Source organism: Mesoplodon bidens (genome assembly GCF_964165515.1).
Source record: "Mesoplodon bidens genome assembly, chromosome: 6".
NCBI classification, from domain to species: Eukaryota; Metazoa; Chordata; class Mammalia; order Artiodactyla; family Ziphiidae; genus Mesoplodon; species Mesoplodon bidens.
Window position 1 is genome coordinate 16754641 of NC_138162.1, and position 72089 is coordinate 16826729.

Here is a 72089-nt window from a genome sequence, read left to right on the forward strand (position 1 = left end):
CCTCAGCTGTCTGCTGCCCCCTTTCTGCAAATCGTTTTTTCGTATGTTCTGTCTAGTGGGCTGTGGTGAGAGAGTAATTCTGCACTCTTATTTCCTCATGGCTGGAAGTGGAAGTATCCTTAAAAATATTAACAATAAACTGTATTTTTTAAGATTTTTTTTTGATATGGACCATTTTTTAAGTCTTTATTGAACATGTTACAATGTTGCTTCTGTTTTATGTTTTGTTTTTTTGGCCACGAGGCATGTGGGATCTTAGCTCCCCGACCAGGGATTGAACCCGCACCCCCTGCGTTGGAAGGCGAAGTCTTAACCACTGGACTGCCAGGGAAGTCCCCAATAAACTGTATTGATTATATTATTTTATCCTCATGATGACGCATAAGATATATACTTTATTTTCCCCATTTTAAAGATGAGGACACTAAGACATAATGAGTTTCAGTACTTGCCTAGTGTTATACAGCTAGTAATAGCAGTTCTGAGATTTGAAACAGGTCTTCTGACAGTAAGTACCATACTCTTAACACTACAAAAGTAATCTCAACGCTGAGAAAGAGATCCTGTCTTTTTTTAAATTATTATTTCCTTTACAAAATTGTTAAAGAATAATATGTATTATTTGATAATATTTTATTTTCTCTTCGCATTAGAAGAGTACATGTTCTATAACAGAATTTAATAAATTTGCCTGATCATTAAACTCACCTGGGGCACTTGATAAAAATTCATATTTCCAATTCCCTCTCATGGATATTTTGATTCATTAAGCTTAGGGTGGAGCCTATGCTTTTATAAATCATCCCAGGAGAATCCTATGATCAGATAAGTTTGTCAAACATTCTATATAAGATGCTTTTTATTGGCTGTATATGATTTAATCATGTAGATATTTCACAGTTTAATTTACAGTTCTCTGCTGGTAGATTGTGTGTTTTAATGACATTTTAATATTGAAACAACACTGTGATGATAGAGAAGTGCACGGCTCTGATTATTTCCTTAGAGAACCATGGCATTTAAACCAATCTCTCCAGCTCTGTGATTGAGTTTCATATGCTTGGGAACCTAGCACAAGTGCTTCTCTACTGCAAATAATTCTAAAATATCGTCATTCAGTGGGTGGGATGCAGGCTACAGACTGGGGAAAAAGAGGCACAGAAAGCATAAATGTATAAATTTAATTGTTTGACTTTGTCTTAACATTTGTCAATTTACATACATTAAACACCCATTGACATTATACTAGGTGCTTTCCTATGTATCACATTTTATCATCTCTGCAATCCCACGGGAGAATATTATCCTTATTTTACAGATGAGTAAAATAGAGTTTAAAAACGTTAAACCTCCCTAGCTAGTAGTAATATATATATATATATACACGCACACACATATACACACATATGTATACATATGTTTGATATGTATATATATACATACATAAGGCATACTATGGGTCAGTTCTAAGTATGCAACTATTTTATATCATTTAATCTTTAAGACAACAATATCATTAGGTGTGTGTTATTATTATTATATCAAAGACAGAGTCACTACTGTTGTCCTTTTTTTTTCAGATAAGGAAATAAAAGCTCAGAGTGATTGAAGATTTTCTTTACAGTGACCAAACCTAACCTAACCTAACCTAACCTGAGAGGCAGTTGTAGTATTAGGACCCAGATATGGCTCATTCCTAGACCATTTCTGTTTTCCAAAACACTATAAATGCCTTCAATTCAGCTATCATCAAATTCTGTTGGTTTTTTTTTTTTTTTTTTTTTGGCCGTACCACCCTGCTTGAGGAATCCTAGTTCCCTGACCAGAGATCGAACCCAGCCCCCCTGCAGTGGAAGCCTGGAGTCCTAACCACTGGACCACCAGGGAATTCCCAAATTCTTATTTTTAGTTTTGAAAAATATTCCCCACACCTTCCCTAAAACTCTCATAAAATTTTTAACTTAAAGAAGTCAAGGAGCCTTCAGCAGGCTTGTATTTCGAGGAAATGAGAGATGCTGAGGCTGAAAAGCAGATGAGAGGCGAACAGGTGGCAAAGTAACTGTATGGATTTAATCTTAATTTTAGTAGGAAAATAAATCAGGTTATCTTCATTCCTACTCTACTGCTCTCAACGGAGTGGTCCGGAGGGAGCATAGAGCAAGCGTAGATTTGGCACCACAGAGGAAGAGATTCAAATCTCAACTTAATACCTGCATGAACTTGAACTGATAATGACCTCTCTCTGAGCTTCTGTTTCTTTATTTGTAAAGCAAGGCAGAATCTAATCAGTGGATGATTGTGATAATTAAATGTGATAATGTGACTAAAAGGCTAAGCACATTTGAGTTCATGGTGTACTTTTACAATTAGGTCGTTCCTTGCCTTCCCCAAAAGCTCCTTCTCAGAGTCCGTCTGCCTTGGCTCTCCCAGGAGACTGCTTTCAAGGAAGCCCACTGGGGTACATGGGACGGTTTCTGAGGAGGGTTCATTAGGCAGAGGAGTGGTTACCAGTCCCAGAACAGGAAGACCCCCTTAGTTTTCAGCTCTTATTTTATAGACAGTATTGAAAAAAAAAATCTGGGTTTGTAACAGGGAGACCAATTCCAGCATTGTGATTTCATCACTGATACTGACTAAAGGATTCTGGTTAAGTCACTTTGGATACAGATGGTATTGTTCTAAAATGGAGATAATAATAATAATACCTGTATAGTAGGAACGTCATGAATACCAAAGGAAATACTGGTTTGCAATTGCAGTGTTAACACATCTTGATTCTAATCCTGACTCTGCCACTCCATAGTTTTGGCCCAGAACTGTGTCCCTCTGGACCGATATCTACACCATCACAAATAAGAGACTTGCAACTTATGGTTAAAATCTCTTCTTCCTCTGATATTCTGTGATTCTGTGACTTGACTAAGGTCTTGCCAAAGTCTAGGTTGCCACACACCTAGTCTGAGTAGGCATAGTGAAGGTTGGTTAGAATTCATTTTGTATGGTTATCCCAGCTCACAAATGTGTGTCTTATGGCTTTGGGGAAAGTCTTGTTCCATAAAAGAGCTGCTTTGTATGGTATCCCCAAATTACAACCTTTTCTAGATCCCTAGAAATCCCTCATCTGATCTGTATTCTAGGGAATTTACCTACCTGCCCACCCAACTGTGGTATTCCCTTCCTGTGAAGTTTATTGAATTTTAATTTACACTATATTGATAAAGAAAACTGATCACTCATGTGTCAAGAGATCTAGTCCCAGCTATTTTGCTGTGTGGTCTATGGCTAGGCTTTCCCTCAGGAAAAACAAAATAAAACAAAACTCTAAAAGGACATAAGTTAAAAACTCCTAGGCCTACTAGTCCGTCAAATGTAAGAGAAGAATGATTTATCACTGGTGCAAAGCATAGTTCAAGACCCAGAACCCAGACATTAAATTTGGGTGACCAGGATCAATGAATAGCAAAATTATTTACTAAATTAAGTTCTTCTTGGGAATAGATATCGCTGGGACTATAAAATCACACATTTCTAGATTCTTTCATCCTGGAAAACATTAAACTTTGCACAGGATCTAAAAGTCAGTGAATCTTGAGTATTTTTATGTGATACAATAGAAATAATAAGGATCCACACTAGCACCTGAATCCTTATCTCAGGATTCAGGTGCTAGTGTGAATCCTGAGAAGCATTTTCTCTTCCATAAGAAGCATTAGAACTGAGGTTAAAGCAAACTTGAATAAAATTCACATTGTTATTTTCTTCCATCCTCAATCTCTGCCTAATCCTGGACTTTGGGCAAGTTCACTAAAATTCCTTTAAAATTTCTCAACACCTAAAAATTTCTGAATACCTAATCTGAACTAACATTTCTCCTGCCCAGGATCTGTTCACCTGGATCCACCTATGCCTGAAGTCTATATCTGGATTTTCTTTTTAATCTAAATACATGAGCCATAATATGTCTTATTTTTCCCAGGCCAGTTTGAGTTATCGTCCTGTCAGTTGCAATTGGAACTACATCTGCCCAATGGAAAAATTATCTGCCTAATTAAAAAATAATATTTGCTCTTTTTACAACATGGGACTGATATAAATATCAGATAAATTAACAGATTTTGATCACTAACCATAGTTCCGGTGCCAGTTACTATGCTAGGAGATGAGACTGCAGTGATGAATAAGACATGGTCTTTTCCCTAGAGAAGCTCAGTCTAGTTGAAGAGACAAGCATTTACAGAAATAACTACAGCAGAGCATGCCTGACCATAGTGAGAATAAAGTTATGGGAGGAAATCAGTCAGTTTTCCTAGAGAAGTTAGAAAGCCTCTACAGAAGAGGTGACATCTGAACTGCATAGTGAAGGCTGGTTAGAAGTTTTCCAAGTAGAACAATGGCTCTCAATCAGAGACATTTTAAAACTCCAGTGGACATTTTCATTTGTCATACTTGGGATATGCCAGGGATGCTGCAAAACATCCTGCAATGCACAAACAGCTCCCACACAAAGAATTATCTGTCACCAAATGTCATTAGGCGTAAGGTTGAAAAACTCTGAAGTAAAGCTATTAAGAAAGAACATCCCAGAACAAGGTGAACATAAAGCCAGGGGTCATGATTAGTTCAGAGTGATGGAAATATCTTGATGCAGAGAAAATAGGTTGAAGGCATATGACAATTTTTGATCTTTGAAAGTGAGGGCTTTGAACATTATCCTATAGGTGTGGGAAGCTATCAAAGTTCCTTTAAGGTTGGGATTAGAAAGGCCTCCTGAGTTGAAAATCTTGGAAGAGAAACAGGTCTGAAAGTTTCTTAACTTTGACTTTGAATATGTGGGGCTACCAAAGATTAGAGGAGATAAGGATTCCCACGGGAGACAAACTTAGAGAACTGTGAGGCTAGAAAGATGAATGGGTTATTAACATTACTGCTGAATTTGACCAAAATGCTACTGATATTGGTGATGAAGAAAACCACTGGGTTTGGCTTCCCTTCTAAAAAATGTTTATTGGATTCTGAGCCAAGCAGAAGCCCTCTCTGAAAACAGCCTTTTCTATCTCTCCTGTGCCTTTTATTCCCTCTCTTTGGACATTCTGCCAATTCATCTTGGAAGAATTAAATATTTTTATAATGAATCAGATGCTGGTGACAGGTGTCAGACTGATGACTCTGGAGGAGGAAGCTTGAAGTGCTCACGTTCCTCACACTGAGATGACAAGGAGAAGAGTTATGTGTGTTGAAAGATGTATCATCAAGCTGTCCACAGGCACCTCTTTGGCCTCCAGAGAGTGGTTTAAAATTAGACACAATCTGGAAGCTTTTTAGAGCCAAAAAGGAGTGTCATCATGTTGATGTTCTTTCCTCTTGTTACCTTAGGTAGAAGTAAATTGGAGCTTGTATTCAAACACAGTCTACAGTTATGCTGAAAGGGTTGCATGTGGCATTCTCCTACCTCTATTCTGTGCCATCTCCACTTTGGAGAGTCACTGAGTTTTAGAACTAAAAGATATCCCAAAGATCATGTAACTCACCTATTCCATTTTACAGATGGGGGATGTGAAAACCAGAATCAGATTCATGACTTACCCAGGATTACGCAAGATGTCACAGAATAAACTAGAGAGAACTTCTATTGCTTTCTTCTTTTATGAGCGCTGTCCTACTCCATTTCATTTTTGTCTAGCTTTATTGAGATATAATTGACATAACATTGTATAATTTTAAGGTATAAACATGATGATTTAATACATATATATTGTGAATTGATTACCACAGATCATCTCACATAATTATCATTTTTTTGTTGTGATGATGGTGAGAACTTTTCAGATCTACTCTCTCAGCAACTTTCAAATATACAATATTGTATTGTTAGCTATAGTCCCCAGAACTTATCCATCTTATAGCTGAGAGTTTGTACCCTTTGAACATCATCCCCTATTTCCCCATCCCCCAGACCCTGGCAACCACCATTCTACTCTCTGATTCTATGAATTTGGCATTTTTAGATTCCACGTATAAATGAGATCGTACAGTATTTGTCTTCCTCTGACTTATTTCTCTTAGCATAATGCCCTCCAGGTTTATCCATGTTGTCACAAATGGCAGGATTTCCTTATTTTTCTATGACTTAATAATATTCCATTTTGTATATACACCACATTTTTTTAATCCAGTCATCCCTTGATTGACACTTAGGTTGTTTCCATGTCTTAGCTATTGTGAACAATGCGGCAGTAAACATGGGGATGCAGATATCTCTTTCCGATAGTGATTTCACTTTTTTAGGGTATATACCCAAATCCACATCTTAAGTGGGTGTCCCCCTAGCCAAGCTAACTCCCCTCCCATCCTATCATCCTGCTCCCCATAGCTATGAATAATAGTAAAATTATTATTAGGAAGTGCCTAATCTGTGCCTGACTGTTGACCATGCTAAGCTCTTCACACATACTAACCCTGACTCTGTAACAACCTTAGCAAATAAGAATTATTATAATAATTCTACAGATGAGGAAACTAAGTATCACAAAACTTAAGATGCCCAAAGATCATACCGCTAATAAATAATCATTCAAAATTTAAACCAATACTTGTATAATTGTGTTATAGCATGCAGTCTACCCAGTTCTGCTTCAAAAATTTTCTCTCTATTCCTTCCAGCCATAACAACTTCTGTGTCCATCAAATGGCTCTTTTCAGGGTAGGGTCAGAAAATCAAGGTAATTGACAAAATCCACACTTTTGTTTAATTTTTAGGGAAGAAATTTTTTCCCTGTTTCTGATGATGTTTCCTTTCGTGTGAAGAAAGCTCCAATTGCATTTTGCATATGGTTTTTCTCCCCTAGTTTGTTGAGTGTTATTATGAAGAAAGGGTATTGAATTTTGTCAGATATTTTCTTCTGCATCTATTGAGATGATCATGTGGTTTTTCCCCCTTTATTCTAGTAATATGTGTACTAAATTGATTGCTTTTCATATGTTGAACCAACCTTGCATTCCTGGGATTAATCCCACTTGGTTATAGTTTATAATCCTTTTTATATACTGCTGGATTCAGTCACTAGTATTTTGTTGAGAATTTTTGCATCTATATGCATAAGGGATATAGGTCTCTCATTTTTTTTATGTGTGATGTCTTTGTCTGGCTTTGGTATCGTGGTAATAGTGGTGTCATAAAATGAATTTTTCCTTTTCTTTTTTTTGTTTGTTTGAGAAGGATTGGGGTTAATTCCCATATAAAAGGAAGTGGAGTAAACCATGTGCTGAGTTTGAAAAGAACACCTGGACATAAACAACCTCCCCTTCTCTCTCTTTCACTTGTGAGTGATCCACTTTCAGGGAAGGAGGGGCAAGCTCTTCTCAGTTTTCAGTGCCCTAAGTTTCAACAAAAACTTGGCCTAACATACCTGTCACTGGATGCTGGACTCAGCATTAGAAAGATTACTTAATGAAGCACAAACCATTTTCTTAATATTAACTTTATCTATAGCAAAGTTAATATTTTGAGCTCGTTTGCCTTAAGTCCAAAACCTGGTCTGGGAAGAAGGACTTTACAAAGCTTTCATGTTCTCTGGGAGTTTAACAATATGAAAGCAGAAACCTCTGAATGTGTGTTTCAGGAAAAGGATTGAAAATAATCAGAGGTGCCCAAAAGTTATCACAGAAATTAACAGAAAGAATATGGGATTTGGAACCTAAACACTTGAATCAAGATTAAAAACAAAATATGCAATGTAGTGTTTTGTATGTGTAACTACTGTTTTTAACTGCCTCTCTCCCCTGTGGGCTAGCTACATAAAATTAGGCAAGATTTTTCATCCTGCTAAGCTTCTGCTTCCATCTCTGAAATTGGGAATCAAAATATTCACTTTCTAAACCACAAGTTTCCTTCACAGCAAGTGCTAGAGCCTGCTCATGCTGGCTCACAAGGCTGATTGTTTACATCTCTTTCAACTCCACTCTCACTTGGTAGACTGAAGTCCGCCACAATGGAAATAATTTTTCCAAGGCATCAGGAAATGTTATATAAGGGTTTTTTCTACCTGGAGAGCTAGTTGTTAAACATTTTACCAACATACCTAATTCAACCTTGCTTCCCACTAGTATGTACATGACAGCTGATACAGCCCCTTCTGTCCTTGGCTGGAACTTTCCCGGCTTCGAATTAGCTCTTGTCAGAAGACAGGCAAAGGCAGGAAGAATACAACTCCACTTAGTTTCCCAAGAAACACAGCTTCTACAACTTAAGATCCCCTCACTATCTCTTTTGTCAACTGCAGCTTAGAGAACTGTCACCCACATGAGCTGATATCTTTCAGCTTCTTTGTGGTCCCTTACCAACCAATCCATCTCCTCTAGATATCATTTTAAGGATAACAAACCAGTAATTAGTATGGTAGTTAGTTTACACCGTGCTCCTGGAGCTTTATTTCATTTAATCTGCACAACTCTCCTACAAGGGACAGGTTTATTGTCCATATTTTTCAGTTGAGGAAACTAAGATTCAAGAGCAAGTGCAACCACCTGTGCATTTGAACCCCTCTCCTCTTCCACAACCTTGAGGTAATCAATCAAAATCTCTCTTTATAATTAACCCTTTCCTTTTAGAATCCTTCTCGTTATACTATAAACATGCTTAGGGCTCACATATCCTTTAAAAAAATCATCTGGCCTGTGGTTACTCTATATTAACCATTCAGTCTCTGTCTTTTTTTCCTTTATCAGCCAAACTCTGGGAAGACCAGTGAACACTTGCTATGTTCATGTCCTCTTCTCCCCTCCTGTCCTATTCACTAGCCAACCACGCTTCAAAAGAAAGACAGAATAGAGATTGCCTAAGATCATATATTCTCAAGTCACACAGACATGCATTTGGATCTGAGCTCTAACATGGGCTAGCTTTGTGATCTTGAATCACAAACCCTTCCATAAGCTTTAGTCCCTATCTAAAAGTAGAATCGTTGCACCTACACCACAGGACAGTTGTGAGGATTCCAGGATGTATGTAGAGTTTTGGCACAAGTCCAGATAGTCAGGAAATGACAGCTATAACTTTTGCTTGGCATCTATAGACTCAACTGGTCTTCCCATTTCATGTATGACCATTTTTCTCTTTAAGTGTCTACTTTGTCTGTTTATACTTCATTGAACGTTCCTGCCTCTCTCAAGGTGATGTTCCCTAGGGTTACATCATTGCTCTACTGCTTATGTTACTACACATTTGTTCTAAGTTATCTCATTGGCCTCCAGGCTAATTTATAGACACTGGCTCCCAAATAGGTGTCTTCTATCAGACCCCTTTCTTTAAGTTCAGGATCTTATGTCTTCACTTGGATGACCAAAAGTATCTCAAACTCATTAAGTCCAAAATAAGACTCATCATCTTAGTTTCTAAACTCACCCCTCATTTGCTCTTTTCTGTTTCAGTTGGTGGCACTACTATTTAACCAGTTTTACTGCTATTTACCCAGTTATCCATGCTAGAACTTTATACATGAAACTTGACTTTTCCCCCTGATCCTTCTTGATCACAATTTTTTCCATCCTGTGTGTTTCTACTATCTGTCATTGTAGTGAGCAGAATGGTGCCCCCAAAGATATGTAAACATCCTAATTCCTGGAGGCTGTAATGCTACCTTATTTGGAAAAAAGAGGCATTTGCACATGTGATTAAGTTAAGAGTCTTGAGATGAGGAGATCATTCTGGGTTATCCAGGTGGGTCCTAAACACCATAACAAACATCTGTGTAAGAGAGAGGCAGAGGGGGATTTAAGACATGCCAAGGAGAAAGTGATGTGAAGGCAGAGGCAGAGTTTGGAGCAATACAACAGCAAGCCAAGAACACCAAAGAATGCCACCATCCACCAGAAGCCAGAATAGGCAAGGAATGGATTTCCCCCAAGAAACTCTGGAAGGAACATGGCCCTACCAACACCACGATTTCAAACTTCTGTCCTCCAGAGCTCTCAGAGTTGCTTTGCGCCACCAAGTTTGCGGTACTTTGTTACAGTGGCCACAGGAACTAAGATAGCCATCTTTTCTTCATCCTCACTTTCATACCTTTGGTTCTTCCCTTTTCTCACTTGGATGACTGTAATAGCCTCTTTCTCTCCCTGTTTTCAGTCTAGTCTTCCTCCAAGTTTTTTTCCAGTAGATGCAAATTAAGATCATGTCACCCCTCTGCATAAAACACTATAAACACCAGTATCTTTAACATTGTTTTTAAGTCTTTCACAATCTGATGTTTCTACCTTCTCTTTGGTACCAGGACCCGGTTTCCTGGAAGACAGTTGGTTCAGGCAGTAATGCAAGGGATGGGGAGCGGCAGTTGAAGCTTCACTCACTCGCCCACTGCTCACCTCCTGCTGTGCAGCCCGGTTCCTAACAGGCTGCGGACCCGTACCAGTCTGCGGCCCGGGGGTTGGGGACTCCTGCTCTAGGCTCACCCAGTTGTCTCTGTTTCTTGCCATCAAGCTTTTCATGCTGTCTGTTCTTTCTGTGTTTATTTCCTTCTCCACCTCTTCTTTGTTACTCTCAACTTAGTACACATTTTAATAAATACATCTTTGTTTAATCTTTATTCCTCATCATGTTGTCAGCTTCTGGAAAGCAGACACCATGTCTTATTTTTCTATCACTTACTTTCCTAATATACCTTACTTATTTTCCTAATTTCCATGTATTTCTAGCACTTAGGTGAAAATAGTAGATTGCTGAAACATAGGTAATACTGAAGTGGTCTACTAATCCAACTGAAAAATCCCTGCCCACGGCCATTGTCATGATGACTTTAATGCCATCTTAAAAGGATTGTCCCACTCAGATCCAAGTCTGCTCTCAAGATTATTTGTGCAAATGGCATGACCACACATGACCCATCACCATCAGTACATCTAGAATTTAGCACTCCCTCATTAAATAATTAATAAAATTATACTTCTTCCACGAAGGCTTCTTCAGCTGATGAAAATGAAGCGATTCTTTTCCCACGTCTAACTTGTTTTGAAATCGTATCCCTCTGTGAGATATTCCTCATTCTGCTTTCTTATTTTTTATGTATATACACATGTTATATTTATGTGTATGTACAGAGACACATGAACACACATCTGATTGTGTATATTTACTTATAAGTGTATATTTATATGAATACAACCATCTACATACATATACAAACAGGTATGTAAACAATATATATACAAGTTTGTATATATATAAACATATGTGTTTATATGTATACTTGGCATATGGATATTCATCTCACATTACTGAGTGAATGTATAGGAAAAATAATTTGGAAAAGGATAATAATAGATGCAGCTATAAATTACAATTTTAAACCTGAAGGGAATTTAGCAGTCAATGTTTCAATCCCTTTACTTTAAAAATGAAAAAAAATTGAAACCCAGTGAAGGGAATCTACTTACTTGTTGTTTCCTAGTGAAATAGGAACACAATTGAGACAAGAACTCTGGTCAGCTGATACCATGGCTTATGTGCTATTTTCTTCCTTCCCCTCAACACTGAAACACAAGATTTAGCTCTGACATTCTCTGAAATGTCTCTAACTCCATTGCTTAAGATTCTAAATGATTCATTAGCTTTCTTGTACTTTTGGCCAATTCCTAATCTCCATTAATTACCCTTGCCAGTTTCCGCATGAAATTTTAGAATCCCATTCTGTAGGGAGTAAGAAAGACCTGCTAATCAAGTGCCCAAGTCAGGTTGTTCTCTTTCATGAGTATGACACTAATAAGATTTATAACATAACCAGGGTTTGCAATTGGTGGTAACAACTAGAGAATTGCCCCAATAAATATTTTACATGACTTTGAGAGCAATAAAATATTTTACTTTTTGCTCAGTTTTCTCTGGGAAGAGAGGAGAAAGAGCCACTGGAGGGCAGGGTAATGGTGCCATAATTCTTCCTAGGGGAGATTATGGTTGTTCATCTTGGATAAATTTCTCTTCAGGTATGAAGAGGTGTCAGACTGGGCTATGAGTCACCGTTCTCCACATCAGCAGTTTCAGGATCCTTTGGAAACTATCTTGTGAAATGAGTTATGAGTTTTTGGATAAGAAACAATTTCCTAAACTCAGTCGTCACAATTTGGATAAAGTTTCTTTTCTGTGATGTATCAACTCCTGACATTTGGTTTGTCTGCCTTTCCCAGTGCTTCAAGGTTTCTTTATTTAATCCCCAGATGCAAGAATGCAATAGTGTGAAGGAATCTTAATGCATATGCAGGTCTAACTTCAGTCAGTTGATTGCATACTCTTTAATATCCCTACCAAGAAGTCACTGGTCAAATTTCATGTGGATATAACCATAGACTAGGAGCTCACTGACTCATGAGGTAGACCAAGTTAATTCATGATAACTATGACTATGAAAACTGTCTTTCTTATCTGAGCTATACTTCCCATAATGCTTATTTGATTATCCTATTTCTGTCCTCTAGAGCCACGTGGGTTTAAATCAAATCCTTCCTCTATGATAAATCTCGGATATTTGAAGGCAACATTCACGTGTAACCATTCACAGACAGATCCCACTGAAGACCTCCAAAGCTCTCATTATGTGTCTTAAAAGGGGACCAGCATTGGACACTGGTTGACACAGAGGGTCTGGATGCCCATTATCTTGTTGTGTATTGCCCTAGAACCAGATCTTCAGGCAAGGATTCAAGTTCAAGTACTTTATTAGGGAGGTGATCCTCAAAAACATCTGTAAGAGAGTAAGGAAGTGAAACGGGAGGCAACGAATAAAGAAAGAGTTATCAAGCAAGTTGCCACTGAGGACAACTGTATCTAAATCCTGCTAAGGCCAATGTGGATTATCCTTAGGATAATTCTGGAGGAGAGGGAGCTGGGGGTTTTATCTGCCTTCTCCTGTCAATCATTGTTTGAGGAATACTTGAGGGCTGCTCTTGAGGAATATTCCCTACCACTTCCAACCTACTACTGCATAAGAAGAGGGTGCTCTGGAAGCCAAGGAAAACTATCAAGCAAAGAGATATAGGTTCTGGCAGTTGGAAGTTAGTCAATGAAAAAGATATAGGCTGAGGGGATACGGACCGGTATTGACAGTTTCTGCTACTCCCATTCAATGTTAGCCTAAAGAAGGGTGACAGCCAGCAGTGAAAATACAGCAAAAAGACCATGGGTCGGCACATAGAAGACTTCTATCATCCCTGGCTCTGCTCACCAGATGGAAGACATAAAAATAGAGGAGGGATAAATTTTGTATAAAAAGTGGACCATGGGGGCTTCCTTGGTGGCACAGTGGTTGAGAGTCCGTCTGCCGATGCAGGGGACACGGGTTCGTGCCCCAGTCCGGGAGGATTCCACATGCCGCAGAGCGGCTGGGGCCGTGAGCCATGGCCGCTGAGCCTGAGCGTCCGGAGCCTGTGCTCCGCAACGGGAGAGGCCGCGGCAGTGAGAGGCCCGCGTACCGCAAAAAAAAAAAAAAAAAAAAAAAAAAAAAAAAGTGGACCATATACTTCATATACCTCCTCTAACTCCAAATCACCAGAGAAGGCAAAACTATCCTGTCTGTTTCTATTTGACCTATGAGCCAAGATAGAAAAGAAATGAAAATGAAAAGAAGAATAAAATTTCAAGACATCTGAAAATTACATGAAATTCAAATTTCACTGTGTATAAATATTGTTGGAATACAGCCACGCCTGCACATTTCTGTATTGTCTATGGCTGCTTTCACACTATAACTGCAGAGTTGAGTAGTTGCGACAGAGAACATATGGCCTTGCAAAGCCTAAAATGTTTACCATTTGCCCCTTTACAGAAAAACATTTCTGGCCCCTACGCTAGAGCTTTGGATAGAGCTAGTCTGCACTGGGGAGGTGAGAAGACAAAATCTTAAAGAGAGTTTTAGATTAGCATTAAAGTAACCAGGGCTAAGAATTCAGTAGTATAGCTAGAGTGCTCTAATATATGAAAATGGCTCAGAAGCAAAGGAGCAAGACCAAAAGATGTTGTTAATGAAACTTACATAGAGTATAGTTGAGGTAAGTGTTGAAAGATTTAAAACTATTTCATGTTTAAACTCTAGAGAGTGTGTAGTCACATACATACATCTTGGTTATACAAATTTACATTCTTTTGATGTCTCGTCACACTTAAAGTGGAGCTGTATGACCTCACAGCACTTCCAAGGCTGTACTCATCTGGTTCCTGTCTACAGCTCTGGCCAGATCATCTTTCACCCTTTGCATTGCTCCCCAGAACTCATACCCCCTCATCTCCACTCCACTTGCTCTCCCTCAGAAATACCAGCTCCTTCCCTCCGCAGGACTCTGTTCTTGTTCCTCCCTACCTGCCACCCTTCTCCCCCAGCTCTGTGAATAGCTGATTCGTTCTTCTGTTTCAGGTCTCAGCCTAGATGTCACTTGCTCAGGGAAGCCACCTAAACTGGTTTTATCCCATCATCCAATTTTTTTCTTTAGAACATTGATTTCTACATAAAGTTATGTGCATATTTATCTGATTATAGTTCCCTGAATACATAAAATAGACTGTGAGTTTCAGGAGGACAGGGGCTTTGTCTCTTTTGTTCATCACTGTACCCCCCGCTTTTTAAAAGTTGCATGTTATTCCTTCTCTTAATTTTGCTGTGACCCTAAAACTGCTCTTAAAAAAAATAAAGCCATAAAAAAGATAAATGACCACTTAAAGCACATATAGTAATGTATTTTGGGGTTCATAATTAGAAATAAAATGTATGAGAAAAAAAGAACAAAGGTCAGGAAAGAGAGACATGAAAACATACTAATGTAAGCTTTTTATACTATACGCGAAGTGATATAGTGTCATTTGAAAATAGACTCTGATAAGTTATAGTATAAACCCTAAAGCATCCATTCAAACAACACAGCATAGAGCCTTATCTAATAAACCAACAAAAGAGATAAGAAAAAGTCATGAAAAATACTAACCCAAAAGAAAAAATCATGAAAAATACTAACCCAAAGGAAATCAGAAAAGAGGAAAAAGGAAACAGATCAAGCAAATATTAAGCAAATAGCAAGTAGCAGCCTTAAACCAAATCATATTAGTAATTACATTATATATAAGTTGTCTCAGTATTCTATTTAAAAGGCAGAGATTGTCAGAATGGATAAAATAACAGGACCCAGTTATATACTGTCTACCAGAAATATGCTTTAAGTATAAAGACACAAATAAGTTACAAGTAAAAGGATGAGAAAAGATATACCATACTAATCAAACAAAAGCTGGACTGGCTAAAATAATATCAGAGTACCATCAAAGAGACTATTTACTTTCAAGAGAGGTGATAAAAGTATTCATTCCTTTGTGTAAGTCTGAAATAAAAGTATTACAAAGAAAAAAGTGCATGTATTAGACACAATAAATATTCATTGAATAAATGAATATATGGCTTTTAAAAAGTCAGAAATGATAGTAAAATCATAGACTCTTCAAAGACATTGTCACTTGGTAAAGTGGTGTTGGACCAACAGACCTGGGCATGAATCCTAGTTTTGCTGTTTAAATTAGTATCTAATAACCCTAGGCAAGATCCTTAATCTGTTCGAATCCATTTCCTTATTTCTAATTTGGGATAACAGTTCCTACCTATGTGAGAGGTTATGAGCATTAATGGGATAATGATGCTTGCAAAGTTGCTGGGTACACAGTAGGGCTAAATAAAGGGTAGCAATCCTGCCTCTGCTATTATCATTACAATTGGGCTGAAGTTGGAAAAGGTGTTCTAGAGGATAGATAACCTTGGCCTACAACCTGACATCACAGACAAAGACATAGAGGTCCAGGAGGGGAAGGGGTTTAATCACAGCTTCAGAGCAAGCTTGGCTGCAGAGCCCGGACTGGGGTCCAGGTCAACAGTCTCCAGGTTCTGTATCCTTTCTACTTTACCAGCCTGCCTCTATCTTAACACCAGACATCGATCGTGGGCATTCTCCAGAGATCTTGGAAGTTGAATGGAATGTCATGTGTAAAAAATGCCTTTGCTAGCCAAATAACATTTGTGTGAAACATTTTTGCAGCAAACCCAGAGATGGTGTCTCTCATTCCGCCAGCAGCCTGCAGCTCAAGCAGAGTTCAGCAGGGCAGAGTGCAATATTCTGATTTTTCTAGCACTTTTTTATATACCCATTTCGAGCCTTTCCATGTCCTGGGACTTTAATGCTCACTCTAAATAAAGTAGAAAGATGACTAAGCCATCCTGGCCCTGCACCCCTCCAACTTGAGTATCTCATGAGAATGAATCCTCTGAAGTCTCTGGGGCAAACCAAGTTCTGCAGAGAAAAACACTCCGTGAAAGCAAGGATTACTCTGCATTAAATAATAATTGGCGTAGAGTTGAGATTTGACTGTACTTCTGTGTGGCAGAGAATTAGCTTAAGAAGTGAGGGGAAAATATGAGAGAGCAAGCCCATATGCTAGAGGAAGCAGTGGGCTGGGAATTCAGAGACACGAGTTTTAGTACTGAGGCTGCCAAGAGAGCTCTGAGTGGTTTTGGGGAGTTCCTGAAACCACTTTGGTTGCCAGTTTTCTTGTCTATAACAGGAGGAGGTTGGAATAGATTGTCTCCTTCTTTTCCCAGTCTATCTTGCTAACATCATTCTTTAGATATGGAAGGGGAGATGAGAGAAAGCAGGCAGGCATAAAAGGCTAAGGGTCACATACAAGAAGAGCAAAGAGAGGGGCAGAAAACCAAAATAGAAGGAAGATGGGGATGAAATTAAGACTGAGTCAGGTAGGGGGAGGCTGGATGGATTTTGCAGATCACTCTTGGAGTTGAATACACTAGAGGCTTAGGAACAAGGCAGCAGAGAAGATTGGCTTGCATGCTTGAAGAGTCTCCATGAGAAATTGTGTTAATGAAATTTGCACATGGTTTGCCCCTTCCTCATGCCTTCTGCCACCTGGTAGATTATCATCCAGACTGGAGTGTTTCTGATCTCATCTTATTTTCTTCCCAGAGAGAGGCAAGGGCATTGAGACCATCTGGTCTGGTGTTCCCCTGTGGATTATGCCTCACCTAGGGGCCTGCTGTGGGAAGAATGGAGCCATGTCCCCTCAATTTCTTTCCTCTTGAAAAAAAGAGTCCTAAAAATCCAGAGTCCCACACGTACTAGCCTCTTGTCCCCAGTAAAGAGCACTGCCTCCACCCCACCACAAAGCACACAGCTGGCAACAGTGCTGTTTCCATGGTGATAATGAATGGCAACAGGCAGTAATCAAGAAGGGTCGCTGGAGTCATAAGTCATTACAGATTGCATTTAAAGGGACACAGCCACCTTTAAAATGATAAATGACTTCTTCATAGCCTCCCCCTGCTCCGGTCTCCCAGAAACAAAGGTTTGCTAGACATTTGTTTTTCATGTTTAACTTCTTTGTATTTCTTTCCATTTGGACAGTGGAATCAGATGGGACAGTTTTTTCATTAGGATATCCTAAGCACAGCTGCTCACATGCTAGGGTTTATGGCATTTGGGAAGGCAGCCTAGCCAAAAATGAAGTCCTTCCTCTATCCCTGGAAGAACCTGAAATTTCTATATGACAGATTCATCTGTCTGGTTCTTTAAAGACACTGGAGTTCCAAGTGTCTCATTGAAAGTCAAATAGTCCTAGGAATCTGACATCCACTAACAATTAAGCTGCATTTCAGAATAAATATAGAAACTCACCTTGAATTTGGACTCAACAAATGGGCTTGAGTTCCAGCCATGTCCTCAAAATGGTGACCTGGGACAAATCCCTTAAACTTTTTGAACATCTATGGCTTCATCTTTAAATTAGAGATAATAATGCTTAGCTTGGAGGGTTGTTATGAGGATCAAATGAGATAATACATTTGGAAACAGAATACAAACCATGTAATACTTTCTTAATGTAAAATACTTTTTAAACATATTTTAAAATACCAAGTTTAGGAGAGACTGTAATAGTCATCTAGTTAAAAGAAAAAAATCCTACTTTAGATAAAGCTGTAAAGAGGGGGTATTTTACTGGGTGACTTTAAAGAAATCACTTGTCTTTTCTGAATGATTTGTTTCGTAATCTGTAAAATGGGGATGGTAACTTCTGCTCTGCCTGATGGCTAGGTTGCAGTGAACATCAAACAAAATAGCCCATGTGTAGGTGCTCCATATGTAGGTGCTCCACAGTATTACCCAAATGTAAGCTATAGTCATTTAGAAAGAATCTTGTAAAGACAAGATCGGGTTAATAATCACATTCAACTTTTTTTTTTTTCTTGCTGCAAACCACCCATTTCAGACCTAAAGTAGTGTCTCATTAAAGTCCAATCCTCCATGAGGTTAAAAATAGATTCCTCGCTTCACCCTGTACTTTACACTTGTATCTTTACCGTGCCGTCTCGGTCTTCGAAGCTAAATGTTCTCTAATGGTCTTATTGACAACCTGAGACCAAATAAACATGTTAATATGGAACAGACATTGACTTGATCTGAAGAGCAAGGGAACTGGTCCAAAACAGTTTTTGCATAACAGGTATTCCTCCTGGCAAAACATACAATTATTTTTGAGATCTCTTTGCAAACTAAGATTTAAACTAAATTGCATGCTATTAATATTTCTCTCTGACTGTTGGTCTCAGCTTTTTAATAAAGTAACAGCTGAGGCAGGGTGCAATTTAGATACACCATGATCCATCTTCTATATTAAGAGATATTAATGATAATATTAGTGATTAATCATGCATGTCACCTCACCGACATCCTAATACAAGTGCAAATCAGCCACAGCAACCTAAGAAGTGAAGGTGTGTGTCTGTGGCCCTCTTGGTATCTTTACTGCATAAATCTTATCATTAAATTCTCCTTTGAAATTATCTCACATTCAGTGGCTTATTGCAAAAACAAAAACAAAAACACTTTTCACTGCTTTGCATCTGGAACTTTAGAAATTTATATTTTATCTGAAAATAACATCACTAAAGGTTTTATCACACAGTTTCTTATATCGCTATAGAAACTTAATTATGATTTCTTTATTTCATCAAACTCTTCAGATTAAAAGTGACATATGAATCTAAATCACTGTTATAATTGTTAGTATTATCATCATTGTTCTCGTTAAATTTCTGTTACTGGAATTAATTTGGTCTCATATTTCAATGATATAAAGTGTAGTTCCAGAGATGATTTTAATGTATTTTTGAATTTACATATCAAAAATCTCTGTTCCTACCTCTGAGAGAGAGATGAGCCTGTTTATCACATGTACTTTGTCTAGGAGGCGCCCTAGAGAAAATGCAACATTCCTCTCCTTTCCCAAACCCTCTACCTCACGTGTGCATTGCTCAGTGTTCTCCTGAAGGTTCCCCTATACCCAGATGTCCAGTGCAGCTCAATTTCTTTATCATTCATGCTCATTTCCTTCTGTGGAGCAAATCATATATGAGAAGGGCACATCATTCTTGAACTACTCCTCTTGCTTTCTCACATTCCGTCCTGCTTTCTCCCAACTTCCCATCTGTTAACTAGCAATTGCACCTACTGTTTCTGTTTCCAGCCTTGTTCTGATTACCTCAGCTGTAAAGCAAGTTTTTTCAGTCCTGGTGTATTGACATTTTGGGCTGAATGATTCTATGTGGTGTGTGGGCATTGTAGGATGTCAAGCAGCATCCTCAGCCTATACCCACTACATGCCAATAACATTCCCCCTTCCCAGTCTTGACAACCAAAAATGTCCCCTGGAGAGCACAGTCACTTGAGATCCACCAGTAGGAAGGGAGGTTAGAACCAAAAGGTTGACGATCCTGGCTACCAAGACAAACTATAAAACCCTGCTTAGTAAACAATATAGGATAATCAAACATAGATTAGAATTTGAGCCATTTCAGAAACATAACTTGCTTGGAAAACAAAGTAATGTGGAAAAAGTTTAGAAGAACTCAGTTAAGAAAAGATGCAACAACCTGGGACAGAGAAGATTAGGTTCAGAACTATGGCAGGGGTAGTAAGAACAGATACAGAAAGAAGAGGCTTTGATGTGAGAAATATTTTAACAATGAAAGCGGTAGGACTTAGTGAATAATCAGATGTGGGGATAAAGAGATGGAGAAGAGTTGAGATAACCTCAAGCTATCTCCTTGGAAGATGGGAATAATTGTGATGCTGTAATCAAACATGGATTTATAGTCCACCTTTATTAATTGTATCCAGGAAACATGATATTTCATTTCCTATAGAGTGAACAGCTAGAGAACCAACTGTGTATCCTATTTATCTTTATATCTTTGTATCTATTCAATATCTAGAATTAAAGAATGCTAGTAATTGTCTTTTATTGAAAGCCAAGCAATGTGCTAGCACCTATATGAGGTACATTACCTATAATCCATAGAGCAACCTTTGAAAGATCAAGATTTTATCCCCACTTTACAGCGGAGAAAACTGAGAAGCTGAGAAGTGAGGAAGCTTGTCCAAAGTAACAACAACAGATTAGTGATAGAGCCAGGTCTCAACTCTTGCTCTGTCTGTTTTCAAAGGCAATGTTCTGTCCTTTGTGCCAACCTGTCTCTTTTTGTTTAACATTTTTTTAAATTAATTAATTAATTAATTTTTGGCTGTGTTGGGTCTTCGTTGCTGTGCACAGGCTTTCTCTAGTTACGGTGAGAGCGGGGGCTACTCTTCATTGTGGTGTGCGGGCTTCTCATCGTGGTGGCTTCTTTTGTTGTGGAGCACAAACTCTAGGTGCGCGGGCTTCAGTAGTTGTGGCATACGGGCTCAGTAGTTGTGGCTCACAGGCTCTAGAGTGCAGGCTCAGTAGTTGTGGCGCACGGGCTTAGTTGCTCCGCGGCATGTGAGATCTTCCAGGACCAGGGCTCGAACCCATGTCCCCTGCGTTGCCAGGCAAATTCTTAACCACCGCAGCAGCAGGGAAGTCCCCAACTGTCTCTTAATTAAAAGTTTTCCCTGGTTCCATTTATCGCCTCACCCCTCAGCCAGATGACTCCCCCAACCCCACCCCCATTTTGGAATGAAAAAGCTGAGCCAGGGCACAAAAGGGTTTGGGGCACTCCCCTCCTCCTCCCCCTCCTCTTCCTCTTTCTCTTCCTCTCTTATTCCTCCTCCTCTTCCTCCCCATCCTCTGGATTTAGGAATTTCTGTCTCTTACACAAAGGGATACTTTTCCCCTCTCTGGAACACAGGGCAACAGCTTAGCAACTGCCTGCAGGCACTGGGAAATTGGACTGTTCTTACAAGGCCAGAATATTTGGGCTGAATGTCAGTGAATCTAAAACATGATCGATTAAAGTTCCTTTCCCCACCACATGTGAGTTAAGTGATTCGGTGCACAGTTGCTCGAAGCAAAACTGGAATATTTGATCAAAGCCAGAATGTTAGAAAAATGGCTGCAGTTGTTTTTTCTGACTCCAAGTCTAGTTGGTTTTCCACTTCTCCCAGCTGAAAGCTCAGCACATCTATCTGTTTAGGAGCCTCCCAGAAAAAGTGGGATTGCGTAAGCACTGAGAGACCTTTGTCATCCTGTGTTTCATCCAGAACTGTAAGTAAACATGATCTGTTTGCATTGTGAATGATCCCCTGAAAGGAAGAGGCGGGTGGAGGCTGGACTATGTCAGTCATGTCTGAATGACAGAGAGGTCTGTGCCTCTGGGCACTACTCAATATACCAAGCACGCTGCTGCTGCCATGGTAGGATATCAGTCAGCAGTGGTCAAGGCTTTTAGTCAGTAGTAGTCAAAGCTTTCTAATGTTGAGAATAAAGATAATTATGGTGACAGTGATAAAAATGAGATGACTACAATGATGGTGGGATATGAGCATATAACAGATGGTCCTCTGGCTAGGCAATTTATATGCACATGAGCAGTAGGCAAGCAGAAAACCAATTATGACTTTCTTAACAAAAGCTGGACTGGAGTCTTCAGTAGCATTTCTAACTCCTTCCCATTGAAGCTTTATTTAAGGTTAGGACCTTGGCCTTGCAATGTCATAAAATTAAGTCAACATGACATCCATCAGTGTCACAGCATTAAAAAAGGAGCAAGAGAGACAAGAGAGAATACGTTTTCCCATTTTTCCACAGTCTCTAGTGTTAAAGCGACCTAAACTGTGCAGCCTATATCCAGAGCTCCAAAACAAGCTACAAAGAACAGAGTATAGATTCCTCACCTCCTACTCAAGGAAAAATTCTTGGTTCTTTCAACTAGATGAACACAGGTTAGTGGAAATCAATGACATATAAGTACAGGAAGGGGGAAAAAATAGGTCAGTGTCTGTTTCTTTTCTTTAAGGTATGAGGACCCTGCCCACTAATAAAATGTGGTCCTGATTTTTAACAAATGACGGTGAACTAGTAAAAGTTGTAGGCAGTGAGACTGAAGATTATTCTACTCTATGAGCAAAAGGGGTCAAAAATCACCCTCTTCACTCTAACCTGAGACAGAAGCATTCTTGCTCTTTGACAATAATGATGAATCAGTGCTCATGACATCTGACATTGCAAAATAGTTTCTAGCCACCACCTTGACTCCCAGAGATATTACTTAGCCACGAAAAAGGACAAGAGAAAGCTCTGTTTCAAACAGGGATTTTCCAAGAGCTACCTTCCAAAAAGACTAAAGAATTTCCCCAAATTTGTGGTAAGGCTGCCTTCTAGCTTCACCAATCAGTGATGACAGCGGCCCAAATAAGATATGTTATCTGTGTGAGTAAATGACAGAGATGACAACTATCCTAGACACTGGTCACATCACGCCAGCATCTGGTGATCTCCCTTCCCCCCACCCCTGTCATGTTCTATTTAAAGATGGAATCAGGGAAGTATGCAGCCTACCCTAATTGCTCAGAGGTGACGATACTCAGTAGGAAAGAGAGTGTATATTAAAGACCGGGCATATGAAATGTAAAGATAATAAAGTCTGTGTTCTGTGCTCCTGGATTTGCCTTTCTTCTACCCTTCCTAACCTGTGGCAGAACCTATGAGAAATGAATCCATCAGAGTTTCCTGAGTTAGATTGACCTGGCTCCACCTCCACCATTTCCTGGCTAAATGTCCTTGGGCAAGTTACTTAAGTTCCTGGAGCTACAGTTTGCTCCTGGGTAAGATAAACATAATGGAATTTACTCCCCTGACTGGTTATTAGCATAAAGTAAGATAACATATAAAACATTTGCTTCCAGCTGTGACCTTAAATAAATCATTTTCCTTCACTACACCTTGGTTCTTCATCTATATAATGGAGGCAACTACCTAAAAATAAAAAGAGCTACCATTTATGTTCATGTTATATGTTAAACATGATATCAAACTCACTCCTCAGGACACATACCAGTCAATATATGTCAATGGCTGATTATATAATCATCTATTTAAATGGCTATTGTTCCAGTACCATCCTTTAAAGATTTTAACTCATAAGACCTGAAGTGAGATCTGGTGATTTTCTAATTTTAGCAAGTGCCATCTGTGAGTTTTATTATTAGGCAAGCTATGAAAACCCATGGGGTGTTGCAAAGATTAAATGAGATGCTGAGTAAAATGTCTGACACATAGTACTTGTTCATTAAGTGTTTTGTCTCTACCTCCACTTATAAAAATCTATTTTTCAAGTTTTATTAAAGTATAAAGTACACATAGAAAAGTGCACAACTCATAAGTTTGCAGAAAGTGAGGATGCTGTGTAACTACCCAGATCAAGACCAGAATGTCACCAGCCTCCTTGAAGTAGCATCAGGCCCATTCCAGTCACTGTTGCCCCAAGAATAAATACTCTTCTGAGTTCTAGCACTATAGATGTTGCCTGTTTTTGAACTTTATATAAATGAAATTATACAGTGTATACTCTCTTTTATGTCTGGCTTCTTTGGCCTAAAATTGTGTTTATGAGAGTCATCTATGTTGTTGAGTGTAACTGTAGTCCCTTCATTCTTGCTGTTGTATAGTATTCCATTGTGAATTTAGTCATGCTTTTTAAATTCTATTAGATGGACATTTAGTTTCTTTCATCTCTTAGGCAATCAGAGATAACTGTCTCATACACATGTAATTTGGTAAACATGTGTAGACATTTCTGTTGGGTATACATCTAGGAGTGGAATTCTTGGGCCTTAACATTGGCATATATTCAACATCAGTATATGCTACCAGATAGTTTTCCAAAGTGGTTGTACTGACTCTGTACATCCATCAGCAGTACCTGGAGTTCCCATTGTTCTGCATCTTTGCCAACATTTAGTACCATCGGTCTTTTACACTTTGGCCATTTTGGTAGATGTCCAGTGGTATTCCATTTTGGTCTTAATTTTCATTTCCTTGATGAGTAGTGATGTTGAACATCTTTTCATATGTTCATTGGCCATTTAAAATGTTCTTCTCTTGTGAATTACCTGTCATCGTTCTCATATTAACACCCCAATTCTTAAAACATATGTGCAGTCGATCCTCATTATTTATGGACTCAATTTCTAAATTCTCCTACTTTCTAAAACTCATCTGTAACCCCAGGTCAATACTCATGTGCTTTCATGGTCATTCACAGACATGTGCAGAGTAGTGAAAAATTGTATTCCGACACGCACGTTCCCAGCTGAGATCAAACAGGGTGATGCCCTGCCTTCTTTTTCTTTTTTTAAAAAAATTTTTTAGAACAATTTTTTTTCCTAATTTTTATTGGAGTAGAGTTGATTTACAATGTTGTGTTAGCTTCAGGAGTACAACAGAGTAAATCAGTAGTACATATATATATATCCACTCTTTTTTATACTCTTTTCCCTTCTTAATTCAGTTTCATCCTATAAAGTGTCCTTTTTGTAGTACATTTGCTGCCATGTTTGTTGCATTTTTGTGCTTTTGTTGATGATTTCACTGTTTGAAACGATACCCAAGCATAGTGCTAAAATGCTGTCTAGGGTACCTAAGCTCAAGAAGGCTCTAATGTGCCTTACTTAGAAAATAGATGTGTTAAATCAGCTTTGTTCAGGCATGAGTTATAGGGCTGTTGTCTGTAAGTTCAATGTTAATGAATTGACAGTGAATATTAAATAAGGTGTCTTTAAAGGGAATACCCATAAACCAAGTTTATATACTGATTGGTTGATGAAAATGTGATCGGAGGCTCACAGCAACCCTACCGATATCTCCCTTAGGAGCAGTGGTTCAGTATCCACCAGGTCAGTGTTTGCAGTGATTTTATGGAACATAACTACTATGAATAGTGAGGATTAACTGTATTTGGCATCTGTTTCCTCAGAGCAACCTGTGGTCTTGTTAGGATGGGCATAATGTCCCTATCTGACAGACGAGGAAAGTGAGGGACAAAGAGGCACCATATCTTAGCCAATGCTGCACCACTAGCTAATTCAAGTTCTGGCCTCGTAGCCAGGTGCCTGGACTCCCTGCCATGTATCTTCTCCATGGATTGACCTTCGTGGTAAGCTCTCTCCAGCTCTCTTTTGTGGACACCACAACAGGCATCTCCAGATCAGATGCACATTGGAACTTATTTCCTTATCAGTTTTGCTTGTTGAATCCAAAGGTTTTCTTAGAAACTTCTTTCTAAAAGAATGGGCTACGGTTCTGGTGGTTTGTAATTGATTACATAAATAACAGCTAAACAAGCTTATGCTGGAATGGAAGTAAGCTCCTAGTACAAGCCCCGTCATTTATAAGTCATACAGCTGTAAATAACTTGGTCACTTTGAGCCTATTTCCTCAGCTATAAAATAGGCATAATAGTTCCTGCCTTCCTTTCCTCAGAAAATTGTCCAGTTTCTCAAATTCAATGAGTATGGGCCAGACACTGTACTAAATACATGGGGAGATACAAAAGAAAATAAACACAACCGATTCCCTTGGGAAACTGGCAACTTATTAAAGAGGATAGAGAATGTGTTTAAATGACTGTAATAAATGGTATCAAATACTAAAGAAAGTAAGCAGTTATTGAAAGAGATGAGGGAACTACTACTTCTATCTAGCAGGTATCAGGAGTAACCTCAAAAGAGGAGAGGCAGAGTGTGAACTATGTCTAGAAGTAGCAATGCTAACAAGGATAGCTGGCATTTATTGAAGGTTTGTTATGTGCTTGGCCATTCGTATGCATCGTATTATGTCCATCCAGCAGAACAAATTATGGTAAATTCATATAATGGGATGCCACACAGCAGGGTTTCTCAATCTTGGCACTATTGATACTTTGAGCTGGGCACTTCCTTGTAGGGCACTGCACTGTGCATTGTAGGAAGCTTAGCAGCATCCCTGGCATCCACCCACTAGATGCCAGTAGCACCTCTGCCCAGCTGTGAAACCAAAATTATCTCCAGTCATTGCCAGATGTCCTCTGGGGGTGGGTGGGCAGAGTCGCCCAGGTTGAGAACCAATGCTACCTAGTAATTCATGTGGTGAGCTAGAAAAAGGTATGGTTCTTTGAGTTAGACAGACTTGTTATTCAAATGCTCTACCCCCTGGGTAATTCTGGGATTTCTCTGATCCTGTTTTCTCAGCTGTAAAATGCAGGTAGTAATGAGAACAGTTATGATAAGTGAATTAAATAAGATGTGTAAAGGGCTTCCTGTGGCACAGATAGGTGATGGAGAAACAGTCGGAATTATTTTTATATGTAGCCCTACAATAACCTAAGAGTTAAGAATTACTTCTATCTCCATTTTCCAGAAAATCAAACTGGGCACAGAGAGGTTGAATAATTTGCTGAGGGTTACTTTGCTCTCAAGCCTGCCTGGATTGCTTTCACCAGTAATGATGTTCCAATAGATCAGGGTGGGGTTGGCGAGGGTGTGGGCGTAGGGTATAAATCAATCCAGAAGGGTAAGGCATTGTATGGGGTGGGGGACAAGAACCATTGTGAGAATCCAGTGAGATATTTTAGGTACAAGCAGGGAGAGCAATTCTCATTATTTTCACTGGAAAGAGAACTCAGACCAGGTGGAGAGTGAAGAAGAAAAAGAATGGAGGGGAGTGTATTTAAACTGAAAATCCAAACCAAAGGTATAATTTTGTCAACTCTCATTATAAACACTTAATCATTTACAAAATAACTCTTAAAAACATACTAGAGATTTGATGAGTCACATCTTGAATTTTTAAGTGTCAGATTCCATGCTGTCAAGAAGGGATAACTGTTATTATCACATTTTATTCTGAGATGCTAAGCAAGTAGCAGATGGAAGAAAAAGAATCATTTCATTAAAGGTGGCAACAAGCAGAACAAAGGGGAGGTTTGCTTTGTTTTAGGCAACAATGGGGAGTTCCTGGACTCTCGTCATGGCCCTGCTGGCTGCAAGCTCTGTGACCATGGGCATGTCACCTCTCCTAACCACACCCTCTGAACCTCGGTGTCCTTTATGTGCAAAATAGAAGGAGGGAATTGCACAAACGTGATCAGGTCCCTTTCTGTTCTGACATGCCATAAATTGAGTTTGCCCCACATTCTCCAGCTTGGTGGCAGCCTCTCTGACTGTCTGCTTTTAAAGAGACCCCATGTTGGGCTTCCCTGGTGGCGCAGTGGTTGAGAGTCCGCCTGCCGATGCAGGGGACGCGGGTTCGTGCCCCGGTCTGGGAAGATCCCACGTGCCGCGGAGTGGCTAGACCCGTGAGCAATGGCCGCTGGGCCTGCGCGTCCGGAGCCTGTGCTCCACAATGGGAGAGGCCACAGCAGTGAGAGGCCCACGTACCGCAAAAAGGAAGGAAAAAAAAAAAAAAAAGAGAGACCCCATGTTGCAGCCCTGGCTTGACAGTACACTGATCTTTTCAGAAGGAAATACAGCCCACGACATACTGCACACACCAATCCAACCCACTGATGAGTCTTGTTCCTTCTCTGATGAGAAACCAAGCTTGTGTCCTGCCTTTTACCTTTCCTTCCCCCTACATCCCACTCAGCTAAGAACTGTTTGGTTCCCAGAGCCAAGGTGGGCAGCTACTAATTGTGGGGGTGAGTTTCCTCTCACCATCTGTATCTCACCACCTTGCAATTATAAAAGTTTCTCTCAGACAGGCTTAAAGCCCTTAGGCATCCCTTGCATTTTAGGACAAAGAAGGAGCACAGAAACATACAGACTGCTTTACAGGTGAGGAAGCTAAGGGCCAAGGAAAAGGAATACCACAAACAACGGAGTTGGTACTGGGGCACTGGGTCTCCCAACTCAACCTGGTTTTGATTAGTCCTCTTCTGAACAACCATGCGATAGATGACTTACTTGGGCCTTATTTCTTTGGCTGAGATGGGAAACAGAGAGACTTCAAGTTTAAAATGTTTTTAATGGAAGAAGAACAACAACCACAACAAAAAGAAATGAAAATTAGTGGTTAGCTAGTGATGGGGGATGAGGCATGCTTGTTCAGTGTTAACTGACGTAAAACCCTACCTTTGACAACTAGTACTTAGGATGCTGCCTGCTGGATTGTAGTTTTTCATTAAGCACCTGAATCAACAGTTATGACCAGAATATGTTCTGATCCAGGCTTTCAGGCTGGGAAAACACTGACCTCAGTTTGGGTCTGGAGCTCCACAAAAGCAGGAATATTGACTGTTTTTGTTCCCCGGTATATGCCAAGTGCCTCACACAGAGCCTGACACAGCCAGTACTCAGTCTATACTTGTACAAGTGTTTTCTGGCTCATGCACGGCTTGGTTGGGTGAACATATGATAGGAAAAACAAACCGTTCAACTTGCAACCAACACACCTGACTTCTACTCTAAATATGTTGCTACTTACTTCTCCCTTGGACAAGGCATATTTTCTCAAGAAAGCTCAGTTTTCTCAAAATAGGAATAAATTATTACCAATTTCAGAGAGTTGCGAGGATTCAACATATTAATGGATGATAAAAACCTTCAAGTTAATAGATGATAAAATGTAAATGTGAGGTATCCAGACTACATGAAACAGGTTTTCTTAACCTGGGGATTGGCTTCAGGGAAATCTCTCAACCTCTGTGATTATGTGTAAAATTTTATGGGTTTACTTATTTTTCTGACAAACGGGTATTTCAGCTGTCATGCAAGTCTCAAAGACATTCACAATATCCAAAATTGAAGCACTACCCATATAAAGCAATAGTGGTTATTCAAACTTATCCCACACATCCTCATTGGTGTGCAAACTCTCTGAGCACCTGGCTCCTCATCCAGATGGGTCACTACTCCTTGTCCCCTTACCTGGGCTCCCAAGCTCCCATCTTACAGCTTTGCTTCCATAACTGCCTGTCTTCTTAAACAGTGCCCACTAGTAGTCCCTCAACTTGCTCAGTCTCCCTCTCTGGTCTGCGTCCATTCCCAATATCTGGTCTGAACCTCAGATGGCCTTAAGCCTCTGCTTCATCCCTATCTTTAACTCCTTTTGTAAAGTTTCTACTGCCTTGCTCTGATTCTAGAGGCCCATAACCATAGTTGCCATCTATCTGTGTAGCTGCTTCTTTTAATACAGCATCACCTTTCTTCCCTGCCTGTCTCCCCTCACCCTGACCTTCAACAAAGACTTTGGGTACCTACCATATACTGTGCCATACACTATTAAGGAGTTAATTAATGTGTTCATCCAACAATGATCATCTGAGAGCTTATTATATGTCAGCAATGAAGAATAAATCCTATTTTTTCTCATAGAGCTTATGTATCAATATTGGGGACAGAAAGATGAATAAGATTTGGTTGCAGCCTTCACAGTGGACACAGAATGTCTCAGGTCTTGGCAGCATTGATTTCTAGACTAAGATTTTCAGCCTTTGCTTTGCAGACAATGGGGAGTCGTTGAAATTTTTAAGCAGGAAAATAACATGTTTAAAGTGATATTTTAGGATGTTCAATCTGGTGACATCTACAGGGTAGACTAGAAGTGGCAGAGCCTGGAGTCAGGGTGTCTATAACTGTAATTGTCAAGGAGAAAAGCAATTAAGGTTTAGGCTAGCCTGGTGACTTTGGAAACAGAGAGGAAGTGGAGAGCTACTGAAGACGTTATGAAGCATCAGTATGATGGTGTGCAGAACAATAGAAGAATGAACGAAAGACAATTCCAGCCTCTTAACCAACAAGCAGCAGAACTCCTCTCCCATCTCCTCTGCTCTCCTGCCTGTTTTCCCCACCCCCAGCTAGTGCTATGGCTTTTAATATCTCCTAGGCATATATTTTAAGCTTCAACTGCCCTGTCTCCATCCATCGCCCACACTGTCATTAGGGGACTTATCTGAAGAGGCTGAACAGTCCTGGAGGAAATTGCAGGCTTGGATTGCTCAGGTGTCACTCAGAAAAGACTGGCTCAAAGGTCATCCCCTCCTCCCCTGGTGTCTAATGACCCCTTCATTTCCCTCCGTTCCCCCTCCCCAGGTGTAGTTCAGTGATTCCATGGGGAAAAGAGAAAAGAATCAACAGGATGATACCTCTGTTTGGTCTTCTGCCTCACCAGGGCCAGCAAGAATCTGAAGAAAAAGTGGCAAGGACACCCAGGGAGAGCCAGCCAGCAGGAGGAGAGAGGAGGGGGGAGGGAGGCACCATCCTCTGACATCAGAGTCTGCTGAGCAGCTGAATGCATCTGGTAATTACCAGTGAGCAATGGGATGCCCAACCCTCCAGAAAGGCCAGGCTCTGGGAGAGTTTATAGTGATGCTTGAGGCTTCCTTTTGGATCCCTCCTTACTTCTCCATGTGTGATTCCCCCCAAAGGACCCTCCACCCCACCCAGCAATACCTGAGCCTTTCCTGTCCAGGGCAGAAAATATATTATTAACTTCAGACTCCACATTTGGGGTGTCTTGGCTAAGTCATGGGTACCTAGGCAGTGTCAGAGTTGTGCAGTTTCCTCCCTTCCCCGACACCCAACTTCTCAATAAACCAGCATTTGTAAAATAGATTGTCTTTATCCACCTTTGCTAGAAACTGCCGGATCTAGCAGTTTATCCATAAGAAGAGTATTCCTGACACAGTGGCCTCTCTTCTCTCTATTTTCCATACTTCAGACTCCCTCAAGGACTGCTCACCATGACCTTCAGTCACTTTTGGGGGGTTCTAGAGACCAGCCCTTGCCTGTTTCAGTCCCAGGAGTCTCCTGTTTACCATATCCCGAACAGAAGGATTGGTATTTTAACAAATGGGCAGATCACAAAAAAATACGTTGCAATTCTTCATGAATCCTTATTGTTACTATCTGCCTGGAACATTTTGCTATCTGGTTCCTGGTTTAGGAATGTGTTAGAAGTAGGGAAGGCAGCCAGGCAACAGTGTCAAAGCATGATCCCCTCAATAATGTGGTCACTTCTAAATCCACTCCACCTGTAAAGTGCTTTCCTATGCATCATCTGATTTAGACTTCACAGTAACCCCACCCAGGTTCAATCCCTTACTCCTACTATGCAGATGAGCGACAAAAGCCTGAGGGAAGTCATAGGATTGCTCCATGGAATTGGTACAACTGTGACTCTCAACCAAAGCTTCTCTCTAACTCTTAATGCTTTTCCCATTCAAAAATTCCTTAGGGAAGTGGTGGGTGAGGAAGGGATGACTTTCCTGACCTGATCATTTTTCCTAGTGCTCATTCTAAACAGTCTACCCCTCTGCCTCCAGTGTATCTGGAGATCATGACAGACACGCACACACACACATTGTTAAATAAGGGAGAATAAAGATCAGTACTCTGTTGTACAGTTAAGCCTGTGCCTATTATGAAAGTAAGGAGGAGAGGAAGAGGAATCTCATATTACCTACCTTCCATGTGTCGGGTACTGTTCTTTCTTTTTTTAAATTTATTTATTTTTGTCTGTGTTGGGTCTTTGTTGCTGCACACGGGCTTTCTCTAGTTGCGGTGAACAAGGGCTACTCTTCATTGCAGTGAATGGGCTTCTCATTGTGGTGGCTTCTCTTGTTGAGGAGCATGGGCTCTAGGTGTGCAAGCTTCAGTAGTTGTGGCTCATGGGCTCTAGAGCGCAGGTTCAGTAGTTGTGGTGCACGGGCTTCGTTGCTCCATAGCATGTGGGATCTTCCCGGACCAGGGCTCGAACCCATGTCCCCTGCATTGGCAGGCGGATTCTTAACCACTGTGCCACCAGGGAAGCCCCGGGTACTGTTCTTGATATGTGATCTCATGTAACTGCCTGTATTAGTCAGGGTTCTCTAGAGAGCAGAACCAATGGCAGACAGATAGATGCCAGATAGGTAGATAGGTAGATACATAGAGATTATTTATTAGAAGTCCCATGATCTGCCACCTGCAAGCTGGAGAACCAGGAAAGCTACTGGCATTATTCAATCTCAGTCTGAAGTAGAGTTCTGAGAATCAGAGCAGTTGATGATGTAGGTCCTCCCAGTCCAAGTCTGAAGGCCTGAGAACTAGGAGCACTGATGTCCCACAGCAGAGGATGGATGTCCTAGCTCAGGCAAAGAGAGCAAACTTACCCTTCCTCTGCATTTTTGTTCTCTTCAGGCCCTCAATGGATTGAGTGTTGCCCACCCACATTGGTGATGGTGGCCTCCTTTATGCACTCCATCAATTCAAATGCTACTCTTCCTGAACACCCTCACAGACACACCCAGAAATAATGTCTTACTCAGCCTTCCTTAGCCCAGTCAACTGACACATAAAAGTGACTATCACACCTCCACAGTTTCCTTAGATTCACAGCCATTCACTCCACAAATATCAATAATTGGTTGCCAGAGTTGCACAAAGTACTAACAGACAATTATAAACCAGTGTCCTAAGTGCTGTGCACTCAGGGACCAGGTATGTACCCAGAGTAGGCACCCAAGAGCAAGGCTTGAATCATTTTATTATGCCACTTCACCTATAAAGGCACTGATGCTCAGAGAGGTAAATTTTATATGTACTGATATGGAACAATCTCCCAGATACTTTGTTCAGTCAGGGGTAAAGTAGTGTGCCTAATATATTACTATTTGTGTGGGGGGAAATTTTTATTTATTTATATTCTTATATGCACATCTTTGGAAGAAAATAAAAAATATTGTTAACTGAGAATGCATTCAAGGAGGATCCTGGTAGCTGGAGAGAAAGGGAGATTTAGGTTTTACTGTATAGCCCTTTGTAGTATTAGAATGTTTTTGTCTGTGTATATGTATTATTTGAAAATAAAAACATAAAGCATGCCTAAATTGATGATTGATTGAAATGAGGTTCAAACCCAAGTCTCAACACAGCTCAACAATTATTTGTTGAAATAAGTATTACTGGAAATATAATATGGAGGAGCTTAGACTAGACCATAGAATAATCAGGAAGGCATGTGGGCTGGACCCTGCGGGTTCCTCCTGGGTACAAAAACCTTCTCTGTGTAGGCCTTCCTTGAGTTACAAAGGGCAGATTCAAACAGTTCCTAATTAGGGAAGTAAGGGAATGCAGAACCGAAGAAAAAAGCAGTCAATAAATTATAGTGCAGCTATAAAGCAGAGACCTAGCTCCCCTCCAGTGGATATACGTAACGATCTGATACATATATTTGAGTTCTTCTACAGGAACTAAGGACCCCCCACCCAGGTGAAGAATAGTAACTCCAAGCTAGGCACAGAATTCCTAGAATACTACCTGTTACCTCACCACCAACCAATCAGAAGAAGACACTCACCCTGCAGCCCTCACCCTAAATTTTGCCTTTAAAAACTCTTCCCTGAAAGCCATCAGAGGATTTGGGTCTTTTGGGCATGAGCTGCCCATACTCCTTGCTTGGCCCTTGCAATAAACCTTTCTCTGCTCCAAACTCCAACATTTTGGTTTGTTTGGCTTCACTGTGTGTTGGGCACATGAACTTGGGTTGACAACAGGCTGTGGGTTCAAATGGACAAGGGTACAGAGGTGTGAGTGACAGTGGTGTGTTCTGGAAAACTGGTCTTGCTAAGGCAACTGGTATGTTATGGGCATCCAGGGCAGTGAGGCTGGGTGGAGAGAAGGGGTCAGATTGTGGAGGTGCCTGAAGCCTGTGCTCCCTCTTTGGACAGGACTCTGGCTGTCACCAGGAGAATGTTATGTTTGGGAGCCACTTTTCTAAATGTGAGCATTATTAGCAATTGTGTCAAATTGCCTTTTCCTAAAGGTCTCCCCATGGCTGCCAGAGCTTTAATGCTAATTGGACAGATTGTCTTTGGATTTGAAACACAAACTGTGATTAATGAAACAACTGTTAACGAGTTTGGCCTGAGGTGGTTTCTCTACCTTTGCTTCTCCTGCTGATACAAATTTGACAAGGTCCTGTAGTGCATTTTTTGGCCACTGTGCCTGGCATGGGGAAATTGGCAGCCTGGTCTGAGAAGGATGGAAATTTTGACCTGGATGCCACCTTCAAAATGTGTCCCTCTACTTCCCTCATTTTATGGATGAGAAAATCAGGTGTCAGAAAGGGAGAGAGTCTTGTCTAAGGCAACCCAGGGAGTAGGTGAGAGCCAGGCTACAATGTAGCACCAAGGTTTTATTCTGAAAAGATGTTTAACTGTTTTTTTCTCTTTCCTCTGCCTTTTCCAGTTTCTTTTCCTTGACTCCCTCAGTCATTTAATGATCAGACTTGCATGTCACAGTTGTGCTGTGTCAAAGATGCATTGTTGTTCCTCCATCTTCCTTAGCATAGGTCTTATTTACTCATCACTGGTAGAGGTTCGTTTGGTGATATAGAGATACAGACTTTAGAGTCATGGGAAACAGAATCTGTAGCTCATATCTACTGTCTATAAGCTATGTGATCTCAGGCAGTATCCTCAAATCTAAAACTAGCAAAATGATACTTACCTTATAGGATATTGCAAGAATTAGGTATGTGATGTATGTAAAGTATTCAGCATGAGCCTTGGTGATAGTGTGGGCTCACTACATAGTAGTCATTTTTCTTACCTACTTTCACCTGCTTGCAGACTCTAGTTTTGCTCTCCACCCTTTAGAAGCTGTCACAATGCATCATATAAGATTTGTGTTGGTCCGTGATTTTTAGTTCAGGCATACTGGCAGTCTGAACAAATGCACACTGCCCCACTTTTGTCTATAATACCTAGAAATGCACAATTATTTTTAACAGGAAATAAAGACAAAACTAACTCAATAGGGAAAATAAGCTAAAATTAAAAATATATTCCTAAATTCCAGAAACAAACAGTCATAAATACTCTAAGGGAATACCAAAGAGAACTTCAGTAATATTTGGTCCAAACATTTGCTCTTTGGGATAAAGGCTATAGTTTTAACACCTTTGCAGGGGTAGAAAATATAGCTTTGGTCCTATTTCTCCCTATAGATTTATCAATGTATTTGAAATTTCTCATTAAGAAGATACGGGGCGGGGGGCCTTCAAGATGGCAGAGGAGTAAGATGTGGAGATCACCTTCCTCCCCACAGAAACATCAAAAATACATCAACAACATGGGGAACAATTCCTACAGAACACCTACTGAATGCTGGCAGAAGACCTCAGACTTCCCAAAAGGCAAGAAACTCTCCACGTACCTATGCGGGGCAAAAGAGAAAAGAGAAAAGAGAGACTAAAGAATAGGGATGGGACCTGCACTTCTGGGAGGGAGCTGTGAAGGAGGAAAAGCTTCCACACACTGGGAAGCCCCTTCACTGGTGGAGATGGAGGGTGGACTGGGGGAAGCTTCAGAGCCATGGAGGAGAGTACAGCAATAGGGGTGCAGAGGGCAAAGCAGAGAGATTCCCGCACAGAGGATCAGTGCCGACCAGCACTCACCAGCCTGAAAGGCTTGTCTGCTCATCCGCCGGGGCAGGTTGGGGCTGGGAGCTGAGGCTTCTGCTTCGGAGGTCAGATGCCAGGGATAGGACTGGGGTTGGCTATGTGAAAACAGCCTCAAGGGGCTAGTGTTCCACAGCTAGCCAGGAGGGAGTCTGGAAAAAAGTCTGGAACTGTCTAAGAGGCAAGAGACCATTGTTTCATGGTACGTGAGGAGAAGGGATTCAGAGCACTGCCTAAATGAGCTCCAGAGACAGCTGTGAGCTGCAGCTATCAGCAGAGACACAGAGACGGGCATGAGACGCTAAGGGTGCTGCTGCAGCCACCAAGAAGCCTGTGTGCAAGCACAGGTCACTAACCACACCTCCCCTCATGGGAGCCTGTGCAGCCCGCCACTTCCAGGGTCCTGTGATCCAGGCACATCTTCCCCAGGAGAACACATGTTGCACCTCAGGCTGCTGCAACGTCACGCTGGCCTCTGCCGCCACCTTGCATTCCGTACCCCTCCCTCCCCTGGCCTCAGTGAGTCAGAGCCCCCTAATCAGCTGCTACTTTAACCCCGTCCTGTCTGGGTGGGGAACAGCTGCCCTCAGGTGACCTACATGTGGAAGCAGGGCCAAATCCAAAGCTGAACCCCAGGAGCTGTGCGAACAAACAAGAGAAAGGGAAATCTCTCCCAGCAGCCTCAGGAGCAGCAGATTAAATCTCCACAATCAACTTGATGTACCCTGCATCTTTGGGATACCTGAATAGACAATGAATCATCCCAAAATTGAGGTTCTGGAATTGGGGAGGAACTGTAGACTTGCGGTTTGCTTTCTGCATCTAATTTGTTTCCAGTTTTATGTTTATCTTAGTTTAGTATTTAGGGCTTGTTATCACTGGTAGATTAGTTTATTGATTTGGTTGCTCTCTTCCTTTTTTATATATATATATATTTTTTTTCCTTTTTCTCTTTTTATGAGTGTGTATGGGTATGCTTCTTTGTGTGATTTTGCTGTATAGCTTTGCTTTCAACATTCATACTGGGGTTCTGTCTGTCCGGTTTTTGTTTGTTTGTTTGTTTGCTTGTTTTGTTTTTTTAGTATAGATTTTAATGCTTGTTATCATTGGTGGATTTGTTCTTTGGTTTGGTCGCTCTCTTTGTTCTTTTTTTCTTTTTTCTTACTTTTTTTTTTTTTGCCGTACTTGGGCCTCTCACTGTTGTGGCCTCTCCCATTGCAGAGCACAGGCTCCGGACGCGCAGGCTCAGCGGCCATGGCTCACGGGCCCAGCCGCTCCACGGCATGTGGGATCTTCCCGGACCGGGGCACGAACCCGTGTCCCCTGCATCGGCAGGCGGACTCTCAACCACTGTGCCACCAGGGAAGCCCTTTTCTTACTTTTAAAATATTTTTTTAATAATATTTCTGTCATTTTTAAATTTTAATTATTTTATTTATTTTTTCTTTCTTTTGTTTTCTCCCTTTTCTTCTGAACCGTGTGGCTGACAGGGTCTTGGTGTTCCAGCCGGGTGTCAGGCCTTAGCTGCTGAGGTGGGAGAGCTGAGTTCAGGACATTGGTCCACCAGAGACCTCCTGGCCCCATGTAATATCAAACAGTGAAAGCTCTCCCAGAGATCTCAATCTCAACGCTAAGACTCAGCTCCACTCAACGACCAGCAAACTACAATGCTGGATACCCTATGCTAAACAACTAGCAAGAAAAGAACACAGCCCCATCCATTAGCAAAGAGGCTGCCTAAATTTATAATAAGTTCACAGACACCCCAAAACACACCACCAGATGCAGTCATGCCCACCAGAAAGACAAGATCCAGCCTCATCCACCAGAACAAAGGCACTAGTGCCCTCCACCAGGAAGCCTACACAACCCACTGAACCAAATTACCCACTGGGGGCAGACACCAAAAACATTGGGAATTATGAACCTGCAGCCTGCGAAAAGGAGACCCCAAACATAGTAAGTTAAGCAACATGAGAAGACAGAGAAATATGCAGCAGATGAGGAGCAGGGTAAAAACCCACCAGACCAAACAAATGAAGGGGAAGTAGGCAGTCTACCTGAAAAAGAATTCAGAATAATGATAGTAAAGATGATCCAAAATCTTGGAAATAGACTAGAGAAAATACGAGAAATGTCTAACAAGGACCTAGCAAAACTAAAGAGCAAACAAACAATGATGAACAACACAATAGATGAAATTAAAAATTATCTAGAAGGAATCAATAGCAGAATAACTGAGGCAGAAGAATGGATAAGTGACCTGGAAGATAAAATAATGTAAATAACTACTGCAGAGCAGAATAAAGAAAAAAGAAAAAAAGAATTGAGGACAGTCTCAGAGACCTCTGGGACAACATTAAACACACCAACATTCGAATTATAGGGGTCCAAGAAGAAGAAGAGAAAAATAAAAGGGACTGAGAAAATATATGAAGAGATTATAGTTGAAAACTTTCCTAATATGGGAAAGGAAATAGTCAATCAAGTCCAGGAAGCACAGAGAATCCCATACAGGATAAATCCAAAGAGAAACACACCAAGACACATATCAAACTATCAAAAATTAAATACAAAGAAAAAATATTAAAAGCAGCAAGGAAAAAGCAACAAATAACATACAAGGGAATACCCATAAGGTTAACAGCTGATCTTTCGGCTGAAACTCTGCAAACCAGAAGGGAGTGACAGGACGTATTTAAAGTGATGGAAGGGAAAAACCTACAACCAAATTTACTCTACCCAGCAAGGATCTCATTCAGATTCGACAGAGAAATTAAAACCTTTACAGACAAGCAAAACCTAAGAGAATTCAGCACCACCGAATCAGTTTTACAACAAATGCTAGAGGAACTTCTCTAGGCAGGAAATACAAGAGAAGGAAAAGACCTACAATACCAAACCCAAAACAATTAAGAAAATGTTAATAGGAACATACATATCGATGACTACCTTAAATGTAAATGGATTAAATGCCCCAATCAAAAGACATATACTGGCTGAAAGGATACAAAAACAAGACCCGTATAAATGCTGTCTACAAGAGACCCACTTCAGACCTAGGGACACATACAGACTGAAAGTGAGGGGATGGAAAAAGATATTCCATGCAAATGGAAATCAAAAGAAAACTGGAGTAGCAATTCTCATATCAGACAAAATAGACTTTAAAATAAAGACTGTTACAAGAGACAAAGAAGAAAACCATAGAATGATTAAGGGTTCAATCCAAGAAGAAAATACAACAATTGTAAATATTTATGGACCCAACACAGGAGCACCTCAATGCATAAGGCAACTGCTAACAGCCATAAAAGGGGAAATCAACAGTAACGCAATAATAGTAGGGGACTTTAACACCCCACTTTCACCAATGGACAGAGCATCCAAAATGGAAATAAATAAGGAAACACAAGCTTTAAATGATACATTAAACAAGATGGACTTAATTGATATTTATAGGACATTCCATCCAAAAACAACAGAATACACTTTCTTCTCACGTACTCATGGAACATTCTCCAGGATTGATCATATCTTGGGTCACAAATCAAGCCTTGGTAAATTTAAGAAAATTGAAATTGTATCAAGTATCTTTTCCAACCATAATGCTATAAAACTAGATATCAATTATAGGAAAAAAGCTGTAAAAAATACAAACACATGGAGGCGAAACAATACACTACTAAATAACCAAGAACTCACTGAAGAAATCAAAGAGGAAATCAAAAAACACCTAGAAACAAATGACAATGAAAACACAACAACCAAAAACCTACAGGATGCAGCAAAAGCAGTTCTAAGAGGGAAGTTTATAACAATAATATCCTACCTCTAGAAACAAGAAACATCTCCAATTAAGAACCTGACCTTACACCTAAAGCAGTTAGAGAAAGAAGAACAAAAAACCCAAAGTTAGCAAAGGAAAGAAATCATAAAGATCAGAGCAGAAATAAATGAAAAAGAAATGAAGGAAACAATAACAAAGATCATTAAAACTAAAATCTGGTTCTTTGAGAAGATAAACAAAATTGATAAAACATTTAGCCAGATTCATCAAGAAAAAAAGGGAGAAAACTCAATTCAATAGAATTAGAAATGAACAAGGAGAAGTAACAACTGACACTGCACAAATACAAAGGATCATGAGAGATTACTACAAGCAATTATAAGGCAATAAAATGGACAACCTGGAAGAAATGGACAAATTCTTAGAAAAACACAACCTTCCAAGACTGAACCGGGAAGAAATAGAAAATATGAACAGACCAATCACAAGCACTGAAGTTGAAACTGTGATTCAAAACCTTCCAACAAACAAAAGCTAATAATAAAGGCCATATATGACAAACCCACAGCAAGCGTCATACTCAGTGACGAAAAACTGAAAGCATTTCCACTAAGATCAGGAACAAGACAAGGATGTCCACTCTCGCCACTCTTATTTAACATAGTTTTGGAAGTCCTAGCCATGGCAATCAGAAAAGAAAAAGAAATAAAATGAATAAAAATTGGAAAAGAAGGAGTAAAACTGTCACTGTTTGCAGATGACATGATACTATACATGGAGAATCCTAAAGATGCTACCAGAAAACTACTAGAGCTAATCAATGAATTTGGTAAAGTAGCAGGATACAAAATTAATACACAGAAATCTCTTGCATTCCTATGCACTAATGATGAAAAATCTGAAAGAGAAATTAAGGAAACCCTCCCATTTACCACTGCAACAAAAAGAATAGAATACCTAGGAATAAACCTACCTAAGGAGACAAAAGACCTGTATGAAGAAAACTATAAGACACTGATGAAGGAAATTAAAGATGATACAAACAGATGGAGAGATATACCATGTTCTTGGATTGGAAGAATCAACATTGTTAAGATGACTATACTATCCAAAGCACTCTGCAGATTCAGTGCAATCCCTATCAGACTACCAATGGCATTATTCACAGAACTAGAACAAAAAATTTCACAATTTGTATGGAAACACAAAAGTCCCCAAATAGCCAAAGCAATCTTGAGAAAGAAAAATGGAGCTGGAGGAATCAGGTTCCCTGACTTCAGACTATACTACAAAGGTACAGTAATCAAAAAATTTGGTACTGGCACAAAGACAGAAATATAGATCAATGAAACAGGATAGAAAGCCCAGAGATAAACCCATGTACCTATGGTTAACTAATCTATGACAAAGGAGGCAAGAATATACAATGGAGAAAAGACAGCTTCTTCAATAAGTGGTGCTGGGAAAGTTGGACAGCTACATGTAAAAGAATGAAATTAGAACACTCCCTAACACCATACACAAAAATAAACTCAAAATGGATTAAAGACCTAAATGTAAGGCCAGAGACTATAAAACTCTTAGAGGAAAATATAGGCACAACACTCTATGACATAAACCACAGCAAGATCCTTTTTGACCCACCTCCTAGAGAAATGGAAGTAAAAATAAACAAACGGGGCCTAATGAAACTTAAAGGCTTTTGCACAGCAAAGGAAACCATAAACAAGATGAAAAGACAACCCTCAGAATGGGAGAAAATATTTGCAAACGAAGCAAGTGACAAAGGATTAATCTCCAAAATATAGAAGCAGCTCATGCAGCTCAATATCAAAAAAACAAACAACAAACAATAGACGTTTCTCCAAAGAAGATATCCAGATTGCCAACAAACACATGAAAGGATGCTCAACGTCACTAATCATTAGAGAAATGCAAATCAAAACAACAATGAGGTATCACCTCACACCGGTCAGAATGACCATCATCAAAAAGTCTGCAAACAATAAAAGCTGGAGATGGTTTGGAGAAAAGGGAACCCTCTTGCACTGTTGGTGGGTATGTAAATTGATACAGCCACTATGGAGAACAGTATGGAGGTTCCTTAAAAAAATAAAAATAGAACTACCGGCGACCCAGCAATCCCACTACTGGGCATATACCCTGCGAAAACCATAATTCAAAGAGAGTCCTATACCACAATATTCATTGTAGCTCTATTTACAATATCCAGGACATGGAAGCAACGTAAGTGTTCATTAGCAGATGAATGGATAAAGATGTGGCACATATATACAATGGACTATTACTCAGCCATAAAAAGAAACGAAATTGAGTTATTTATAGTGAGGTGGATTGACCTAGAGACTGTCATACAGAGTGAAGTAAGTCAGAAAGAGAAAAGCGAATACTGTATGCTAACACATATATATGGAATCCAAAAAAAAAAAAAAAGGGTCCTGAAGAACTTAGGGTCAGGGCAGGAATAAAGACGCAGATGTAGAGAATGGACTTGAGGTCATGGGGAAGGGGAAGGGGAAGCCAGGACCAAGTGAGAGAGTGGCATTGATATATATACACTCCCAGATGTACAGCCACTTAGCACAGGGAGATCAGCTCAGTGCTTTGTGTCCACTTAGTGGGGTGGGATAGGGAGGGTGGAAGGGGAGACGCAAGAGGGAGGAGATATGGGGATATATGTAGATGTATAGCTGATTCACAGCAGAAACTAACATGCATTGTAAAGCAATTTTACTCCAATAAAGATGTTAAAAAAAAAAGATGATACACATTTACGTCATCATGCCTTCCTGAGAATTGACTTTTTAATCATTTGAAATGTCCCTCTTTATCTCTAGCAGGATGTCTTGTCTTGAAATTGACCTTGTTTGATACCAGTATAGCAACTGCAATTTTCCTTGGTTTGGAGTTTGTGTAGTAGATCTTTTCCTATCCTGTTACTTTGAACTTCCTAATGAACTGTGACTCTTCTAAATAGCATATGTTTGGGACATTGTTTTTTTAATCTATGCTGAAAATTTTCCCCATTTTAACCAAAGTATTTACTCCATTTACATTTAATATAATTATTAATATAATTGAGTTTAAGCCAACCATCTTGCTATTTTTTTCCTCTTAATAGATCCTGTTCTTTGTTCTATGTCACTTAAATCCATTATTCTTTGGAGTTAAGGAAGTACTATTAGTATCCCATTTCATCTGTCTGTAATTACTTAAAACCTATGCTGCTTTTTCTTTGGCCATGCTGCGTGGCATGTGGGATCCTAGTTCCCTGACCAGGGATCCAACCCGTGCCCCCTGCAGTGGAAGCGTTGAGTCTTAACCACTGGACAGCCAGGGAAGTCCCTAAAACCTATGCTTCTTTGTTTTATTTATTTATGTTTTACTAGTTACTCTAGTATTAAAATATGTAACCTTAACTTCTCACAATATATATTAAATTAATACTGTACCATATCATATACATTGTAAGAACTTTACTACAGTATAATTTCATGTACATTGCCTCTCATTCTTCTTTTGTCATATATTTTCCACTTCATATGATATAAACACCAAATATATTATTATTTTTTCTTAGTCAATTAACTTGTAAATAATTTAAGAAAAAATAATTTTATATTTGTTTACCCACATATTGACTATTTTCAGTTCTCATTATTACTCTCTGTATATATGAATTTCTATCTGTTAGCATTTTCGTTACGCTTAAATAATTTCCTTTAGTATTTTTTGGAGTGGAAAAAATGGCCTCAACCTATATTTGTCTGAAATTATATTTATTTCAAGTTCAATTTCAAAATAAATTTTTATTGGATTAATAATTCTAGTTGACAGTTATTTTGGTTATTGTTTTTCTCAGCACTTTAAAGGTCGTCACATTGATTTATATCTTCCATTGTTTCTGGCAAGAATTTAGCCAGCATTCCCTGTATGTATATGTACATTTTTTCTCTGCCTGCCATTAAGATTTTTTCTTAATCTCTTTTTCTCTTGCTATCAGTAGTTTGACTATGATGTGCTTATGTTTGGTTTTCTTCATGTTTTTCCTGCTTGAAGTTTTCTAAATTTTTTCAATCTCTGTTTCTATTTCTGTTTAAATGTGGAATAATTTTTACCAATATTTCTTCACATATCATTCTGCCTTATTCTTTCTCTTCATTTCCTTCTGAGATTTCAGTTAACATGCTAGATAAACTAACACTTGATATTTTATCAAAAGTCATTGAGGCTCTGTTATTTTTCGATCTACTGCTAAACCCATTTTTTTTTTAAATTTCAGGCAGGAAGTTTTAATTTTTACCTTTCAGTTTTAGAATATTCATTTTGTTCATTGTTACAGTTTTAATATTTTCCTGAAATTCCACAACTTTTCACTAATTACATTAAAGTTTTCCTGAAAATTGTTTATCATATTTCTCTTTTTTTTAAGTCCTGTCTGCTAATTCCAATATTTGATTGTCTGTGTTTCTATTGAATGATTTTTCTTTTGACTACAGATCATATTGTTATATTTAGTATATGTCTAATAATTACAGGTATACCTCGTTTGATTGTGCTTTGCTTTATGCTTTGCAGTTACTGTGTTTTGCCACAATATTGAAGATTTGTGGCAACCCTGCTATCAAGCAAGTCTGTTAGCGCCTTTTTTTCCAACAGCGTTTGCTCACTTCGTATCTCTGTGTCACATTTTGGTAATTCTCACAATATTTCAAGCTTTTCCATTATTATTATATTTATTATAGTAATATGTGATCAGTGATCTTTGATGTTGCTATTGCAAAAAGATTATGCCTCACCAAAGGCTTAGAAGATGGTTAGCATTTTTTCAGCAATAAAGTATTTTTTTTATTAAGGTATGTGCATTTTTTAACAAAATGATATTGTACACTTAATAGACTACAGTATAGTATAAACATAACTTTTGTATGCACTGGGAAACCAAAAAGTTTGTGTGACTTGCTTTATTGTGATACTTGCTTTATTTCAGTGGTCTGGAACTAAACCCACAGTATCTCCAAGGTATACCTGTCTTTTATGGTAAACTAGATATTGTGAATAATAAACAGTGAAGATTCTAGATTCTGTTATCTTCCTCTATATAGTGGTGAGTTTTGTTCTGGCAGACAGTTAAGTTACTAGCAGATCAACTGGATCTTAGAGGTTTAGATTCGGGTCTTGGAAAGGTGACCTACCTATTCCAGTTTTTTCCTGAGTTCTAAAACAAATCCCTTAATCTGAGACCTGTTATTTTCTTCTGTGTCATCCTTCTAATATAAGCCCAAGGTGTTTACCAATTCCCTCTGTGTAACTTGACCTAAACCCAAAACTCTGCCTTCCATAAGGTAGGGAGCTGCTGAAACCTCTGATCAGAAATCTAAGGATTCCAGGTACTAGTTTGCCTGTGGACCACTTGCATTTTCACGCCTCTGGCATGCATGTCAGGAGTCAGCCAAGGATTCGAGGGAAGCTAATAATCAGATTTTAGAATTAATTTTCTGTGGCTCCCCCGCTTCTAGCGTTTCCCCCTTTTAATTCCCAGTTGCTCTGGCACTCCCAAACTCTGTCTGATTTTTTTAGGCAAATAAGACTGTACATTCTGTTTGGTCTCCAAGGCATGTGATTGGAAATGGTCTGTTTCACTTCCATGCCGACTTATATAAGCTTCTGAGTTCTTTCCTTCTTTTTGCTGGATGTAAATGGTGATGTTGATGAGGCTCAGAGAATGGCAGAGTTTCAAGATAGAAAAAAACTGAATTATCGTATGAAGTTGAGCCACCTATGACCTTGGATTGTTATGTTAGTGAGAAGTAAACATTGATTGGATTAAAAACTAAGATTTTTGAATCTATCAGTTACTATAACAGAACCTACCTTGGTAGTAATACCTTACAATAGGTTAATAAGTATGTGCATGTATATTTATATACCTTTACTTATATACACATGAATTCTTCCTAATGTTTTTACTCACAAATTTATTGCTAAACTCATATTAAATAATATATATAAAGAAGAGCTCTATGTCCCAGTTTTGCTCAAAACTTAATTATAACAGTAAGTGCAAAGGCACATGTTTTGTTTTGTTCTCTTTTAGGAACATCATTGTGTGCCTTCTGATGACTCAATTCTCCCTCCACTTTTCTTTGTTCAAACTGCCAAGGACTATTTGTCCCTATAGCTTGCCATGAGGTCACTTGGCTCTCAAATGCATCATTTATTCTGAAGTCTTTAGCCAGTATGGTTTTCTCATTAGCCTGCAACATTCAAGATAGTGACACTCCCCTTCACTGAATCATTTTCATGATGTCAAATTAAATTCTTAATTTATCAACTAAGTCAATAAATTAATTTCATAGTCCATGAAAATATCTTTTGAATACAACCCATTGCTGAGAAAGAGTAATTTTGTCATAATAAGTGTTAAAGGATTAATGAATACAGTGGCAGATGTAGAGCAAATATTGTCATTGTGACATTAGGATGTGAAAGCTACATGCTGTCAAACTTGCTTACCAACACATTAAAAGTTAAATGCTGCCACTTGGCATCATAATCTAGCATTGACATAATTATGAAAAACAAATAGAAATACAGGTTTTGAAATTAGATAGTAGTCTTGATTGTAACGTTGTAATTTAGAAAAATCTAAGGAATGCAAAATTATTTTTAAGTCATTATCAAAATGATAATTAGCATGTGGACCCAAAGAAAAAATATTCTCTGTGACTTTGTTTATAATATTAAATAATTAAAAACAAGGTAAATGTCCATCATATTAAGAACACTACCTCTGGAGTTAAGCTTTCTGAGTTCTAATGCTAACCACTGCTTCCTAGATGTGTGATCTTGGGCAAGTGGCTTAAAATTGTTTCTGTTCTGTAAATAATAATGGCAATTGTGCTGAATAATATCTATTCATATTTACACTCTCCCTGCTCCTCTAAGTTCCTCCCTGTATTACAAGGCCTAGAAGATTAGAAACTACATTTCCTCTGCATCCTTACCAGTAATATTCCAATGTAGGTTCCACCAATGTAAAGCACTTCTGCAAGATGATATGGTAAAAGAAAGGAAGGGTCATTCTTCTTTTGATAGCAGCCTCAGTGGTGGCAGCAGACTAAGATTGACCCCTACAGAGATGCTGGTAGCAACAGACAAGGGAACTTCCCTTCCATGGAATTGGTGGCCATAGCAGGCTCTTGTAGCAGCTGTGCAATGGCCAACTCCTGCAATAGTAGCAGTCGATGACCTAGTGAGGCATTTTAGGATAGTAGTGGCTTCTCACAGTTCTTTATATCTGGATAACACTGCCCTTTGGGGGGGAGGGGAAGTGCGATTCTGGTCCTTCTAACTATTAAATAGCTCAAATTTCTATATTTATATGTTTGATGTCTCTTTGCCTGAAATACCTAAACTGGTTTCTGCTTTCTTAATTCCATATTGACTGATAAGGTTATTGTATCAACATAATAGAGCTGCCATGAGGATTTACATAATATGTGTAAAAGTACATAGAGTATGTCCTGAAGCATAGAGTCATTCATTAAATGGTAGGTTCTGCTGTTGGGAAAGTCATTATACCTTTGAGGATGTGTCTCATGCTCTTGTCTCTTCATATATCAAGTTATTTATGGTTATCTGCTAGATATTGAAAATGTTATGGTATGGAGATGGCAGATTCTTCTGGACTCATTGAAAAAGTGAGGGGTTCTGCTTGTTTGTTTTAATAGAAGATAACATGGTTGGGTACAGAATGCAAACTCTGTCTCTTGGACAGCAGCTCAAAGTTCAGTTCTTTTAGCCGTAGCTAGCTTATTTAAACTCTGCTCCATGCATGAGTGATTCAGCTGTCAGACAGAGATTTGGGAAGAATTTATATACAGAATTTGGGCTGTCCATCTCTGGCTCTGTCCTTTCTAAGATCTGCCCCTCACTTTCCAGTAAATATGATTGCTCCAAACTCTAACTTGTGTTTTTGAAGCCAGAAAGGCTGTGTGCCTTCTATCAGAGTTTTAACTGCTCTGCATGGAGCAGACTATGGACTGCCCTCATGCTGAGATAAGCTATGAAAAGGAAGACCTCATTTTTTCTCCAAGTGTCAAGTCCCCTCCAGGATATACCTACTTCTGCTCCCTTTCCATTGCCTTGAAGTAGTTGCTTTTTAATATTTTGTCCATTATTTATTGTTATCCTTGGGAGGACCAGTTTGATAGAGGTTTATTTGCCCATTAGTTGAAACAGCTGTTGTTTATATACACTATTAATATTTTATTGGTATAAATATATATGCATATTTTATTTATCTACTGTTGCATAATCAACTACCCCAAAACTTAGTGGTTTAAAATAATAACATATTTTTTTCCTCATAATTTTGTTGGCTGACCTGGCTCAACTGGATGGGTCTTTTGTTCCATGTGGCCTTGGATGGGTCGCTCAGTCAGCTGAATTCAGCTACAAATGGTCTAGGCCAGAAGTTCCATGAATTAATTCACATATCTGGAACCTCAGTGTTCTTCGACGTGGCCTTTTTCACGTGGCTAGCTTGGGTTTCCTCATTAAATAGTGAACTCTGGGTATTTGGCTTTCTTACATGACAGCTGGCTTTGTGGAGGGAAGACTCAGAAGCTTTCAGACTTCTTAAGGCCGGGGGTTAGAAGCCCTAAAATGTCACCTCTGCTGCATTCTGTTGGTCAATACAGGTCACAATCCCAGATACAGGGGGAGGGGAAATAGACTTTACTTCTTGATAAGAATGGTGCCATGAGCATGCAAGAAAGGGAAGGATGTATGACAGCTACTTTTGCTAACTGTACACACACACACACTCACATACATAACATTCTGGCAGACTAAAAGAAGAGGGAGCTACGAGAGGCTGAGTCTTCAATTTTATCTGCTGCGTTTTATTTCTTAAGTGTAAGGCAAAATAACAATCTAAATATTTGTTAATTCTAAGCAGCTGAGTAAAGGATTGTTTGCAATATTATTCTGCTGTGCTTTTGTTTGTTGGATTTGTTTTGTATATTTAAAACTCTTCCAAATAAAAGGCACATAGGCTTCTTGAACCCCTGAGGCTTTGTCTGTGGGGTTGAACAGACTCCTATTGATTGGCACAGATCCACAGGTCTCTAGACACCTTCCTACTCTAACAGTCAGTAATTCTACCTATAAGGAGGGAAAGGACTGGATGACCTTTCAAAGCCCATCTAAGCTCTGTGGTTCCTTGCTCTTTCTGCTGTGCCTGGGATCATTTCATTCCCAACATTGCCCCTTAATCACTCTCCTAGTCATTCTGCTCAAAAGCAGTTTTCTTTATCATGATGTTTTCATACCCTGAACTTTACCCATTACTCTCCTTCCCACCTCATTACCAGAATGTGCTGCTTGAGTTTTGCTCACTTAAAAATAATCTACCATTATAGCTCTGTAGAAATTACCCAACCAACAGGCATCTATCTCCTTCAGCATCCATCAAGCTGAAGAGAGTGATTAGAGAAATTGCAGAGACCAGGATACTCTCCACTGGGGTCACACTGGTGATTTTCATCCTCTAGTCCTACAGAGGAATACCTTCAAGTGGACCCATCTTGAAATGAAAGGCAAAGAGTTCTGAGAAGCTTTGCTGACTTAGAGAAAATTCATTTGTTAACCAAACTTTGTGACCACTTAAATAGAAATAATAATCTAATATAGGAAAAATCCTACAAAATAAGTGCAAAACATAGGGGTCTAAGGTGTTCACTCAGCCTTATTTGTAAGAATAGAATATTAGGAAAAAACCTAACAGTACTGTCTGTGGAATAAAGTCATAAATCGTAGTACTTGCAAACAGAGGATTAGTGCTTAGCCATTTTAAAAATTGAGGTAAAATCACATGCCCTGACAGGGAAAAGTGCTCATAATATTTTAAATTAAGGCCAAAGTTTGCAGAACAGTTTTTTAGAGTTTTATGATATGATCCTATTTCTCATGAAATAATATTTTTAGATGAGTGTATGTATTGTTATAAATACAAGAAAGAAATAAAAGAATAATAACTTTCCTATATTGAAACCCTGCTATATGTCACACCCTGTGTATGTAGTGTGCACATACCAAATTATTTCATCATTCTTCACAACATAAGGCTGGTTTTATCATCACCATTGTACACATGTGGAAACTAAAGCTCAGAAAAGTTAAGGAACTAGTCCCTGGTCTTCTAGCTAGGAAGTAACCAAATGTGTATATGCTTCTTGGTTTGCCTAACACAAGTGTTTGCATACTTAACCAGTTCACAATATCACTCAACTTCTCACTTTTCAATTTCTCTCACTATCAAAATGATAGTACTCCCTGTCTTTACCCACACCCTGCTCTCCTCCTCTAATATTTTTGTCAGATCTCATTTTACCCTGATTAAAAGTTTTTTGGGGGCATCCTAACATATGGTAACATTTGGCTGAGGAATCTTAAACGTGCCTTTTAATAGCTAAAATATACATATAGTTCAAAATACAAAATAATATATTACCCCATTCACCAGCAACCCAGTTCTCTACATGAAAGGTGACTGATGTTCTCTGTTTTCTGCATGCATTTAAGTATCTATAATAATACTTTAGCTATGAGGAAGTTGTGGGGGGCACTTTGAATTATACCAGAGTTCTCATCAGAGACTATGGAGGTAAGAGAGAAGTTACACAATGTTTTTCAAGTGCTGAAAGAATAAATAATAAAAAAGTAATACCTAAAGCAACCACTAAAAAAATAAACATACTCAAAAACACTATAGCTAAATCAAAATGGAATTCTAAGATGTTCAAGTTACCCACAGGAAGGTAGAAAAAATGAAAGAATGCAAAACAGAGGTAAATAGAAAACAAACAAAAAAGCAAGTGGAGGACTTAAACCCTCATCTATCAATCATTATATTCATTTTAAATGATCTAAACACTCCAATTAAAAGACAAGAGATTGACAGACTGGATTTTTAAATGGGTATTATCTGTGTGGTCTCTACAAGAAACTCACTTCAAATACAATGATACAGGTAGGTTAAAAGTAAAATGATGGAAAAATATACATTATGCAAACATTAATCAAGAGAATGCAGGAACAGCTATATTAATAACAGATAAATAGACTTCAGAGCAAAGAAAATTACCCAAAACAGAGACAGATCTTATAATGATAGAAGGATCAATCCACCAAGAAGACATATCAGCCCTAAATGTATGTGGACCAAACAGAACTGTAAAATACATGAAGAAAAATTGATGGAACTTAAAGGATAAATACACAAATCCACAACTGTAGTTGGTGACTGCAACACTTATTTCTTAGCAATTGATAGAAAACCAGACCAAAAAAAAAAAAAGCAAGGATATAGAATAACTCAACAATACCATCAAAAAGAGTATCTAATTGAAACTTATAGAACACTACACCCAACACCAGAATACACAATTTTTTTTCAAGTACCCATAATACTTACACCAAAGTAGACCACACGCTCAGATGTAAAATAAATCTCAACAAATTTAAATGAATTGATATGAAATAGAATGCATTCTCTGCACAAGAAAATAAAACTAAAAATCAATACCAGAAAGATAATAAGACTATCTTAAAACATTTGAAAACTAAACAACACACTTCTAAATAATGCATTGTCCATGTTGTTCTTACACTAGCAATGAATACATGAACATCGAAATAAAAAATACCATACCATTCACAATCACTAAAATACCCCAGATACTTAGGGTCAAATCTAACAAAACATGTATAATACTTGTATGCTGATAACTATAAAACAGTAATGAATGAAATCAAAGAAAATATAACTAAGTCACCACGTTCAGGGATTGGGAGACTCAACGTAGTTAAGATGTCAGTTTTCTCCAAATTGACATAGAAGTTTACCATAATTTCTATCAAAGCCTCAGCAAGATTTTTTGTATATATAGACAAGATTATTTTGAAATATATCTGAAAAAGGAAAAGAATAATTAAAATAATTTTGAAAAAAGAAGAATAAACTGAAGGAATCAGGCTACCTGATTTCAAGATTTGCTATATAGCCACAGTCATCACAGATGTGTAATGTTGGTGGAAAAATAGACACATTGATCAATGAAAAAAAATAAAGGACTGAGAACTGAATTCACACAAATATGACCAATTGATTTTTGACAAAGGTGTAAACGCAATTCAAGGGAGGAAGGATAGCCTTTTCTACAAATGGTGCTGAAGTAATTGGACATCCACAGGGAGGAGAAAAAAAAAAAAAAGAACAAGAACCTGCACCTAAACCACACATTTTATATAAATTTAACTCAAAATAGATCAGACTTAGATGTTAAATATAAAACTATATATCTTTTGGAAGAAACATAGGAGAACATCTTTGAGATCTGAGCCTAAGCAGAGTTCTTATACAAATGTGTAGGCATCTAATAAAAGAGCTTTGGAATTCATGGAACACCTAATGCTAAGTGAAAAGTTCTTTTTTTTTTTTAAGTGAAAAGTTCTTTAGCTAGATTCCAAAAGTACCATCCATAAAAAGAAAAGGAAAAAAAAATAAATTTATCAATTGGTCTTCATCAGAATTTAAGACTTTTTTTCTGCAAAAGACCTTGTTAAAGGCTGAAAAGAGAAGCTACAGACTGAATGAAAATATTTGCAAGCCACACATTCAACAAAGGACTAGTATCTAGAATATATAAAGAACTCTCATAACTCAACAGAGAAAAAAAATCCATTCAGAAAATGGGCAAAAGTCATGAACAGATCTTTTGCCAAATACAATACTCAGGTGATGAATAACCACGTGAAAAAATTTAAATGTCACTAGCCATAAGAGAACTACAAATCAAAACCAGCCTATAATATCTCTACATGTCTACAAGAATGACTAAAATGAAAAATAGTGACATCAAATGCTGGTAAGGATGTGAAGAAACTGAGTGACTCATACATTGCTGGTGAGAATGTAACATGGTGCTATCACTCTGGAACATACTTTGACAGTTTCTTTAAAAAAACTAAATATGTAGCTCCCAAAAGACTCAGCAGTTGAATTGCTGGACATTTATTCCAGATAAATAAAAATTTATGATCACACAAAAATCTATACACAAAATTTCATGGCAACTTTAGTCATAATAGTGCCACACTGGAAACAATCCAGTTACCAATCAATGAGTGAATGATTAAGCATATATAGTACATGAAGAAAAATATATGGAACTTAAATACAACTCAGTAAGAAAAAGGAATAAATGATTGATACGCAAATTTCTTAATAAATCTCTAGATAACTATGCTGAGTGAAAAATCCCATCCCTAAAGGCTATATACTCGATGACTCCATTTATATTACCTTTCTTGAAATGAAAAAAATATAGAAATGGAGGACAGACTGGTGGTTGCCAGGGTTTAGAAATAGAAGGAGGGGGAATGGAAGTGAATATTACTCTAAAAGACCCCATTAGAGTCCCTTTTGCTGATGGAAATGTTCTGTGTCTTGACTGTATTAATGTCAATCTCATGTTTGTGATATTGTACTATAGTTTTGTAATGTGTTTTCATTGGAGGAAACTAGATAAAGTATACCTGGGATCTTTCTGCATTATTTCTTACAACAATATGTGAATCTACAATTACTTCAAAATAAAAGTTTAATTAAAAATATTGTTTTACTATCCAAGAACATGGTCTGTCTTTATACTTGTTCAAGTCTTCAAGAACATTTTACAGTTTTCCTTTATATAGATCTTGGCCATTTTATTATTTATTGCTATTTTATATTTTTAAAATTTATTTTATTTATTTATTTTTGGGTGTGTTGGGTCTTTGTTGCTGTGCATGGGCTTTCTCCAATTGCAGTGAGCGGGGGCCACTCCTCATTGCAGTGCACGGGCTTATTGTGGTGGTGTCTCCTGTTGTGGAGCATGGGCTCTAAGTGCACGGGCTTCAGTAGTTGTGGTGTGTGGGCTCAGTAGTTGTGGCTCACAGGCTCTAGAGCACAGGCTCAGTAGTTGTGGCGCACATGCTTAGTTGCTCCACAACACGTGGGATCCTCCCAGACAGGGATCGAGCGCATGTCCCCTGCATTGGCAGGTGAACTCTTAACCACTGCACCACCAGGGAAGTCCCTAGTGCTATTTTAAATTGAATCTTTTCTTCCATTTTATTTTCTGTTTTAACTATGTGTTATTTGTATTGTGAAGGTTATTGATTTCAGTATATTAATATTGTTCCCATCCACTTTATTGAATTATCTGATGATTTGTAAAAGTTTTCACTTTATTCTCTTAGATTTTCCAAGTATACCATCATATTATCTACAGTAGTGATACTTTTACATGTTCATTCCCAATGTTTATATCTGTGATTCTTTCTCTTGTCCCACAGAACTGTCTAGCACCTTCAGCAAAGAAAAAAAAAAAGATTAACTAATAGCTGTGGGTTTTGTTGTCATTGTTATTTCTGTTGATGGTGAGTTCTTTGTTTCTAACTTTAATGGAAGTGTTTTTAGAGTTTAGTGTTTCTCTCCACTAAGCAGGATATTTATCATATTAAGGAAATACCCATCTTTGAAAAATATTGCTAAATATGATCACATATTCTGTCTTTTAAAATTCTCTAATGAAGCACATTGTGCTTCAGAAAAATATAAAAAAAATAATGCAAGCCATAAATGAAAGATGCATGTATAAGTTTAATTTTTCTAGTAGCCACTTTTAAATAGTAAAAATAAACAAGTGAAATTATTTTTTTTAATTTTTTTGGAGTATAGTTGATTTACGATGTTGTGTTAGTTTCAGGTGTGCAGCAAAGTGAATCAGTTATCATATACATATATCCACTCTTTTTTTAGATTCTTTTCCCATATAGGCCATTACAGAGTATTAAGTAGAGTTCCCTATGCTGTACAGTAGGTTCTTATTATTACTTATCTATTTTATATATAGTAGTGTGTTTATGTCAATCCCAATCTCCCAATTTATCCCTCTCCCCAAAATTAATAGTAGTTTTATTTAAATCAATATATCAAAAAATACTATCATTTTAACATGGATTCAATATAATAATTAATGAGATATTGTATATTCTTTTCCAAGACTAAGTCTGAAATTTGATGTATATTTTACAGTTTCAGTACATCTTAATTAGGACTTGCCACAGTTCGAATACTCAATAGTCTGGGTTCAGTTCCTGTTCTCTGCGTTTCCATCATAACTTGTATCCATCGTTCTTCCACTAGACTGTGTTCCTCTTGAGATAAGGGACTCTTGCTTCCCACATCCCTAACACATAGCACAGTATACATAGTAGGTAGTCAACAAATACTTTGTAGCACAATGAAGAGGTGTTGTGGCATGAGATACAAGCCTTCATGCAGAGCAGAGAAAAACAATATGTCTGGTGTGTCTTATGAATGAGAAAGAGAAAACTCTGAATGCAAAAATGTAGGACAGAAGACTTGGATAGAAGTGGATGGATTATCAGAAAAGAAAGTAAACTGTTAGTCCCACATTAAAACATGTAAATCATGACATTTCAGTACCTAGGTTGCAGTATTAGAGGAAGAGGAGGAAGTGGCAGAATGCATAGGTGTCTGTCCATGTCTTGTTGGAGAAGGGAGATGATGAGATCTGCAGCTTGCAGCTTCAATGCCCTGGGACACTTTAACTTTAATTTTTTTTTTTTTGTTCCCTTGGTTGGGGTAATGGTGTGAAAAAATATCTACCAATCACCATGCTAAAGCTTTAGAGTACCTTGCCCCATTGGAGTGACCCTTTCTCAAGAAAGATTACTGTCTGTCGAAACCTGGAAATCATGTTACTAAGGTATTTCAGTGCTAAAAGTTTCTCTCCATCTCTGGACTTACATTTTTATATTTCTCACTTTCTAAGACATGTTTCATAGCTCCCAGCCCATCCTGTCACCTCTTTAATGGAAGAAAGATGCATTAGCTTTCAAACACTGACAGCTAGCATGACCCTTGTGATACGTATCCTTGGAAAATTACTGAATAATAACCGCAGTAACGATAGTAATGGATACCGTGGACCACATACTTACTATGTGTCAGGCACTGAGCTGAGTACTGTATCCACATGATCTCATTTAAATGTCACAAATTTTACAAATAAGTAATGGGCCCAAGGAGACATAGCTCGTAATTAACTGCGCTGGGACTTGCTCCTAATATATCTAACTTCAAAACCCATGAATTCATACATTATATGTTATTGCATACAATGTATCAAACAATATAGAATAGTATCCCTGAAAATCTCAGTTATCTATCTTTGCTTTTGGCCAATGCCAGAACATTTGGATTGCACTCCAATTCACTCCTCTTTAGGAAGAACTTCATCTCCATAACGTTGGCCTTTGGGTTAGACTGAGGAGAAATGCTTCAGTGTGTCTGCTACTTTCTTTCCCATGAGAAGAAAGGCAAAATGACTGACTCAGACCCCTTCACATACGGAGACCACAGCAACTCACAGTCAGGTGTCTTCTGTGTAAGGGTCAATTAAGATGTGTACTTGACAGGGAACTCTGCTCAATATTCTGTAATAACCTAAATGGGAAAAGAATGTGAGAAAGAACAGGTACATGTATGTGTATAACTGAATCACTTTGCTATACACCTGAAACTAACACAACATTGTTTATCAACTATAATCCAATATAAAATTTTTAAAAATTAATTAAAAAATAAAAAAAAGATATGTGCTTGGTAGTAAACTACGGAAGTAAAGCGCAGATGGAGGAATTTGGTCACAGTGACTGAAGGCACTTTGACAGCTGCTGTACTGATTACATCACCAGACACTTGGCTTTCAGTGAAGATTGTATCTTGATAACCCTTGAAGAGAAATATAAAGCATTTGTCTTTGTGATAGAGTCTTTAAAGGCTTTAACATACATAGGTTAGAAATATTGGCAGAACTTAGATTAGTGGTCTAGTCAGCCCTTTGCATCCACAGGTTCCACATCTGTGGATTCGACCTACTGTAGATCAAAAATATTTTTTAAACAATTCCAGAACATTCCAAAAAGCAAAGGTTGAATTTTCCACCCACCGGCAACTATTTACACAGCATTAACGCTGTATTTACAACTATTTACATAGAATTTACATTGTATTAGGTATTATAAGTAATGTAGGGATGATTTAAAGTATCCAGGAGGATGTGTGTACATTATATGCAAATACTACACTATTTTATGTATGGAACTTGAGTATCCACAGGAGATGGGAATGGGGTGGGGTGGGGGATCCTAGAACCAATCCTGTATACTGAGGGACCACTGTACTCAGCTTTGACTACACATTAGAATCCCAGGTTGCATACCCGGAGACCAGTTTCATCAGAATCGCTGGGGGTGAGATCCAGGCATCAGCGTTTATTATAGTCCCCTTGGATGATGCCAATGTTCAATCAATAAGATTATCAAAATATATGTTTCTCTTACCTTATCTTACTTACCAAATGTAAAGTACACTTCTACTGCTTTATTGTCAATGTCTAAATTATTTGCATTGCAGAAAGAAAATGTAGTCTGTTCAATACCAATTTTAAAAAATATTTGATAATTTATTTATGACCATATATGTCACAAATGCATATGTGTAGTTATATATGTATACATGGTATGTTTTAGAAAAATGTTACCAATTTTTGCATATAGCATATTTATACATATGAACAAGTACACACATACATATGACAAACCTTGCTAATTTTGTTAACTATTTTTGTCTATTTAATCTATTGATTTCTGATAAAGATATTTTAAAAACTCCCACTAATGATAGGACGTTTGCTAATTTTGCAAAAAAGTGATATCAATTTTGCTTTTATATTTTGAGGATCTGTTGTTAAGTGCATCAGTATTCTTTAAATTATGTTTGCTTAGTAACTTTTTAAAACTTACTGTTAAGTAATATATTTCTTTATCTCTAGTAATGCTTCTTTGCTTTGGATTTCATTTTGCTGATATGTTGCCTCATTATGTTTCATTGCATTAGTATGTGCTTAATATATCCTTTACTTTACCTTTCAAACTTATTGTGTGATTTTTGTTTCAAGTGATTCTCTTTTAAGGAACATTGTAACTGTAGTTTTGAAAATCCATTCTGATAATATATCTTATAATGGCAAATTTTATTCATACATATTAATAGTGATTACAGATATATTTAGACTTATTTCAACCTTCTTTTTTTCTTTCTCTTTTTTCGATTCTGCTAGGATTGATATATTTTCCATATTTATTATTATTCTCTGATCTTTCAGGAATATATTTTTTTCACATACATAGATACAGTCAACCCTCGAAATCCTGGTGTTCCACATTTGCAAATACAACCAACCTCAAACTGAAAATATTTGGTAAAAAAATTCTAGAAAGTTCCAAAAAGCAACACTTGAATTTTCTGCATGCTGTCAACTGTTTATATAGCATTTACATTGTATTTACAACTACTTACATAACATTTACTTTGTACTAGGTGCAATCTAGAATTTATTTAAGGTATACGGGAGGATGTGCATAGGTTAAATGCAAATACTATACCATTTTACATAAGGGATTGAACATCTGTGGATTTTGGATTTCACAGGGGTACTGGAATCAATCCCATGCAGATACCAAGGGATGACTGTAATTATAAAATTTTAACCATGACTAAGATTATTCAATATTTTAAATGTTTTCCTGAACATAGCAAATATCTTAGAACATATTATTTACTGCTGAACTCCAGCCCGTCATGGTAATTATTGTTCAGACTTTGAATTACATTTTTTACACAAACATAATTATTATTAATTTTACATTTAAAGTTAATTAAATGTACTGGTATTTCTTTCAATTCTGTACTCACAGAAATTTTCCCATTATTTTGTTTTTTTTAACTTTTAACAATGTTTCTTATATCCCACATCTTTATTTGGGGTTACCATTTCCTTATTAATAAAAGACATCCTGCATTTTTTCTTCTTGAAAGAACCTGAGAGTGTTAACCTCACTTAATCTTTGCATTCTAAAAAAATGCTTTGTCTTGCCTTCAAACCTGACTAAAAGTTTAGCTGGGTCTAAAACCCTGAGTTAATACATGCTTTCCTTCAATACAGTTATATATTACCCTTTGATCTTAGGGCATCATTATTGTCAAAATGAGAAAGAAAAAATCTTATCAGTCTAAATACTATGATTCTGTGGTCACTTTGACATTTATCTCTGGTAATTTTTAAGATTGTGTTTTAGCCTTAGTTCTTCTACCATTTCATTCAATGAGTAGGTATTTACTTGGTATGATTTATTCTTCTCTGTGGATCTTTGATCTGTGGGCTTGTATTTCGTCAGTTCTGTAAAAGACCAGTAATTACCTTTTCAAATATTTCTCCTCCTTTTTCCTTCATTCAGTCTTCTGGAACTTGTACAGGGTCTAAGTTGGAGCTTCTCAACATATCCTTGATATCTCTCTTTTTCTCTTTTTATTTTATTTTATTTTTTTCAAGGGGAACTGTATTTATTTATTTTTAAAACATCTTTATTGGGGTATAATTGCTTTACAATGGAGTGTTAGTTTCTGCTTTATAACAAAGTGAATCAGCTATACATATACATATATCCCCATATATCCTTCCTCTTGCGTCTCCCTCCCACCCTCCCTATCCCATCCCTCTAGCTGGTCACAAAGCACCAAGCTGATCTCCCTGTGCTAGGCGGCTACTTCCCACTAGCTATTTTACATTTGGTAGTGTATATATGTCAATACTACTCTTTCACTTCGTTCCAGCTTACCCTTTCCTGTCACCACGTCCTCAAGTCCATTCTCTACCTCTGCGTCTTTATTCCAGTCCTGCCCCTAGGTTCGTCAGAACCATTTCATTTTTATTTTTGTTTTAGATTCCATATATGTGTGTTCACATATGGTATTTGTTTTTCTCTTTCTGACTTACTTCACTCTGTATGACAGAAACTAAGTCCATCCACCTCACTACAAATAACTCAATTTAGTTTCCTTTTATGGCTGAGTAATATTCCACTGTGTATATTTGCCACATTCTCTTCATCCATTCATCAGTTGATGGACACTGAGGTTGCTTCCCTGTCCTGGCTAGTGTAGATAGCTGCAATGAACACTGTGGTACATGACTCTTTTTGAATTATGGTTTTCTCAGGGTATATGCCCAGTAGTGGGATTTCTGGGTCGTGTAGTTCTATTTTTAATTTTTTAAGGAACCTCCATACTCTTCTCCATAGTGGCTGTATCAATTTACATTCCCACGAACAGTGCAGGAGGGTTCCCTTTTCTCCACACCCTCTCCAGCATTTATTGTTTGTAGATTTTTTGATGTTGGCCATTCTGACCGGTGTGAGGTGATACCTCATTGTAGTTTTGATTTAAATTTCTCTAATGATTAGTGACGTTGAGCATTCTTTCATGTGTTTGTTGGAAATCTGGATATCTTCTTTGGAGAAGCTTCTATTTAGGTCTTCTGTCCATTTTTGGATCAGGTTGTTTGTTTTTTTGATATTGAGCTGCATGAGCTGCTTCTATATTTTAGAGATGAGTCCTTTGTCAGTTGCTTCATTGGCTAATATTTTCTCCCATTCTGAGGGTTGTCTTTTCGTATTGTTTATGGTTTCTTTTGCTGTGCAAAAGCTTTTACGTTTCATTAGGTCCCATTTGTTTATTTTTGTTTTTATTTCCATTCCTCTAGGAGGTGGGTCAAAAATGATCTTGCTGTGATTTATGTCATAGAGTGTTCTGCCTATGTTTTCCTCTAAGAGTTTTATAGTCTCTGGCCTTACATTTAGGTCTTTAATCCATTTTGAATTTATTTTTGTGTATGGTGTTAGGGAGTGTTCCAATTTCATTATTTTACATGTAGCTGTCCAGTTTTCCCAGCACCACTTATTGAAGAGGCTGTCTTTTCTCCATTGTATATTCTTGTCTCCTTTATCAAAAATAAGGTGACCATATGTGCGTGGGTTTATCTCTGGGCTTTCTATCCTGTTCCATTGATCTATATTTCTGTTTTTGTGCCAGTACCATACTCTCTTGATTACTGTAGCTTTTTAGTTGCTTCTTTGTTGGAGAATCTGGGTGAGGTTCTTATAATTCCATTCCAAATCATCATTTTTATTGTTTATTAACTAGCATTTATTCCATTCTTTATATTTTTGGTTTAAATGTATCCATTAAATGTATCCATTTTCATAATTTCTAACTGGTTCTTTTTTATGTCCACATTCTCCAATTTCATTTTTTTTTTGCTTGTTTCCAGTGTGATTCAAGTTTTCTTTTCTTTTTTTTTTCTGAGATTAACCTACATATTCTTATTATGAACCTTTGTCAAACATTTTGCAGAATTGATTTAATACATGGTGTATTCATGTTTTGATGACTGGTTTTGCTGGCTAATTTTCTCAGTATTAACTTTCCTCATATGTGAAAGTGTGTGTGTGTGCATTTTGATGTTTGGTTTTCTCCCTATTCTTCTTCTCACCCCTTCTTGTATCATCCACATATTTATATATAAATATGATTTGAGTGGCTACTATGCAACAGTCCTTATGTAGCTATGGGGGATATCTAGGCTACAAAACACACAAAAATCACTCCTTGCATGGAGCCTGCATTCCAATGGAAGGAAATAGACAATAGACATAACACATGTATAAATCATATAGCATGTTAATGATCTCATAATTGACTGCATCTGTTCCTCCAGGGCTCCCAGTCCAGAGTGTTGGTTAGGGGCTCCTGCTCTACTGTGATATAGAGCATGATTATTTAAAGTGAAGACCACAGTAGTGATGATTCACAAACTGTAACCTGTCCATGATGAGAAAAGTATAAAAATTTAGAGAAAGGCCCTGGAAAATTTTTTTTTTTTTTTTTTTGCAGTCAGTATGCGGGCCTTTCACTGTTGTGGCCTCTCCCGTTGCGGAGCACAGGCTCCGGACGCGCAGGCTCAGTGGCCATGGCTCACGGGCCCAGCCACTTCGCGGCACGCGGGATCCTCCTGGACCGGGGCACGAACCCGTGTCCCCTGCATCGGCAGGCGGACTCTCAACCACTGCACCACCAGGTAAGCCTGGAAAATTTTATATCCATTTGACAAAGCAATTTTATTCCTGTCAAATGTAACACAACAAAATTTGATCTTGTATTTGTACGTCTACATTTTATTTCATTTTTCAATTTAGTTTAATTGTATTTTACTAAAAAACAACTCTGTGTTGAAATAGGGGGAAAAGAACAACAACAACTGTTCTTTGCGCACAGAGTCTGAGAAGCATAGGTGTAGAAGTTCTTCAAGGTGGAAATTAGCTGGTAAGGGCTTGGTTAACCTCTTGATAGAAAGGCTATGGCCTGTGGCTGTGTCCTCCCTCCTCCCTAAGTGTGCAGCTTTGTGGAAATCACAGCCTATAGTGGCAATTGGAAGCTTATGTTTTTCATCTTCTCTTTGTGAGGCAGGCATCTTTGCCCCAAATTTAAGCAATCAGTTTGCCATGGAACATTTTAGTTCCAGTTATCTGGTGGTCGTAGAAGGGATTCTCAGAATATATCTAACCCTCCCACTGGACATAAATACAAGGTTCTTTTCATTCTGAGACTTCTGCTTTGTTCAAACTGACCCCTGAAAGAAACAGTAAAAGGAGTACCCAACTGACTGCTAAAATTCCTAATTTCAAACGTTTGCTTGGCCGCTGAATTAATGGTGACCTTAACAATTAACTAATCTCTTTCACTGTTTACCCTTTATAATTTTTACAATAACTCTGAGGATTATTTTCATAAAGAAGGAAAACATTCAGAAATGCGCAGTGACTTGCCTGAGGCAAGCTATTCAGTCAAATCCAGGTGTGTCCCAAAGTCCATATGTGCTATCTTATAGAATATTTAAAATGGATAGAGACCTCTCCTTGGGAAGGTCAAGGGTGGTAAAACTCAAACACTGCTATAAAATACTAGCATTCTTTTCATAGCAGGGATTTGGAATCCTGTCCCAGTTGGAGAGTTCTCACTGCACCCTGCCTGTGGCTGCTGTAGTTTTGCTTGTAGATACTTGGGTGTGACAGCAAACAGACTACTAAACTCTTCCCCATTGTCAGAGCTTAGAAGCTGTGACTGACAGGCACTACACAAGGTAGGGGAGAGCACATGGCCTTGACAACTGACAATGTGTGTTTACCCAGATGTGGTTTGGAAGCTGCTGGGGAAGGGATTTGATTCACCTGGATGCTGATCCATACAATCATGATTTGCTCACTATTTCCCCTCTCTCCTTCACACCCCTCTCCTTTACTGCCTTTTGTCTTTTGCAAATCCTGACGCCAACATCTAGCTACATTCTCTCTTGAATACAGGTCAAATTTCATTTCAAAAAGATTACAATGAAAAAGCAGAATTATGTAGAGTAAAGTTCTGTACTTTGGAATATGACTCCTAGGAACAAAGCTTTCTTAATCTAGTTACAACAAAATTTGAGCTCTTGTACAAACACTTTTCTTGAATATAACATTCATTCTTAAAGTAGTATTTCCTTATTTATGCATCTCTCATGGAAGATTAAAATGCATGTCCAAGGCTTATTTTGTTTGATCTTTACAAGAGCAGTTGATTATTAAAATATCAAAATTATTCCTATTTCACAGATTAAGAAATTGAGATTCAAAGAAGTAAATCAAAGTAAATCAACCAAGACTCCACAACCCTTAAATTGCAGGAACTGGGGATTTTGGATTCTAAATATTCTCTCTCCTGTGTAATATTCAATTCTGAATATAGCTCTATGAGAACTATTTTTCCAGGAAACTAAGAGTAATAGCTAAGGGATTTGTATGTTTTGCATCATGCCATCAAGGAGCAAATGCCAAGCGAGTCACTAAGTATGTACTAGTATGAGTAATATCTTTAATATCTTTTATTTCCTTTCCATCTCAAATATCCCAAATAACAAAACATAATTGGGAATGAAAATTTCACATTGTGAGGGGAAAAGGGAATGAGGATGGTGTCTTTTCTCCCATTTTGGGTTGAAATATTGGGATTTCAGTGTAGATAGGGGAATCATCTCTTTTCAACCACCAGGTCTAGGAATACAATGTTTTCACTAGGCCAGTGAGGGCAGAATAATGGAAACAAATAGCTATAGAGTTGGACAGAAGTAGCCCTACCACTTATTATACCTAGAACATGTTGCTTAAATGCTCTGCACTACAGCTTTCTTATTTATGTAAAGATAGTGGTCATAATGATACATATACTAGGCTGTGCAGATTGGGTGAAGTATGTCCAAGCAAAACTCTTTTTAAACTGTAAAGAGTTGTACAAATGTGAGTTCTTATTTTGTCCATTTTGTACTTTTCCAAGCAGCGTAAATTCTATTCTAAGGATGGGTTAACTTGTGGAGGTCCCAAACTGTGGACACATGTGGCAATAGCAATTGCAATTAAACATACTGTGACTTTGGGGAAATCATGTAACCTTTTTATTGTCCCTGTGCTCTCCATAGAACAACCAAGCAACATCGTCGTTACTCTCACCTTGAGATGAGCAAGGTTATATATAATTAGGACTATATAATCACACATTTATGATCCTGCGTGTGTGTGTCTGTGCACTCTCCTTTTGCAAATGCAATGTAAATTCCTTGAAGACAAGAACCATATTTCTTCTGGTCTGTAACTTTTACAGCACTGGGGAATGGAAATACAATTACTGACTATCAGAGCAGGAAGAGACTTTAGCCTCATTTAATCTAACTCTCCTCATTTTATAGATAAAGGACTAGGAACCCAGTGTACAGAAAATAGATGATTTGCCTACCATCACCCAGCAGAGGTTGGAATTAAACCAGATGTTTTGATTTCAACTCCTTGTTTTTCCATTATACCTTACAATAATATTTGATATATAATTTTCAAATGAATAGGAATAACTAAAAGACATTTAATGTAGCATCTCACATAGTAGAAAGCAAGTTCAGTGATCGAAGGAATTTTAATAAATTCTATACTTGAAGAACTTTGTTTTTTTATGCTAATATAAGAATATCCAAAACATAGTAGGTTGGTTTTTTTTTGCAAAGTTCTTTGAGAAAAGACTTTTTTAAAGGACAATGGCTATTAGAATATAATAAACAGCAAGTAAACATGAACAGTTAAGTGAACAAAGAATAGAGGATGGTGTCTTAGGATTTCAACCTCAAATCTGATTACCTGTCTTATTTAGCCTTTTATAACCTATGTAACCTTAGATAAAACTTTTCAGTCTTTGCAGCATCGTTCCTCTTCCTAAGTTGGACATAGGATGACCTGCTCAACCTACCTCAAGAGGCAGCCAGGAAGGTCAAATTTTTTGGAACCACAGAACATGGGTTCCAATGAATGACTCATTTTAAGCACCAGCCATTCTTCTTTCATTTTGGGAACAGTACTCTCCTTTTTTTTTTTTCCCCCTCTGGGAACTACATTTCCCCTCACCCCATCAATATAATTACCATTGGAGCTACCATGTTCTGATATAAACCTGACCCTCCAGCCAAAATTAACAGGTTGAGAGGTACACACCTCACTCAAACTGAACCAGAATTCTCTCCACTAAGATTTTAGCTTTGGAACTGAGAGTCAGCTAAGAGTTACTGTGGCTAAAAAGCTGTTGAGATCCCTCATCTCTCTCCAATATTTCCTTTGTTCACTAACTGCCAGCCACAACCTTCAGGTATTCCAAATTGTGCTCCCATCTGTTGGCTTTTCCACTTATTTCTTCTCCCAAATATGTCCTGCCCTCAGATATTTGCAGAGCTGACACCCACTCATCATTCGTGTGTCAACTCCAAGGTCACCACTTCAAAGATCTCCTCTAATCACTTCACTAAAGTAGCATCACTTGTCTTTCTACATCACATGACTCTGTTTTATCTTCTTCATAGCTCATGTCAGTAGCTAAAACTATCTTATTTGCTTATGTGTTTATTGTCTGATTTCCCTGTAAGAACATAGACTCCTGAAGGGCAATTTTGTCTTATTCACCCCTGCCTCCACAGCCCTCAGAATAATGCCTAATATGTACCCATTAATTGATAAGTTTGTAGGAAGTCTCTGTGTTCATAATGATCTTTAAAGGTAAGCAGCACTGTCCTCCTTTTATAGTGGAAGGAACAGAAACCCCAAGGACATAGTCATTTGTTCAAGACCCCACAGTTATGAAAGGAGTGGTCATCTCCCACCTGGTCAAGATGGTTTCTCTAGAATCCATCTAGTGGATGCTCACTGATTTTATATTAATAAGGCTTTATTTTTGAGGGGGGAGGGGGGGAAGGCAGGGTGGTTAGTTGGGTAAAGGTGTGAAAGATCTGAGCAGGTACCACGTGCCAGTCAATGCATTTAGAACCATTAGACATCACAGATAAACTCTACCATATAACCACAATGTCCTTTTCTCCTGGTGACCAGTCTTGTTTTTGGAGCAGTTTCTGCTTATAAGTCTGGGGCTGAAACATTCTGGAAAGCCCTAGGTATCACTACTTTGTAGCTACCAACCTTCTAACACTGATACTGCTTCCTCATCAGTAGGCCGGGATAAACATTAGTAATAAAGGGAGAGGAGAGTAGAAGCCTCCTTCTGCTTTCTGCTTTTCTGCCCGACACCAGTGGGCTTTGTTTTACCAGTGAAATATATTTTTCAACATGTCCATGGAAGAAAGCCAATAGTTGGCAGAGCAAGAGTGACCCCTACACAGGCTTCTTCCTGTGGGTATTGGAAATAAGATTCTGTTTGATTTTCCACAAGGTCAGACCCAGCTGAGATTGGCAGAGGTCACCATTCCCACCTTTACTCTGCTGCCAGATCAGGAGAGAAGCTGAGCTCTGGCCCGTTTTTCACATTGAATGAACCTCACTCGAGACAGACAGAAGAATGAATCCAGGGTCACACAAAGGCTCATATATGACTAACAGTCTGAAATATTTGACTTAATGCTTGACACTTTGAATTATTAACTCATTTAATATGGACAGCAATCCTGCAAAGGAGACATCGCTACCTAAAAGGAAGTTGAAACCAAGAGAGGTTAAATGACCAGTCCAAGATTACATAGCTGGGAAATCACATCGAATGTGGGCTTATAAATAGTGGACTATTTCTGTACTCCCACTTGGGTCAAACCATCCAACCACTGTTTCAGAAAATAGGTCTCCCTTGGGATCATCCCACCTTTATATACCGTCACAGGAGAACGTTCTCATTTCACACACTTTTATGAGTGTCACCACCCCAAACTGGGCTCTACAAAGATCCCTGCATTTCCATGGCAACTGCCACTTCTGTCCTCAATCCTCATTCCCCATTTCATATTATTCACCTCAAAGCAATTTTACCGACAGGTGTGATTCCAGGTTACAACAGAGACGTAAGGATGGCAAAAACAAGTCAGCAGCAGATCCCAGGTCCAGAAGGCTCAGCTGTCCCCCAAAACCCCAGAAGCCACCATCAGGACCATTTTGGCTTAGGGAAAATGGCTAGTAAACAGATGATTCTCCAACAGTCCTCCCCTTCAGGGTAAATGGAATTCTCCCCACCTGGGCACCTTGTGACCCGAGATGGGTACTTTAACCTCGGCAAGCTTCGGTTTGTCCTCTACTGGTGAAGTAATAATAGCAATACCTATATCATAAGGCTACCAAACAGCTTAAATACTTCAATGCATATGAAGTGTCTAGGGCAGTGCTTGGCATTTAGTAAATGCTCAACAAATTATAGTTCCTTGCAGCTCCATTTTCTCTCAATTACTGTTTTCATGGGCCTGGAACAAGCTAACCCCTATGCATATTGACAGACTGACTTTCTGAGTCTTCTTTCTCCCCTTGAAGGCTGATTTTAGCATTCATTTTAATTTTCCTAGATAGACACGTGTGACTTTTTTGTCTGATTGCCTATATCCTCTGGAGTTTACTGTGCCCCTCTAGAAATGGCATGGGACAATGTAGCTCACCTATTTCCATCACCCATAAGAACAACCCTCTCCCAGGCAGAGCTGCTGGGCTTCAGCCAGATGGCCATTCCCTAAAACCCAGGCCAGTGGATCTCCCTGGACTAATTTATCCTTAGGAGACCCCTGTACACAAGGACATGTATGCTTGGCGTATCTTGCAGAAAAGAATCCAATGTATCCATTTCTGTATTTCAGCATCTGGCTCAAGCCTGAGACAAAGAGAGTGCTCAGGATGCGTTTGCCAAGAGAATTTCTATGTAAATCCCTACATTGCTAGAGCCCCTTAATGACAACAAAGAGCAATATCAGTTTAATGAGTATTACAGCTAGACCCTGTGCTAAGCACCTTACAGACATAATCTCAGGAGATTCACAGAACAAACCTATAAAAATATACTATTGTTACCCCCATTTTAACAGATTAGACGACTAAAACTCAGAGTAGGTAAGAGTAACAGAGCCAAGATTAAACCCAGGCTATCAGACTCCAGAGACTGTTATTTCAAGGAAACTGCAGTGATTATATCTCTTTCCTGCATTCACTTAATGCCATAGCTCTCCCACTATTCTGGCTGCAACACATGGGAAGCTAGCGCCTCCAGTGATGGGGAGCTCAGTACTTCACAAGGCAGTGTAGCTTTAGTCTTGGATCATGCTAACGGCCAGAAAGTTCTCCCTCATATTGAGTTCAATTATTTCTTGGAGTTCCTTCCCTCTATCAATTCTGGCTCTGCCCTCTAGAGGAACACAGAAACAAGGTCTCATGTCTTTCCCATATGTTAGCCCTTGTGCTATAAATAAATCAGTCTCCTGCTTATTCCAACTCAGAAAAATGGAGCTAAAACAGGGGAGGGGAAGGTATGTTAAAAACTAGTCAGTTATTTTTTCAAAAATCTATGATAATGATACTAGCTAACGCTTATAAAGCACTTAATATTTCTTTTGAAACACGTTTTTCCCTCCATTCCTGGGTGTATGCCTCTAAGTTTGCAAACAAAGAAAATTTCCCCATTGCTGTTAAAATAGCCATCATCAGACTTGTGAACCACACCATCTATGGGTGGCTACCTAGTAAATCCTGCATTTGTATTCCATGCAGGTAAATGACAAGGCTGGGGATGATTTAATGGATTGTGACTCCGTTGCATTGATTTCTTTCCTACTAAAATTGTATTGCGCCAGAGTGAATGCAAACTGAAATTTTTAGCGTTAAGAGTGGGCTCTGACATACTGGGAAGAGAGAGGGCTTGGAAAAATTAGAAGAATTATCAGTTGAAGCCCCTTCTTGGAGATTGGCCCTAGACTTCCCTTTAGCTCTAGGACTGATAATAGCATTGAGTGGGGACAAAAGAGGAACAAATAATGGGTGTGAGTCAGGTAAAATAGAACCATGCATGCCCTAGAGACTTTGTCCTTGGTGTCTGTAGCACATCCTCTTGGTGCCCTACCCATAGCTCCTTGGTCCCTGTCAGAGGTCATCTGGAAGTTCAGTGGACAATTTCTGTACACACCATCAGTTCCTGCCTCTAGCACCTGTTCGTCTCTCCCTAAAGCCTTTCTCCAGCTTCAGGAATGGGACCAACCCACATGTGGTGCAAGGGGTTAAGGGCCCCAGGAGCAAACGTAACCAACAAGGGATGGGGGTTGGTGGTTAAATAAGCCTCCTGGCTTCTCAGGGGGACAGCTGTGAGGTGTGTTCCACAGTCTCTGAAAGGGTTGAGTGTCAGTTGACACGGATTGAGTGTCAGTTGTCCCCTCGATAACGTATTCCCTACGGTCTTTCCCTTTTTCCTGGCACACTTGCTCCCTCCCTCCGTTTGTTTCCTGGGATTACCTCTCTGGTTGACTATTTGCATTCAAATCCTTGTCCCAGTATCTGTCTGTGGAGAAACCCAACCTAAAAGTGTTCCTGCCAAGAGTTATATGGTGACTGTAACCTCCTTTGTAGGGCTGTTGGGGGAAATAGCATTTGCAGTGTTTTGGCACAGAGCCTGGCCCGTGAGTTCTAGGCAAAACAACAGCAACAGCAACAACCAAAAAAAATGCAGAGCATCCTCCTCCATCGCGTCATCCTTGTTCTCATTTTCCTTTTCTTCCTGCTGCTGCTTCTCTTCCCCACTCTCTGAGCGTGAATGAGAATTTTACCCGAGAAACAAATTTTACTAGTCATCAAGCAGGATGTTTAAAAACATTAACTCAAGACAAATCAAAAATGGGGGACACTAAAGTAAGTTCGAATTTGGGAACAAATTTTCATAACCTTGATTAAGAAAAAGGGCTACCATACCTGGGGCTCACTTTTACTGGGTACTGGCTCTACCCGAATATGAGTGGATTACACTGAGCAACATTTATAAGTGGCAAATGAGCCATAGTGATACTCTATAAACTATGTATGATCTACAAAGGCAGAAAGAGACATGTTTAAAGAGTAGCCATAAAAAGAATCCTTATGATATTATCAGATTTGGGGGCCTTGGGCAAGGATCAACAAATATGGCTCAACACCTGTTTTTGTGAACAAAGTTATCAGAACGCAGCGATGATCCTTTGTTTCTGTATCATCTATGGCTGCTTTGGTGCTACAGGCAGAGTTAAAGAGTTGCAACAGAGATCAGAGTCCACAAAGCCTAAGATATTTATTATCTGGCCCTTCACAGAATAAGTTTACTGACTCCTGGTCAAAGACACTGCTTTGATTTTTTTTTTAACGTAAAAAGTACCAGGAAAGCATAACTAGGAAAATTATTTTTATATATTTTTTTGTAATTCCACACCATGAATAGTATATGCTGTCCCATAATTTCCCAGTCATATTTTTCTTTCCTTCACTTTTTGGTCCAGAGAACACTTTAGTGGGCAGTAGAGCAGGCCATCCAAAAATAAAAATAAAACCAGCCTTTCTTTTTTGAATTATAAAAGAGATATGAAACTTTAGGTTGGAAGTGGCAAGATTTAACCAGGCAATATTGTTGACCAATGGGTAGCCACCACACCCACACCTCCATCCTAATGGGAAAATAAAATCTAGTCCAAGAATTGTCCAGGCCTTAGCAGCTCTATATATAACAAACATGAAACATGATACTTTTAAAAACAACCCAAATTATACATAATGCATGCTCATATTCTTAAACTGATCTGTTAGAGATGCTAAAAAAAGATTGCATATATTTCAATTTTCCCAAAATGTCTCTTTCTCCAACACCAACTATTTTTTCTCCCTTTCAGAGCTCCAGAAATTCTGGAGATCTTCCTAAAATAAAACTAAAAAAAAAAAAAAAAAAAAAAATTTAACAAAATTAAAAAAAAATAACAACCCAGGTCTGAACATATTATTCCACTGTCTGAAAACCTTTAAAGATTATCTTTTTCCCAGATTAATTTCAAAGACTTTGATATTCTGTGTCACTTAAATTTTCAATTTTGTATCCTGATAGCAACATCTGCACAGTGTCACTTTGCATACGCAATGCCTTACTCTTGCACTGCCGTTCTCCTGACCATGTATTCTTTCATCCCCAGGCTTTTGTTCACATCGTTCTCTGCTTAGAACAACCCCCTTTCCCTACATTAATCTTTTTTAATGTCCTCCTTTATAACTCCTGCCATCCAGATATCACTTACCCCTGGAGGCCTTCCTGAGTTCTCGTAGTCAGCATTAATTTCTACTCCATCCTTCTGCATCTCAGGTAATAGTCCTGCCGTCTACCCCGTTGTTTAGGCCTGAGATCTGGAATCATTCTTGTCTTCCCCTCTTCCACCTCTCATAAGCAATCTACATCCCAGCTTTGTCCATCCAACCCTCAACATACATATTGAATCTGTCATATGCCTGCTTCAAGCTGCTGTCATCTTAGTGCTGGACAACTGTTTCTCTTTCCCTAGCATATCCATTCTTGTTTGCCTCCAATCCATTCTCCACCCTAGTAGACTAATCCTTTCAAAACTACAGATTGGATCATATCACTCCTCTGCTTAAACTTTCTGGTGGCCTCCCTTTACAACACTTGGAATGAAATTCAGATATCTTATGGAGGCCTGAAAAGTAATTCATGATCTGGCCCCTAAGATCCCACTCCAACCATTCTCCAACTCATTCTAATCCTGTGCTAAATGCCAGCCAACATCAGAAACTTTGTGATTTTCTTCCCTACATCTGAAATACTCTTTTCCTCACTCCTTGCTTGTCCAAATTCTTTGTTCATAGCAAACAAAAAAATTAATTCATTTGAGATGATTTTCATATCTCCTAAGACCAAATCAGGGCATCCTCCATAACCTTGCTTCGTAGCACTTGGTTTTCTTCACGTGCAAGAAACTTGAAGCTAGACTTACTGCAACTTGCCATTATATATTTATTCATAAGTAACTTTAGAATATTTGCCTTTCCTACTAGTCTGTAGTCTATAAATTTATGAACCATGTTATCTTGTTCAACACTCTGTTCCCAGTGCATCTGTGTTTAGTACACAGCAGTCCCTTGTTAAATATTTGCTCAAAGGAAAGATGAACAAATGAATAATTGAATGAATGAATGAATGAATGATAT